The sequence below is a fragment of the Oryza sativa genome, chromosome 10, assembly GCF_034140825.1.
Source record: "Oryza sativa Japonica Group chromosome 10, ASM3414082v1".
Taxonomy (NCBI): Eukaryota; Viridiplantae; Streptophyta; class Magnoliopsida; order Poales; family Poaceae; genus Oryza; species Oryza sativa.
In genome coordinates, this window is record NC_089044.1 from 18,503,913 (window position 1) to 18,565,996 (window position 62,084).

The window sequence follows — 62,084 nt, forward strand, 5'->3', positions numbered from 1 at the left end:
TGTAAAAAATGTGACATAATTATCGTTTGTGATATGTTAAAATTTTCGTTACAATAAATTTATACTTAATCATTACTTAACATCATTTCACCCTATGTGATGTGAAATCAATTAATCCCTACTTTATTTCACGTTGCAACTCACAGACACCCCTACTAGTATAGACGAAAGGGACCTATCGGCATTGGAAAGAAATGCGCAACCAAAAATAGCACGAGGAAGGTACCGTGTGGGCAAGGAAGATATAGCTTGACGTTGGGGAGGCCTCATTGCCTTCTACATCCCCCTCCCATCTCTCCTTGCTCTCCATGGAGATCCAGCATGTAGGGGGCTAGGGCTAGATCCTCACGCTGGATCCGCCCTTGCGTGTGTGGAAGAATAGTTGCTAGTCTCACTTCAATTCCTTAATTTGTGTAAGGAAGAATGTGTGTTTGTGCATATTTTCTATGTTCAATATGGAGACTCTAGTATAGTGCTATATTCAAAGTAGGGTGTCATGATGAGTAAAATGGGGGTTTGCCTGCCAGCAACCACCAACGTTCCAATCTCTCAATATAGTTAAGTGTTTTTTCCCTTGATTCTTGCATGTCATATTTAACTAGTTATGAATAAAACTAAAAAAATAACAGTATAGATTATACTGTGATACATCACTTCATAAATATACAAATTCAAACTGGACTTCTACAAGTTTTAAAAAAAATAATAAATATAATTGTGAATGTATGTATACTCGTTAGTGTTTTATCAAGGTCATGTTTATGAAGTGAAATATCGCATATTAATTTATCTTGTGATTTTTTTAAAAAAAATATGACTATTTATATGATATATAAAGAAAGAAGTGAAATCCTTTGAGGAACAAAATTCCAATCCATCTCCCTGTATATAAGCCAAAATGCACCATTGTAGCCTAGCTAGGTGTGGTAATGAGATAAAACATAAATCAATGCATGCCTAATACTGCACTAGATTAAAATAACTACACCATAAGCCTTGCTATAGTTCCATCAACTCGATCACACACACACACACACAGTAGTGCATGCAAATTGCTTGAAGATGCACAACACAGTACTTCTGCTATACTTGTCGTGTGATCATTGGACAGGATAAGACCATCGTCGATGCATGTAATTTTCAGCTACGCTTCAAATGTCCACCAGTAATTAAGTGCTATGTACCGTACAAATGACCAATAAGTAGCCGACTAGCACTGTTCTTCATCAAGATACAGTATATAGCATATGGCTCCATCTACTATGGTCTATCTTGCTAGGGCTCTAGCAAAGCTAGCTTAGCTAGCTTCCTTAAGATGGCTAGCTCCAATGAGGTGTTTTCAAACATGCGCATGCTTTGCTCTCCATCCAATCCAGTCGATCGATCGATCGATCCAATCATGGAGCTAGACCCATCAATCATTGTGCCCATTTCCCTTTCTTTGATGTGTCCGTTTTGATTCGATATTGGCCATATCACCTCTTATAGCTATACCTTCGCGGCTGGCCAGTTCACCCAAAAGCTTACTCAACTCTGTCGTACCGGAGATCGACGCCCGATCGTATGATTTCACACTCCCTGTGTCTCTGATGTATGTAGATGACGATGAACAGTGTCCCATATCGGTGTCTCGTGTTGGTACACCTAAGCATTGTAGCGGGAGCTAGGGTGCTGACAGGGACGGCGCCGAGGTCCACGTCATGAGGGGTAGCATTTCTTGTCAAGAAAGAACACGTATGTGCAAGATGGCAAATTTTTTTCTCTCCTATTGCGTGCTTGTTTGGGAGCAAGGAGATAGAGAGAGAGAGAGAGAGAGAGATGCATAGCTAAATAATGAGTGGCCGTTTCTTCCTTTGCAGCTAAGCTCTTGTACAAGTCCACACTCAATGTGTGTTGGGTGATCGAATTAAGTGGGTGAAAATATATAGTTTATATGTCAGTAGTGATCTACAGAGCAGTGAATGACATTGATTTCTAGCTTAGCTACAGCTTCTCTCTACTAGAGCTAGTCTACTATATCATTAATTGTGTTGTTATCGAAGTTTAAGTCAACCTAGCTAGCTAGATCGAGTAATATGGACTTCATTCTTCCTTTATTAATATAAGAGAAACTTAGGTTTTTAGGCTGCACGCACAACAAAATGTTGCAGTATATTACAATTTTGATCAACTATACATGTATCTCTAAAAATATTTAGCCCAGGCATAGAAGGATATGTTTAATTAAACTATAGTTGATCAATAAAATTAGTAGTGAAATTTTAGTTTTGAAATATCATCCCTATATATGTGTCTCAAAGTAGCATCGAGAGCGAGTATATATAGATTGTTTCTTGGATATATTTTCGTACCAATTTATAATGGAAATGTACAAGACCATGCATATATGTTCCATCAACTTAACTTAACTAGTACTATTAGTACTATTGTGTACTACTATTGCCTTGTGAGACAGATAATATTCGTGCACATTGGAGATTTAGGATTCTAGCTAATTAATCGTTTCCAATACACACATTTGAGATTGACGTAATTCGCAATTTCGTACACGTACTAATGTATACATGCACATAGACATAGAAATAGAGTAGCTTTCTGCATGGCGCTGTAGACTGGCCTACTGCCTTAAATGCGCTCAATGACCCTGCAACAAACATCAACCTCAGGGAGCTCGGTCATTGTCCCATCCCCACGATTTAAGCATGTTATGTTCGGCCAGTCTTTAATTAATTTCTCCATTCATATGCCTCCTTGGTTGCAATGTACTCTCCCCTCGAAAAAAATCCAAAATTAGATGTGATACATTCTAATACAATGAATTTAGATAGAGATATGTTCAAATTCATAGTTTCTAGTATTAGTATGCGTGGTATCTAGTACTAGGTTGTTTTTTTTAATGAAACGGAGGGAATACTCCATCCATACATATTCTTTATATATATATATATATATATATATATATATATATATATATATATATATATATATATATATATATATATATATATATATATATATATTTATTTATTTATTTATATATATATATATATATATATATATATATATATATATATATATATATATATATACACATATTCTTTATATATATGTGTGTGTGTCATTTAACACATGGGCACAACCTTAAATATGCATGTTTAATTTAATCATTGTTTATATAATTTAATACTTAAACCAAAATTTTATTACTGGTCCTCTCTTCATCTCAAAATACAACTACTTATGCATGTCATTTCTTAAATTAGGTTTAGTGCGTGAGAAATGGCTAGCTGTGATTGGTTAAGATGAGAAAGTATGTAAAAAAGTTGAATCGAGCAAGAAGTGTGATTAGTTTAGATGAGGAAATGGATGTAGTTATATTTTGAAATAAATTTGAATCCTAAAATTAGCTATATATATTAGTATATTTTAAGACAGAGAGAATACTTATTAAAAAAATAAAGGGTACTCGAAAGAGTAACTTAATTAGGACCATATATATAAGAGTTAAGCCTCAGAAGTAAGCTCTTGATCTTAGTAGACTCTTGATCTTATAAGTAAGCCTAAGATTATCAAGAATCAAGAAAGTTTGAGTGTGTGTGTGTGTGTGGTTATTATTTTTGTGTGTGTATCTATGAGGGTGGGAATTAAAGGTAGCTCGGCTGGTTAGTTCACTTTTAGAATTATATATATTAACTTTATCTCTAATTTTTGGGACATTGTGACAAGAGTACTTAGAACAATTTCTGGTCGTAGTGTACACTGCACATATCTCAAGCGATAATGGAACGAGGGCTTTTCTGTTGCTTGGGCTAAGCCGTAGCAAGCACGAATAGCCCCAAACACCAAGGCAACCCAACATTATTGTATGAATATTAATTGAGTAATTTGTTTAAATTATTGCCTAGTGCTGGCTAATCTAACCAGCCGGGGTCGCTGTGTGGCCCAAATTATCGTCAGATTTTGTAATCGGAAATTTGATTGGAAATTTGCAGAATTTTTACATGAAGAATATAATTCAATACCTATATATAACTATTAGCTGGTACTCACTCCGTCCCAAAATATAAGAGATTTTAGTAGATGTACGACATATAATTCCTAGTACTATGAATCTAATCAAGGAGCCTGTTCAGATTCATAAGACTATGATGTATCACATTCACCATAGATGTACTATACATTGATTCTAGTACTACGAATCTGGTCAAGGAGCATATCCAAATTTATAGGATTATAATGTATCATATTCACCTAAAATCCCTTAGTATTTTATTCTAGAATAGAGGGAGTACTTTTCCTAGGAGTGCATTCCATACATGGTCGTATAAGGCTACGTTTTGTTCGTGTGAGATAGGGTGAGAAAACACATCATTTTCCGCGCTCACACTTCCCAAACTACTAAACGGTGCGTATTTTGCAAAAAATTTCTATAGGAAAGTTGCTTTAAAAAATCATATTAATCCATTTTTGAAATTTAAAATAGTTAATACTCAATTAATCATATGCTAATGGCTCACCTCGTTTTGCGTATCTTTCCAATATACTCCTCAAACTCACCCTAAATACATTGGTTGCGTACGTTTGGCAGCGATTGCTGCACTGCCGCCGCTGTAGCTCAAGTCGGCAACAACAGTATCATCATCAGTAGAAACACTATTTAGTCCCCCTTTGATTCAAAGGAAATTCATAGGAATTTTAGAGAATTTCATTCCTATAGGAATTTTTCCTATATAGCCCTTTGAATTAAAGGAATGGATCTTATGTAATCCTATGAAATTCCTATGGAATGTCTAATGCCATGTAAGTTTTGGAGGAAATCTAGCATGAGGTAGAACCTCATGGAAACTTCCCTTTCAGTCTTTATCTCTCCTCTAATTCCTGTATTTTTCCTGTGGTCCAATCAAACGGTCTGTCAGGGTTATGGATACCACATACCTAATAGTAGTTGACTAAATCTCGGCAGGACCCACCACATACCATGTCCTATACGGAAACAACCTACGGATATAGGAGGTGTTCCGGATAAGGAAAGACAACCAGAGTTCTACATGGAAACGACAAGGACTACTCGGATTGTATCCATATTGGTTTTCCTAGTTCTACTTGGACAAGGGGACACCTATGGGTATAAATATAAGACCCCCTAGGAGGAGACGACCACCTCAATAGACACCTACCACAATCAACATACACGGAACAATAGAAGCCACAAGCCAATACAAGCCAACATACGCCAAGACAAGACGCCGGATATCGACTTCAGTAATAAGCACGGCTAGTCCCCTACAGTGTCTCCGGATATTGTCAGGAGAGACGAAAGCGTTATCTCTGATCTCGTCGGGCACGAACTCGAGGAGGAAGACTACCTTGTTGTCGACTACAAGTCAGACCTTCAGACCGCCATGTCGACAACAGTTAGATAGGCTACCCCAAATATTGTACTGGTGTGATTATGGTGAATAAGAGCAATACCGGCTTTGGCCAACAGGATGTAGGGTTATTACCTGAAAATTCAGGGGCCCGAACCTGTATAAAAATCCTCGTCTCCATCTCTTTTACCTCAGTCTCACGTATACCCTAATACCAATGATCCCCATACCATGCAAATACCGGAATCGCGACATCAAACGTCGACACGGTCATTCCTATGTTTTTCTTGTGTTTTACAATCCTCAGTTTTACACTTACATTTCTATCAAAATCCTACATTTTTCCTATTCCTACATTTTCTCAATGCTGCGATTTAAATGGGCCTTTAAGCTGTTGCAGGCCGTAGCAATTGGCTTCCAAACTAAGACATTTTTTATTATGGATTTCTCTGGATATATGGGTTGAAAACTTGAGATCCCATAATATATCGACTGATATTTTTTTTCCAAGGGCTATTAGGCTGTATTCGGAACCCCTCTTCCCCGGCACGCAAAACGAAGCTCATATTATTATATGATTAATTAAGTATTAATTATTTTAAAAAAAAAATAGATTAATATGATTTTTTTTAAAACAACTTTCATATAGAAAGTTTTTGCATAAATCACATCATTTAACAGTTTGAAAAGCGTACGCGCAGAAAATGAGAGTGGGAAGAACACATCCTTAATCTATATACTTGTAAGCCCTTGAAATCGCCTCTATATTCCTCTCTCTCTCTCTCTCTCTCTCTAAAAATAACAACTTCTCTGTGTAGCTGAAGAAAACTCTGGCCCCTACCAACTATTTATAATTGCTGTTTGTTATTGTTTTTAATTAAATTAACCATGTAGGACAAGTTTCATGATTAATTAGCTCTCACTTCTGAGTGTGTCCCCATCACGGTAGCTTCCAGATCGTTATCTGTATATTCTTCTTGGCTTCTTGATATGTTGAAATTTCTATGCTATCTGTTAGGGTTTTTCTCGTGCTGTGGAACAGCTCAATATATATATATTGTCTAGCTAGCACCTACAGGAGTGGTATCTCTTGATTCTTGAAAAAAAATATAGGAGAAGTAGGAGTTTATATTGCATACTCTCTCCGTTTGTTAATAGATGATACTATTGGCTTTTTCTCATATGTTTGACCATTCGTCTTATTCAAAAATTTTATGCAAATGTATAAGATATAAATCACACTTAAATTACTATGAGTGATAAAATAACTCATAACGAAATAAATTATAATTACGTAAATTTTTTTAATAAAACGAATGGTTGTGAGAAAAAATTAACGGCGTCATCTATTTAAAAAATGGAGATAGTATATAAGATCGATATCCCGTCGTGAATGTTCTGTTTGCCACCATTAGAACGAATTAAACTTTAATTTGCGAGGAGGAAATTATAGGGTGAAAGGTAACAGTTCGGTGAAATGCTAATACTAAACCACTCCACGATCGAACTATATATGTGTTTATAAATATTTTTTGAAGAATCATGAAAAATTATCATTCATGTGTACGGGTGAGTGTTGACGACGTAGAATCGCGCTGCCACACCTTGAGCACGTTCAGGGACGGATTCAGAAACAAAAAGTTAGGGGGACTCAACATACCGAGTACACCGATATAAACACATAATCTCAGTATTAAACTATGCTAAAATGCTATGATAAGACCTTTAGCATCTTCTGTCTTATCAACTATGATGAAAAAATTGAAGGGGGGCTTAGGGGAGTATCCATGGGTTTTATGGGTGTAGGGGACTTGAGTCCCCCCCTGCACCCACGTTAGATCCACCCCTGAGCACGTTATGTGCAATCTGCGGTGGCACTCGGAAACGTGCCACCATAGAGATTGGTAGATGGCACCAAACGAACACCTAGGAGGGGCCTCGTTTGGGCGAACGCGCGCCGGTTTGTCCTATGTTCAGCAGGTCAGCTAGAACGTCCTCTAACACCGTAGAGACGAGAGACGACGAGCAATTGGAAATTTGAGGAGAATAGACTTTGGGATAGGTAGCAAGATGGAGGTAGATGTAGAATATAGAGGGTTTGGCTAAATAAGTTAATTTTGATGATTGATTGTTTTTTTCAGTCGGCCTTAGCCCCATTATATTTATAGGAAGGGTAAACTTATTTCCTAGGTTTTTTTCACGTCTAATTAGGTGTAGAAACCAATTAAGACTTTAAAATCTTAAGCTTTAACAAGGAAACCCGAGAACCGACAAATCGGACTTGGAGTCGAACACCACCGGTCTGACCAGCCACATGACACCGGTTTGACCGGCCCAATGGTTTCGATCAGACTGGCCTTGCGTGACAAATCTAAGTTCATTCCAAATTTATCTATGGTTACCTATTTCTTACTTTAGAAGCTAAATTTGGGTATTGACAGTGAGGTCACTACAAGAAACCCCCTACTGACTCTGTTACACCGGTATTAATTGTACATACAAGCACCAAAATGAATTCAATGATCTGCTCCAAGCACTAATTAGTAGGGTTATTAGGGTTGTGTTCGTTATTGTGGATTGGAAACTAATTAATCCTCCATGCATGCAAACTGGAGCACGATGAATTAACACATGATTAATCAAATATTAGCTAAAAATTAAAAAATAATAATATGAAAGTAACTTTTCTATGGATTTTTTTGCAAAAAAATATAGTTTACTAATTTAGAAAACATGCACGTGAAAAACAATAGATGAAATGGTAAATTCAAACTCACCCTAACAGAGTCACCTCACACGCACCTTCTCCAGAGTCTCATGGCAAACATGCACAAATAGACGCAATGCATGGAATAAGAGGAGGGAGCATCTAGCGCATTCACGTGTCTAGTTTCTGGGTAAGGAAAAGGGAGTATACATATAAAGAGACCACCTATATATTTATCGATAAATTTTCTACTAAAAATTTAACAGATATAATTATAGTACAATCGTAGTGTAATTACACTATAACTTGTATGTAATTACACTGTAACTTGCATGTAACTACAGTGTAACTTGTACGTAAGTTTCACGTAATTTTGAATCGTTAGATCTATTACAAGATTTGTTCTGGTGAGGAAAAAAATCACAGCACACACATATATGAAAGGATTTGTTCCCACGACCTCTATTTTACTGAAATAACATGTTACCGAGAGATTCTTAAAAGTTACATACAAGTTACATTATAGTTACAGTGTAATTACACTACGATTGTATTGTAATTACATTTGACAAATTTTTGGAGGAAAATTTATCAACAAATATATAGCAAATTCGACATATAAATACAGTACAACTCGAATATACAGTATATATATATATATATATATATATATATATATATATACATGCTTATATTTAAGTAATGGACTCCAAAAAATCCTGGAGAAGTAAAATATTGGTTCAAATAAAGCTACGTACGCACGAAACCGTATGCATATATAATTCCTGCCAAATTAATAACGCATGAGAGTATGTAGTTTTCATGTATGTTCCAAAGTGCCCCTTAATTTAATGGTAATCCATGGATGCACTTGACAGGAACACACACACGATTACGATATTAACCACACATAAATCCAACAGCAGCATGCATTTGCAAGAGCTACTAATCAATTGCATTAACAGCTAGCTGAGTGTAGCATTAGCTAATCTCTTGCAATGTCGCCATCCAGAGTAATTAAGGAGAAGAAATTGCAATTAATTAACGCGCTAAAAAATCGATCGATCGATCAGCTAGGCAGCAGCTAGCTGCTTGATCGATCGACACAGGACCTTTGCCTGATGGGCATGGATTTGGACAGACGTAGAGCGCAATCTGATCGACGAGATTCCCCTTCCCTTTTCTAATTAATCCCGTCCTAATCACCCTCTTTATTGCTAATCGCAATCGCGACGTGTTGTTAACTACTGGAGCACTGCATATATGCATGTCTCGTGATTATCGAGCACACGTACTATTGGCTTCTTATGTTTGTGTGTGTAGTGTGTATTCGTATGTGCAATATATATAAATATGTGTGTGTGATTCTAGCTAATTGTTGATTAATTAAGATGATCTTAGTTTGTGAGACGTTTTTAATTAGTTTCTTCCTTCTTTTTTTCGTGTTTTGTTTTGCATAGCCGTGTCGCTTAGAAGCTTAAAAATCGTACCAAAGCTGACAAGAGTCCAACAACCTGAGATCATGTGGAAGTTTGCTATAGTGTTTTGTGTGTTGCTTAATGGGAACTAGCTAGTCAGCTGTTATGGCAATATCATTGTCACGTGAGTAAGATTTTGTTGTTTGTTGTTTGAAAGAAGCTATAATTAACCATCCAAAAAATAGAAAAACTAGGGCATATATATATAGACAACATAGAACAAATTAAGTTATTGAGTTAGCTAGGTTAGGTTAAGTATAGTTTTGCAGCTAGCAAAACTTCTTTATATTGAACAAAGCTAGCCAGGTATGTAAGCATGACTGTCAATTGGCAATGCAGACAGTAGTACTATAGGGGCATGAGGATTATTAAGGAGCATATGCAAAGCTCAATTGTGTCTTCGTATGTTTTCGCATTAATTTAAAACAGCTAACATGTGCTTAGAGGCGGAACCAGATCGAATTTGTCCATGGACTATTGTAATTTCAATAATTTAGCCTATATTTTTTAAAATAAGTTTTGAATTGTAATTTTTCAATGGGTATTTAAGCTGAGTATGTAGGGCTCCTGCCATAACTATCCTACTCCTGTCTCCGCTCATGATCATGTATTGATGAATTAGGACATGCTCCAAGAAAAAAAATATGATATTAAATCTCTTTTTTTTTACTTATGTAGCTAGCTTTTTAAAATTTCAAGTTCACGTAGATTTTGACCACGTTCATCAAACTATATAAGTATGTTTAGTGTATAAAAATATTTATTTTATATTGCTTTCACATAATATATACTGTACTATATATAAGAAATTGTTGTCTCAAGCTCACGGTTCGTATAAATAGTTGCAGTGATGTGAATGTATTGGTTCATAGTTTGTGAACTTAGAGATCAACCTTCATATCACTAATGGTTGATTGCTTCCCCAGTGAGATCTCAAACAGCCCGATTTTTTTAAAAAAAAATGAGATATCGGTGAGAGTTTTTATATTTTAGAATGGTCACGAAAAGTTGTTACTATATTATTCTGGAACGGAGGGACTACATGTAGTGCCACCAGGGGATCGAGCACAAATTAAGGTGACCAGCCAGCATGCAAGGAAGAAGGTATCAAGGGTGAAGCTATCTAGCATATATGGTCAGGCATATTTACACACTTGGCAGAAGACGACGGAGATGTGGGGTTTTAGTCTTCTTTCTATATGCTAATTGGTAAACTGCTCATCACTTAGGGCATGTTTAGTTCCCAAACAATTTTTTTCACGATATCACATCGAATATTTGGACACATACATAGAGTATTAAATGTAGCTAAAAAAACCAATTACACAGTTCGCCTCGAAATTGTGAGACGAATCTTTTAAGCCTAGTTGCACCATGATTTGACAATGTGGTGCTACAGTAAACATTTGCTAATAACCAATTAATTAGGCTTAATAAATTCGTCCCGCAGTTTACTGGCGAAATCTATAATTTATTTTGTTATTAGACTATGTTTAATACTTTAAACGTGTGTCCGTATATCCGATGTAACATGCAAGATAAAAAAAAATTGCCAACTAAACAGGCCGTTATAGCTTCTCCCAAAATTTGCCCGGCCCGTGACAAAGTCCTCACGTGCCATGTAACATTGTCACACACGTAACGACCCTAAAATTTGAGAAAGTATACACACATACGTATGTACATATATATATCGGATTTGGTTTTAATCATCATTTGGTGTGACAAGCTTCCACGTCTCCTGAAGTCTCGTCACTTTCTAGTCTCTTCTCCCTTCATTTATAGCTAGCGTCCGTCCTCGAAATCGAATATATATATTGCTATAGACAAAATCTATTAGTTTCCCGCTTACATTTAGCAGGTTTGGATAATAGTATGTTTTGATCGCTACGTAATTATATTAGTAATACCCCGTGGGTTAATGCTGAAATATAGTAATGGTAGTAGGTGTGTATAAGATGGAGCTTGTGTTGTTAGATGACGTAACTTACTTTAATTATTTTGCACAATGTGCAAACTTCGATCAGTTGGCCAAAAGATTAGAAATAATTGAAATTAAATGATGTGGTTTATGAAAAATTTAATTGGACCTTAATTTGGTTGGTTATCATAGACCATATAGAAAATTAAAATTATCTGCCTAGAGATTCGTGAGAGGAAAAATGGAAAGGAAATAGCCAGTTTGTGTCATAAATTAACCATCTAAGAATAAAAAAACAATTAACCATCTAAGAATTAAAAACAATTAACGTGGTATGTCTTGTTTTTGGTGCATGAAAAGAGAAACTAAAGCATATTTATTATTATTATTAGGGAAAAGGCATATATATTATGATCTCTGCTGGTTGCAGAAATAATTTAGACATTTATTTTTCCTAGAAAAAACACGAATATTAGAAAATGATCTAATATCAAATAAATATAATGGGTGAGACTTCAAACCCAGACCGGCTAGCCCGTTACCTTGTGGAGTTAGCCGGAAGATCCCGGGACATTTCTCTCTATTTTTCCTAGCAGATAAACGCAATGTATATAATTAGATCGATCGATCGATCCCTTGTGAGGAGTGGGCCTGTGCGTGCAGCTAAGCTCAAGCTAAGCTAGCCACCAGCAGCAGCAGCAGCAGCCTCTGACAAATCCCACAAGCGTGATAGCTCAGCTGATCATCGATATGATATAGCTAGCTCAGCTCAGCTCATCAGGCGAGCATCTTTTGGGCCAGATGGCGACGCCGTCGTCGTCCTCGACAGAGACCATTTCAATCTAATTCTATCCCCTCACCCCCAAATCATCCCAAAATCTTAATTATCTAACTAATTAACAAACCCCCGTGCTAGCTAGCCCCCTCTCCCCTCTATATAAGCCCCTCCATTGCTTCGCCTCCCAAGAAGAAGAAGAGATCATATTTAGCTATATCTCTAGCTAGCTGCGTCTCGTCTTCTCCAAGCTATTGTTACTTAGCTAGCTTTAGCTAGGAGAGTAAAAGATCGAGTGATCATTAGTGAGTTTGATTAGTTGATTTTGTTGGGGTTGAGATCGAAGAGATCGATGGCCGGGCTGAGGGAGATGGAGTCGACGCTGCCGCCGGGGTTCAGATTCTGCCCCAGCGACGAGGAGCTCATCTGCTTCTACCTCCGCAACAAGGTCGCCAACCACCGCGTCGCCTCCGGCACCCTCGTCGACGTCGACCTTCACGCCCGCGAGCCATGGGAGCTTCCCGGTAACCTTACCCTACAAACCTACTTTGTCCAGACACATAGTCAGAAGTATTGTATTTTTTTTTTTACAATGAATTGAGATCGGGTGCGAAATTTCACTGTACACAAGAGAGATACAGTGTTGGTGCCTTGATAATTGTTTGATAATTAGTTAATCATTTGGGGTTCCTTGGAGCACAAGCATATAGCTATAGGTGTAGATAGATAGATACAGAATGTGCACGAGATGATCATCAGCTAGCTATTATAGCTTGCAAGCAATCATAAAATTAGCGGCAATAATTTCGTGATGGTTCCTTGGCTAGCTAGCTCACAAGTCACAAGACTCCAAGTCTCGCAAGCTAGAGACCAATAACGACCTGTTTATATGTCCACTTCTAGCTAGCTAGGGCCACTCAGAGAATTATAAAAACGTCACTGTTTGCCAGTAACAGTGACCGCTGTAACACTTCACGTGCAAGCGTATCCAATCCCTCTCTCATGATCTCACGTACCTAGCTCTACAGTGTAGGTACAGATACAACAGTTAATTAGTATCTCTAATGTATATTATTATTAACTTTGATGCTTTAATGAAGGGTGTAACATAGCACTAAATGGTTATTAATTAGCTGATGATTGGATGCATATGAGAGCTTAATTAGTTTTTATTTTGTTAACTTTTTTCAGAGGTGGCTAAGCTCACTGCAGAGGAGTGGTACTTCTTCAGCTTCAGAGACCGGAAATATGCGACAGGGTCACGGACGAACCGTGCGACCAAGACAGGTTACTGGAAGGCCACGGGGAAGGACCGGATTGTCCATGAGGGTACAACACGAGCGGTGGTCGGGATGAGGAAGACGCTGGTTTTTTACCTCGGCCGTGCCCCTAATGGGCAAAAGACGACATGGGTCATGCATGAGTTCCGCCTTGAAACACCTAACTCCCAACCTAAGGTGTGTGCCTTAGCTCTATATTACCTTTCTCGTAGAAATATTTTTCAATAGCTAAGCACTACTACTTAATTTGGTGTGCTCAGATTCACATAATAATTAATCATGGTCTATGTATTCTTTTGTGTCAAGCAGGAGGATTGGGTGCTATGTAGGGTGTTTGACAAGAAGAAGCCATCGACAATAGAAGCCGAGGGTGGCGGAAGCAGTGGCAGCGACCTTTTCATTCCCGGTGCCACCGATGGCTCTACTGACCCCTCCTCGCCGACGACGATGGCACCTCTCCTTGGCTCATCGCCCGATCCGACAGTGGTGGACAGGTTCGACCACCGGTCAGCGGCGGTGCCACCATTAATGGTACTCATGCAAGGTGGTGGGGACCAAATGATCAGTGGTAGCGGTGTCCACTGCAGCAACAACGACAACTCCGGTAGTAGCAGCGCACTGCTTAACCTGACGATGCTGCAATACAGCTTCCTAGAACATCGGCCAACTGGTGACGACATGGCGGTGGGGGCCCACTTTGGAACATGCCAGGGTGGCAACAACGATGCCACGATGGCACTTGGGATGGGGTTTGAGGAGCATGGCATGGGAGAGATCATAGAGATGGAACCAGCATGGCGCCAAGGTGGTAGCAACTGCGTGTACAGGGACGAGCTCTACTTCTAGCAGAAGTAGTACAATGGATTAATATTAATGATTTGCATGTGTTAGAGTTCAGTTAAATTCAGAAAATATGTAGAGCTTAGAAGAGGTTTGCTAGTTTGTGATTAGAGTGTGATTATTAATTAAGGTGGAGTTAATTAAGGGGTCGATTAGTTCGAGTGGTCGTGATATGAAAATATTTGTGTAATTACTCAGTTTGTAGGTGAGCCATATATCAAACAACTTTAGGGAAAGGGGATGATCAAGAATTCAGAACCAGGATGAATTTGATATTCTTGTACTTTAAAAAATGTAATGATGGGAATAATATTTAAATCTGATTGAGCCAAGCTCTTCAGGAAGAGAGAATATATTTTCTGCCACTGAGTTCACTTTGTTCAATGACTTGCGAATTTCCTCCTTATATACTAGACCATGAGTTTGTGAGTCATTTTTCACTCTGTACCATTGGACCAGATGGCTTTTTAGGAAATACCCAAACTGCCTTTATTAAAGAAAAAAAGAGTAACATTCAAAGCCCCCTTGCACAAAATAGATGTTTGGGTTGATTTTCACATTTTTTTTAATATGGTATTACCAATTATATGATATACATGATATATTTCTGCAGTTTAACGTAAATTATTTTGTTTGTGCCATTTTATTTTGTGTAAATGATTCCTCTTTCATTTCACCCAAAAAAAATGTATTTTCTTTCAATAAAATTGGGAATATTTTTAAATGATATGCTGTACATATTTTTTATCTAGTTTTTGTTTATACTTATAAATCTTCTTTCATATGCTACCCAAAATATTTTTGCTCTTTAATGTAAGTTACTTCTCTTTCATATGCTGCACAAGAAAGTTAAAGGATGTCTTGTCTCTGATACATAGATTTCCATCTGTTTAATTTGCAATAAAACCACGCAAAGAATTTTATAAATTTTATAAATCTACAGTGGGGCAAATTAGCTGTCAACCATTTCTTTTCAAGTTAATAAGAGGAATTTTAAAATGTAAGTAGTCCAATCATATAGAATAGAATAATTATCAAACTCAGTATATATAGATGTTACAGAAGAGAGCAAATTGGATGACAGATTGTTGAACTTGTGTAGTTGCATGGAACAGATATTCTCCAGGGGAAAAAAAGTTGTGTTTGTGTAATTTCATCGGACTTCGGGAGCGCATGCATTAGGACCGGCCTTCAAAAAACAGATTGGACTAGGCCTGATAAGAAGAAAATATTTTTGGACTAAAGAAAGATACGTAGTAGGAATTAGCCAAGAAAAAGGTAGAAGACCTAATATGTGGCAAAATAGAATGGACTTAAGGCCGGCCTTGAAAATAAAAATATGGGCTAGGTTGGGCTCATAGAGGTAAGAGGCCCAATATGTTGGGCCAGAAACAAAAATAAACGAAAAATATGTTGGACCAGAAAATAAAAAGTGGGCTAGGTTGGGCCAGTAGAGGTAAGAGGCCCAATAAACCTAGCCCAATAGAGGTAAGAGGCCCAATAAATATTACGCGAGAAGGAGGGCTTGAACTGGGCCAGAAACAAAAATTCTATTGGCCCAATAAAAACGCGAGAAAGAGGGCTTGAACTGGACCAGAAACAAAAATTCTATGAACTGGGCCAGAAACAAAAATTCTATTGGCCCAATAAAAATAGGCTGAACTGGGCCAGAAACAAAAATTCTATTGGCCCAATAAAAATAACGCTAGAAGGAGGGCTTGAACCTCCGACCTTGTGGTTAACAGCCACACGCTCTAACCAACTGAGCTATTCCAGCTAGGTGGTGAATTTTCTCATTTCAAGTTTAAATATTGTTTCTCCACCAACCCCCCACCAAATTTACACGTCTTACAAAGTCCTTGATATTTTCTAATATTATATAATATTTAAATATGTATTTGAAACAAGTAAATAATATATATATATATATATTTAAATAAGTGTGTGCATTATTTTATACCATAAGCAAAGCATCAAGCATGGACATTTTGCTAGTAAAAAATGAGTGCAGCTTTCTAGCCTTCTACAGGGGTGGACAAAATAAGACCGAGAAACTCGGTTAGTAGTTCGGCCTCAGCCATCAACAGACCAAAAAATTTTCGAGCAATTCGGTCATTAGTTTCAGTTAACCGAATTAACCGAGAAGACCGAATTGTGATCCAATAGACCTAGGAGGCCTAACAAGCTCAGTAAAAATACCAAACCCTAGAGGGCAGCAGGGAGGGAGTAAGTCAACCTCACGCCGCCCTAACCAGCGCTGCCTCCAATCCAACCCATCCATCACGCCGCCGCCGCCGCCGCCTCCATCGCACCGCTGCCGCCTCTGTCTCCACTCTCCAAACCTTCGTCTCCACTTTCCCATTGTTGCTTGCATAGAGTCTTTGCTACTTGTCAAATTCAGTCAAACCGAGACCGAGACCGAATTTACTGGTCCTGAGTTTTTTTTTACGAAATTCGGTCATGAGTTTCCAAAACCGAAATGACCGAAAACCAAGACCAAATTTTTCGGTCTGACCGAACGCCCACCCCTAGCCTTCTAGGCCTCCTTCCGATTGTAGGAAAAAGAAGGAATTTTGTTCTTATGGATTGGATCACTGTAGTTTTATATTTGCGTTTGGCTATATTTAAGTTAAGAACATTGTAATGAATGATTGTAGCTTTTTGATAAAGTAAAGACCAGATTATCTGTTTAGAAAAATGGATTAGATTGCTGTAACTTTAATTGGATTGAAAATTTGGTCACATGCAGTACAAATGATTTTTTTTCCTCCTCCGGCGATTCCATAGGAAACGTACGGGAAACAAACCCATTCAGTCTGAACTTATGTTACTTTCCTGGATGAAGAAGGAGCCAATCAAGCATATAATGACAACACTATGGAAATAAGTCGCACAGTCATTGACTAATAAAGTTGTTTGATTAAAAAATATAAGCAAAGCTTTGTAGCAGTGGACCTATAATTTTCCTTGACCTCATACAAATAGCTGTTTACATAGAATTTCTATGTTTTTAATCCTCTATTTTACATGCCTACCATATTGGAGTATTGTAATTCTGTCTATCCCTACATTTTGTAATCCTGTATTTCAAAGTAGCTCTTAGGTATGGAAAAAATAGAGGAAAGCAAAATTTCCAAGACGCTGAATTTTCCTTTCTTTCCATTTGAAAGAAATTTGCAGGACATTGGATCCTCTAAGAAGATGGGACCCACATAAATAGTTTATCCCTATGGCAATCTCCATAATGTATATGGATACAAGGTATCATTAGGAGAAGAGAGAAAAGTAGAGATAGATAATATAATTTATTCCATATGGGTACTCTATATGCATATGGGTAGTCCATATGCATATGGGTATCTTTTGCTATATTTTCTATATGGACTAGTTGCACAGTGGTAATAGGTGGCTGAATGGAATATTCTATTGCTTGCAGACTATTTTTACACCACATTGTGGATGCCCTAAGGCCTCATTTGGATTGTAGGATATATTTCAAATCATTTGGGGAAAAGATCGGCATTCTTCCTTCGTTTTGTATGTAGGAAAAACAGAGGATATTTTCTTCGTCTTCAACTATACAAGAATTTGAACACAATTTGAACATCCATCTTGACATCTTTTTTCTTTCCTTCGCTAAGTCCAAGCAAATTGTGTCATATAACACCAAATGACTTTAAGTTGAGCACATATTGACTACTAATATAATTAGTTAGCCAAATTTTGTGTTCCAAACTTCCTATATTTTGAAATTATTTGTTTTACATGTGCATTCCTTCATATTCCTCTGAATTTCTAAATTAATTTTTCTTATTACGCATTCCACAGGAGCCCTAAATGGAGATTTAATCTGTCCATTTTGGCTTTTGAAAATAACTAGCCTTTTCAAATGGGCGGGAATGGTCCTTTTATTTTGATTGGAACAACATTTTTCACTCTTTAGATGATGGCTTAGGGCACACTGAGGAGACAAAACACAATTGGTGATGAGGAAGGAGTTGAGGTCCTCGAGGTGAAAAGTTCTAAAGAAAGAAAGAATTTACCTGGCAGTCATTGTATTTATGGGGGTGGTTAGATATGTGTGTAAAGTTTTGGTGTGTCACATTATATATACGGACACACATTTGAAGTATTAAACATAGACTAATAATAAAATAAATTGCATAATCCGCATGTAAACTGCTAGACGAATTTATTAAGCTTAATTAATCCATCATTAGCAAATGTTTACTGTAGCACCACATTGTCAGATCATGTCGCAATTAGGCTTAAATGATTCGTCTCGCAATTTACACGCAAACTATGTAATTAGTTTTTTTTATCAATATTTAATACTCCGTACATATGTTCAAACGTTCGATGTGACAGGGAAAAAAAATTTGCCGGTGGTTCTAAACAAGGCCTTTGTAGCATATCTTGATAATTGTGCATTGATTTGTGATTTCGATCCGTTCTTGTAAGGGGGTGGATGATAGCCAAGGATGACATTAAGGCTTTTGTTTGGTTTGCAAGCATACCAAAATATTGATAATACCAAAACATAGGTAAGTTTTTGCCAATGCCAATATTTTTTGACAATATCTACGTGGTGTTTGCAAGTATTGGTAGCAAGCCAAATATTACTAGAATTACTATTAAAAATGCCAATATTTGTATGGCAAGTTTTAGCTTCAAACCAAATCAGCCCATAATCATCATCTCATATGTGACCCTGATCCGCAAAGAGTCAAAGATAAACTTATGGTGCACAATCATGCCTTATTCCACATTCATCTCATATGTTCAATGTTACATGCATACTCTCATTCACCTTCACGCATGAAGCCCCAATTTATTTTTGCAAACCAAATTAACGTGCAATCTCCAATATTACCTGATCTGAATTGATGGGCTGCACAGGTCCTACATTTGCACATCATGCTTCATGTGGCTGTCCGCAGAGGATAGTGTGGAGTCCGTCGATGATGGAAGTTGTTTGCTATTTTTCTTTCGCTCGTCGTCTCTATGACACGAACGATAATGTTTTTGCATTTTCTTCGTGCTTACTATATGATGGATGGCTGCTACCATGCAACGTCGAGCTCACCTCTATACCACGCCGCTACATCCTTCCATGATTCCATCGTCGATTACTGCTAATCACCCGGTTGCCCTCTTCAGCACCAGTCACAAGACACAGACCAACCTCTCCATCCTTATAGCAAGATCCAACAAAGCCACCAGGATCCCAACTTCACGATGGATTTTTGGCTGAATCATTTTTTTTCTTTTCTAGTTTGATTCACTTGTGAGTAATTTTATCACTCGTGTGTGATTGAGCCTGCATTTTTTTTCATTCGTATGACCATTTTATAATACAGATTAACAATACTCTTAGTATCAATTTTTACTCTTATATTGTGTATTGAACATATCAGTAAACAGTAAACATATTACTACACGGTGGCTACAATATCGTGGGCTATATCGAGAGGAAGGTGGTAATTGTTTTACTCGCAGATCACAAAGTCTGAACAATATTCATAACACTAGTAAAAGAATTAGTAGCGTTATAAGCTGGTAGTAATTCCTTTACGACCATTTAGGAATTATGCAGTACGATATGGGGGCATTCATGCAAGTAAATTTGTTACTTTTGAAGGGAGCATTTATGCGAGTAAATTTGTTACTTTTGAATGAGTAGATGTGGAAAGCTGGGAGTAAATGGAAAACTCCACATAGTAAATTCGTTACTTTTGAAACGCGGGAAGATACTAAAATACAAAAACTCGGAAAGAAAAACTAGACGGTACTAAAATGCAAAAAACAGAAACTGGAGAGAAGGAATGAGAAGGGGAAAAATCTAGATGGTTAATATTTTACCGGGCCTTTTGATGAAGCATGGATAAGATGGAAAATAGAAAAAATAAACACGAGGTGATGTGGTAAAAAAAGAAAAGAAAAACGGACGGAGGGAAGGTGTGATGCGGAGGAATGGTGGTGTGGTAAAAAGGGAGAAAAGCATATGGAAAAGAGAAAAAATAAACACGGAAGGTGAGGTGGTAAAAAAGAAAAGAAAAACGGACGGAGGAAAGGTGAGATGCAGATGAATGGTGGTGTGGTAAACAAGAGAAAAGCAGAAGAAGAAAGCGTTGTGCGGTGCTCGAACTAATATTTTAGCGCTACCGTTAATTTGATGCTATAATTATTGTTATATTTTTATTAAACATAGTCAAACTATTAATAAATTTGACTTAAAAATTAAAACAACTTATAATATAAAACGGATGGATCACATGCTATGAACCTATGAGAAAAGATGTTAACGACTTAATCTGTCTTTTAAAAAGAGATATGTTTGTTATGTTGTGTGCCATCGAGCAGATGATAAATCAATCAAGGTGCTAGATGATTGATTGCCACCGAATCATTGCTAGACCAAGTCATGATTGTAAAGAGTATCCTTTTTATCCACTTGATCTGTTAATTTTTTCTCTTTAGAGAAAAAGAGCAATTACAAACCTTACGGCATTTTAACTTCAACAGCCCAACCCACGGTAGCTCTTTTAGGTGGTGTTTTAGATAGATCAAAATAAAAATAAAGTTAGCGTATTCAACCATTAGCCCATAATTAATTTTATAGTATTTAGTTATTACATACTTAAAAATAGATCTATTTTATATTCAAAGCAACTTTTATATTTAAAAACGTTTTACAAGAAACACATCATTAAAAGAAATGTACTACGTTAATTAAGAAAAACCGGGGACTTAATAATCTCCTAATATTTGATCATCCGGGCCCACGTGCACAGAGACACCCCAGCTCACGCCCAGCGAAGCTCCACTGCCCCAATCTCCCGCAAAAGCCAAAAATAAAACCAGATTTTAATTCGGAGTACTAATAAAAAACAAAAAGAAAACTTAAACAAACTCCTCTCCATCTCCGTCTCCGTCTCGTGTCTTCTCGTCTCGACCCATCCATCCATCCCATCCATCGAAATCCTTCCGCCGCGTTTCAAATTTCTTTCTCTCCTCCGCCCTAAAACCCTACCCACCCCCACCCCCACCCCCACCCCCACCCGCCGGCAGATCCAGCGAACTCGCCGGAGATCGCATCGGCGGCGGCGGCGAGGGTAGGGTTCTGGTGGTGGTGCTAGTGTGTGTGGGTGTGGGAGGAGGGGCTCCCCGCGCCGCGCGTGTGGGGGGGACATATGGAGGCGCAGGCCACGGCGGCGGTGAAGGAGGCGCTGGCGGCGCTGTACCACCACCCCGACGACGCCACGCGCACCGCCGCCGACCGGTGGCTGCAGCAGTTCCAGCACACGCTCGACGCGTGGCAGGTCTGGGCCCCTTCCCCCTTCCCCTTCCTCGAGCCGAATCGTCTCGATCTCGCACCTGTTTGGGGTTCGTTAGTTGTGTTGGTCCTGATGAGATTTTGGCTGCGGTCGTGCTGATTCCGCAGCGGGGTTGTTGTGGAGGGGGCGTTCTCTGGCCCTTGTTGTGTGTGTGTTGGGGGGTGGGAGGGGGCATTGCGATCTGATATTTGTTGGAGCGGACTTCTGTTCCGCTGGTTAGGTGACTGATTGCACATTGTATTTGGTTCCTACGTTTGAGGCTACGGTTGATGCATTAACAGTCTGGTGAACTTAGGGTTAGAGCTTAATCAGCAGCTTTATTAGTATGTTGAATCATGAAGTACCTTTCAAACTAGATTTTATTTTGGATACTGAGCGTAGATCGTGGCATATTTGCTGGGAAATCGAGTTCAGCATCGTGGACTTTTATGCAAGTTGGATGAGTTAAAGCTTGCTAGTGTTTGATGCAAACTTAGGTTCGTTCTCAGTTCTCACCATTGGGTTGTGCTATGATGTGTGGCTTACCAATGTGGCTACACAAGCTTATGGACTGGCTGCCGAAGTGAAACATGGAGGATGATGAAATCAGCATATAGATTTTCGGCGCATGGATGTGTATATTTGTGACTCGAAGAGAATTCCTTAGAATTTTTATGCTCCCACTCACCTTTTTAATTTTGTGTTATTAAATTTTATCATATTCCTTATTTAACTGTTTTACTGTAGGTGTAGTGCGTAACTGTGTACTCCTAGTAAATTTAGAGGCCCCCCTTTAAAACTCTCTTCTCTTCAGTGTTTGGCAGATCCCTGTTTCCCCCTGTTACAGTGACATCTTGTTTGTGTTTGCGGATGCTGTTCTTTTAGTAAATTTATGGATGCTAGTTAACTTGATGACATCCAAATATATTTTTCTATTTTTAATTTGCAGGTAGCTGACAGCTTACTTCATGATGAAAGTAGTAATATGGAGACTCAAATCTTCTGCTCTCAAACCCTCAGAAGCAAGGTAAATAAATTGATATGTATCACTGCTTCTCTTCTAATTATTTAAAAAACTCTGAAATTGGTCTAATTCTTCCTGTTATCTTTTAAATTATCCCAATACCAGGTACAAAGGGACTTTGAAGAATTACCTTCAGAAGCTTTCCGTCCGCTACAAGATTCTCTATATGTAAGCACCAGTTTTTGAAGTTCTTGTTTTTCTTTTCTTATTAGCATATTATAATCAGTTCAACTAAATGTTGTATCAAGTAGAATCAGTCTTCTATTTGGCTGCCATTTCTGTTTGATAATAGGCGTTATTTCACTTGCTCAAAATAAAATAAAACCAATTTTTCAAAGTTATGTCATGTCATGTTCAGTGATGGATTTGTTTACCTTTACTAGTAAGATTTGGATAATCTTGTGAAGATCTTGTTTTGTTTCATTTAACTGTGATGTATCTGCAGGCATTGCTGAAAAAATTTAGTAAAGGGCCACAAAAAGTTAGAACACAGGTAATCTATACTACCTCCATTCCTTTGTACTTGTCATTTAGGATATTGATACAATCACCAGTACACAATTTTGACTTATACCTTTTGTAATTATATACTCACAGCATACTAAAAATATAATCATATTAGTAGCAAAAAAAAATATTAGTAGCAAAAAAATCTTAATACGGTCGTGTATATTAGTAGCAAAAAAAAATATATCAAAGTTTGATTGCACACATTCTAAGACCACATTTATTTGAGTATATAGCTTGTAATTAAGCAATCAATTTTGTATTTCACAGTTATAATGGCAAACTACCTTTTGTGCCATCTTCAGATTTGCATTGCAATGGCTGCTCTTGCGGTGCATGTACCTGTAGAGGACTGGGGAGGTGGTGGGATTGTGAATTGGCTAAGTGATGAAATGAACTCTCAACAAGACTTTATCCCAAGCTTCCTTGAGCTGCTAACTGTTTTGCCACAGGTACATACATGTCTAGCCTCATATGGACTCCTATCATATACCCTATTGTTTCCATGTCGCTGAGTTCATCCTATCTTTATAATCCTATATAGGAGTGAACAGTTTTACTTCAAGTCTGTCCTGTAGTTTGGTTAACTCATATAGAAGTACCATGAATCCTTCTGACACTGAAGGATTTGCGTTAAAGAAAGCTGAAATATGATCTCAATGCCTTGTAAAATGTGTGCTATTATATTTTGTGCACAGGAAGCACCAAAGTAGTACCATTTTTGTGGTTATTGTCTTGAGTAAAAGAAAATGAGTTGAAGTAAAACAATTCATTTTTTTATTGTCCTTTTGCCATTTCCAAAAAAAAGAGAGATATTTTAGTAATAGTAGATTGTACATGCTGATTGATGCTATTTCTGAATAATAAGTTAGACTTTTGATGAATCACATTAATGACTTTTGACATATTTTCTAAATATTATGAACCTGTAGCCAGATATCTATTTTAAATCACATAAGTACTATTATGCTTGTAATTTTGCCATGTGCATATATGATCATGCTTGAATTTAGAGTTATGTACACCAGCTACCATGGTTCAAGTAGGCGCTAGACATTAGAGGGTCAGTGAGGCCGGTGCCTAACGGTAGGAGCGTCTAGTTGCTGCCGCCAAGGCGCACCTAGGTCCCAGGACCAACTTGGCTAGGGACTTTGAAGCAGTTAGCGAGCATATATGACATAAAAGAAAGACTGTTCACCATTTATATTGCAAAACTAGATCCCCCAATGCAGAGCAGCTGCATAATGCACCATCAAATGCCAAATTGCTGCGGCTACCTGGTTCCTAGAGCCAATTTTTAGGACACTGCCAGCTACTCAGATTTCTATAGCATATTCTTCATTTTTCTTCAATGATGTCCTTTCAGGAATGTTCTAGTCATAAAATAGCAGCTCGTCCTGAAAGGCGCCGACAGTTTGAGAATGACCTTCGTTCATCAGCCGAAGTTGCACTTAGTCTATTGACTGCTTGCTTGGGTATTGATCAACTGAAAGAACAGGTCAATTTCCTTCTCTTCAAGATTGTTTTTCATTGGCACCTTAGGAGCTTAAGTGGCAAAGAAAATATTTTAAGTTTGCATGTTAGGATAAATATTTTAAGCTTGCATGTTAGGATCTCTTCAGAGATAACAGGCAGTTTATTCACTGCAAAGTTATTCATAACTCATCTCCTGTGAAGCATCTATTACCACATTTCATTGGTTATATTATGACAGATGACATCCTAGGCTAATAGAAAGGTTTGACTGGAGGGCTGGTTTATAATGTGCTATTCTCATTATCTTGGTATATGAGAATGGTGCTATTTTATGTTTCATGTCAATTTCATATTCCACTTTAATATACTTAGATGGTGAGAAACATTCAGCCTTTCCAGACAGCAATATCACATTCAGGCATGCTTTAATATGCTTGATCTCAACCCAAAAATGCATAAAATCTGCAATCTGTAAACATAAATCAATTTATGTGAGGTTTATCTGTAGCTAACCTGATTGTTCCTTTTCAGGTTCTGGAGGGTTTTGCTTCTTGGCTTCGTTTTTGTCATGGGTATGCTTATTGGACTTTAATCTAATAGCACTCTATTCCTTTATAATGTAGCTTTTGTAGTACATTGAACATTTTCTATTCTTAGTAAATATTAAACATCTGCTTCATGGCAGTATTGGCCTCAGGAATTTACTGAGTTATTCTTTCTGCCAGAATCTCCGCATCTAATCTTGCTTCGCTTCCTTTGGTCTATACGGCACTTTCTTCGTTGAACTCTGACCAATTTTTGGAGGCAGCTGTAAATGGTACTGATTGTATATGATCAAAATTTCATTGTATTTTACTTACCCATCATCCGTTAGTTTATCATCACTTTCTCTTCATGTTCTTTTCAATTGATCAGTTTTTAGTACATTATTGTTACGATAGTTATGTTGATCTCAGTAACATTTTTAGATTTTGTTTCTGTTCACTTGCTGCAGAATTGAGTCTATGCAGGCCAATTTGCAGTGATGTTGTGTAATTCTTGACAATTCTGATGTCAAATTCGTAGATAGTTTAAGTTCAGGAATAAGGAATATTGTATACTCACATTTGGATGTTAACCAGCAATTAACTCTGGTATAACTCATAAAAAGGGAGCTTTCACAGCACAGTACAAAAAGCGTACCAGATTTCAGGTTTTGACATGTTAGTGTTCATGTTTCATGCTTCAATAGGTTCTATAAAAACAAAGTGCAGTTTCCAGGTGTTGACCATAGACAATGCGAGAGGCTTTATTAGGCTTCAACAAGAGTTTCCAAAATTTCAATGTAGTTCTGAACAAGGTCTAATAAAAAGATCAAATCCTGGTGCAGACTTCTAGAGGGTAGTGTAAATGGGTTGGTGTTAGTGCATGCTTAGGCGCTATGGCGATGAGGCCAATGGCGGTGACATAAGTGTCAACCCAGCTATAGGTGGCAGTAATGTTGTTTGGAGGGAGGTGGTGACAGTTGGGGTTTGATGTGCACTGTCTTTGATGCAGCACCAATCCATACGGGGGGCTGCCATACTGGCCTGAGGGTCCATGTTCTCCTTGTCATCGCATGCTGTTGCAGAGCACAACCTTGCGGACTGCTTCAGCACCGCCCTCTTCTTGTCCTTTATGATCTGCAATGCCACCTCTGCGCACTCATTAAGGATAGATTTGTGGATCTACCCCACCCTCGTCTAGCACTGCTCATCATGGAGGTTGCGAAGAACAACTGAGTGTGTATGTAATAGATAGAGCTTGAGCTGTGGCTTCTGTGCTAATTTCAATGATCAACAAGCTTGGTCAAAAGATGGATCTTTTCCAGCTTTAAGTCAGATTCTGAAGCTGAAGCTATCTTCTTTTGGAAAAGCGATCTGCCGAAAATCCAGCTCTTTCAGTTTCTCCATTAGGCCTTCCATGCCCTGTGCGTCCTCCTCTCTCTCTCTCGCTGTGATATCTCACGGCGCATTGAAGAATTCAGGATTTAAAGTGGCAAGTGTGTCTTCACTGCTTTTGCTTCCTGTCGTCAAGTTTGTGGCTTCTGCATTGGCTGTCATCAATCCAGAGCTCATACTCTGTTGCTACTGACATACGTCGTTGCTGCCAAGATCTGGGTTGGCATGCTACTGTGCTGCTGTTTATCTTCAATAAAGCATCCTATCGGCAACGGTAGGCATAGTTAATTTGGTGTTTTCTAAATGATTTGATTCATAGAGTTCTATTAGAGATCAGATGAAAGCTGAGCATGGTTAGGTAATGTAACCTTGTCGTTGCTTTCTAGTGGTAGAAATATGCTTTCTAGTGGTAGAAATCTTTGAACTGTTATCCTTATGGTGTCAAACTTCTTCCAAGCAATTTTTTAAGCTCATCACTTATATTGAAATGAAATTTTGGGCTTATAAGCTAAGAAGCTGAAAAAGGATGGCTTATTGAATCAATTAAGCTAGTTTAAAGGACCTCTGGTATTCTATACTCACTGTAATTGGTCGCAGGTAGTTACGTTCAAGATAACTGTTTTTACACCCATGTTTTTGTTGGAAGCTCACTAATTCATTTTATTTAAACTGACAGTTACTTCCGAATTGATACATTTTACGGTATCTCGAGAATCTAATGGCATCACCGAACAGCTTCCACTGATTCAAGTTCTCATTCCTTATGTTATGGGTCTTAAGGAGCAACTCAAAGATTCATCGAAGGTTTGAAATTTCCTACCAATTTTACATGAACATCTGATTTCTCTATTTGCGAAACTTCTCTTGTTCATATATTTCAATGGTTTGGGTGATACAATACATTAGCAAAGCAGTAAAATGTGAATAACTCTATTTTGATTTACAGGATTCAATAGTGATTATTTTTGTTGCCTTCATGTTACCTAAATTATTCTTTTATCCTATAATGGTTTTGTTGATTTTTTATTCCAAGCAACCCACAACAAACCATCTTTTAAAATGAACCTTCGAATTTGTGCAAAGCAGAAACTTTGCGATAATTATGGTGACATTTGTCACCTGTTTGTGCTCATTATCCTCTGGCCATATAATTTGATTTAGATAACAATTAAAAGTTGCGAACTAATGAGGGTGCTGAGCCTTTCAAATAACCCAATGAGTTTAAGGAGAATCTAAATTTTGAAACACACGCTACACTAGTTGATTGTTGCCACATATATTTGATTTCACTTGTGATTGAACTTCATCTTTCTTTTGTTTTCTCTTTGAAATGTCACTTAGTATTATGGGACACAAATTCAAAAGTTTTCTGAAACGACATTGAACAATGTATAATATTATGTTTGGCATTTCCCTAGTTGGCTAGTTGGACCTATCAAATTTGCTCGTAGTAGACTTTATGTTGATTTTTTTGAGAAAGTTTTATTTCCTATGTATCACTTTCACAATTTTTTGTTGCCCTTTGTATCATTATATTGTTCCTTTTAACTTTTTGTGCCATGAGAATGTGATAAATATATTTTTCATTACTTTACTGTCTATAGTAATTCATTTCTACATTACTAGGATGAAGAAGATGTAAAAGCTATTGCCCGTTTGTTGGCAGACATGGGTGATTCTTATGTTGAGTTGATTGCAGCAGGTAAAGCTTCATGGATGATGCTTACTGTTGTATATCCTGAGATTCATGTTTGAACAAAGTTTATTGTGATCATTTAAGTATGAGGGTATTGTGTTTATTTTTTTATCTTTCTACAGGTTCTGATGATGCCATGCAGATAGTGAATGCATTACTGGAAGTTACTTCTCATTCAGAATTTGACATTTCCTCCATGACATTTAATTTCTGGCATCATCTTATGCGTAACCTGACCGATAGGTACCACTTTACTAAATGATAACTTGTTTTTCACAAGAAACAACCCATTCAATGCTTACACATCTTAGGGGTTCGTACGCATCATATGGATCTGAGGTCTCAATCAACACTGAGAGGAATAGAAGATTGCAGCTATTTCGTCAACCTTTTGAAATTCTTGTTTCTCTGGTATGTTTTTGAGAGGGTGAGGTTTATTAGTATAACTGTCCTCTGTATGATGTGTCGTGTAAAAATAAACTTGTCATGCTAACTGAATCAGGTAAGTTTCCGAGTTGAATATCCTGAGCTCTACCACACCTTTTCGGAGGAAGACCAAAGGGATTTCAGACATTCCAGATATGGTATGGTACAGTGTTTCTTTTAACCCAGTTGCTCTTGCAATGTTGGCCTTTTCATACAACTTGTCAAGTAATTGGATCCATTTTTCTTCAGCGGTTAGTGATGTATTACTTGACGCAACTGATGTTCTTGGAGGTGATCCGACGCTGAAAATACTTTTCACGAAGCTGATTCAGGTGAACTTAGCTTTTGACCTGTTCTTGCTTTAAATTTATCTACGGTTCCAAAATAACCTTCCTCACAAAATGTGGAATTTTAGTTACTGGTTGTTTAGGCATGTTTAACTGTTCTGAAATCCTGGCATGAGAATCTCTTTTTGAGAAATGTGCTTAGTGATTCAATGTTGTTTGTCAGAGTTTGCATGTGTTCGTTTGCGGATATTCTGGAGGAAACCTGGGATCTAAGTTAATTGATGAATAAATTATGCAAATTCTTCGTGCAAATTTTTCCTATACTTCTACATCTTCCTTCTATTTAATAATTACCTACTTTTTTTTTCAAAAAAGTTCTTTTGTTTGAACACACTAATTGCAGAAAATCTCATTTCAGACTCCTAAAGCTCTGAACAATGCAAATGACATGGATGTGTACTTCATCCTGTTAGTCTAAATTTTCAGTTATGCATGATGAATATCTTGTGGGACTTCAGTTACTTATGCAAATCTTATTGAACTAGGTGCTTTAAATTGTTACCATCACAAGTTTTGTCCATCCATTTGCTGGCTTCTTATCTTATGCATAATTACACACCTTAGTTCCTTTCTAGCAATCCATGTGCTAGCGCTAGTCCTACTTCTATTTATTTTAGTTCCTTTCCCATTTGGTTTGTGTGGTCTGACTAGGGTCTCATCTTAACCACCATCTTGCTTGGGACTAAAGGTTGATGCTGTTGTTGTGTCCATGGCGTGGTGATTCTTTTAACATGGTTACCAAACAGTCTCTATATTCATTGCATTACTGTTGATTATACGATGTGGCACTTGGTTGCTGTCGTCATGGTTGCTGCCTAACCATACAAACAATGGACGGGGGGAAGCCAGGAGAACGTTGGTTGGAGGGAGGGAGAGATCAGCTTGTCTGCTGTGAGTCTTTCATTGGTTAACGAGTCCGTTGGGATCTTTTATGGCCTTCTAATATATGGTCATGTGCTAATTAAGCTACACTAGTTTGTAGCCAATAATTCAATAACTGAAATAATTCAACAAATTTGCCATGCATTATGGTGTCGCGTCACTGCATACTCAGCTAACAGGTTTTGTTGTAGTGTGGTGTCTCAGCTTGCTTTTTTGCTATGGCTTTTAACCTCTGCTATATCTGATACTTGACTATTACTTTCCTGGCTTCCTAATCCTGTAAAAGATTTATATTTAGTAATCTATAATAAAAGATTGGACTTTTATATCTCAGGCATGTGGAAATGGACAGAACCAAAAATGGCAGCCTGTCGAGGCTGCGCTGTTCTGTATACAAGCCATTGCTAAGTCAGTCTCAGTTGAAGAGAATGAAATACTACCACAGGTATGTATATCATTTTGGGTGTATTTTAATGTTTTTACTTATGCATCATTTGCTATTTAACTGATGGTTAAGATCGCTGTGTGGTTACTTTCTACTGTGCTTAGTGCGTAAATTTACCACCATAGCTTTATACTGGATGCTGGTCATGAAATGTGTTGCTGTTATTTGAAGGTCATGTCACTGCTTCCCAGCTTTCCTCATCAAGAACAGTTGCTGCAAACAGGTATGTTTCAGTTTAATTGAAAGTTCATAACTCATAAGTCCTTGTTTGCAGCTCACTGCTTTGAATTTTATACTGTGACTGGGATTCAGGTTTCACTGTAAGACAGTAGCTCATTGACACTGGTTGAGATTTAGAGTTCTGACAAGTTAGGGCTGTTTGTTCCTAGATACCAGGATTTATGATAATTTTATTTTGGCATTGTTGTACTTGCCCTAAACCAAATATTATGTTTCCCAATAGTTTCAGATTCGTTTGTGTCTTCATATGTTTTCCCTTTGTTGTGGATGGTAGTTATTCTATTGAAGTTTGCGGTCTGAAATGCCAATTGGTTCTTCCCTAGCCTTGTTATGAGTTATGACGATGATTGGAGCTCAAATGTACTTGAAACTGCAGTTTGTTCACTCGTTGGAGCATTTTCAAAATGGATTGAAGCCGCACCATCTGAACTGTTGATACTACCACCTCTGGTTGATATTCTCAACAAGGGTATGAGTACATCAGAGGAAACAGCTGCAGCTGCTTCTGTGGCATTCAAGTATATATGTGAAGGTATGACTTGAGTATTCCCATACCTTAACAGAATCTCTGTTATTTGTGTTCATATATTTTTTTTCAAAATTTTGATATTCTTGAGCTATTTCCTGTAACTGAAATGGTTTGTGTGGCCTTGTTAGTCCTTGTAGTTTAACATTTGTAGTTGTGATGTACTGTAGTGTCCATGAGATATTCGTCTATTTCCTTGCTGGTTGAATCTTAACATAAAATTGCCTTGTTACAACTAACTCTGTACCTAAATTGTCTCCTTGTCTATGACAGACTGTAGGAGAAAGTTCTCTGGTTCGTTGGATGGCCTTTTCCAGATTTACCAAATTGCATTAAGTGGAGTTGGTGGTTACAAAGTTTCTTCAGAGGACTCATTGCATTTGGTTGAAGCCTTAAGGTTCGTTTGTTCCCACCAGTGCTTTAGTCATTTGTTGCTACCTTTGTTTTGGTTTTGTTCAAAATCTCACCTTACATGTTCTTGCACTCATCAGTGTGGTTATCACGACTCTCCCACCAGACCATGCTCAAAGAGCATTGGAGTTAATCTGCCAACCAGTAATTAATCCCTTGCAGGTTAGTATTGATCTTTTACAGTCATTTGATGATTTCGATTTTTATCAATGCTAATATAGTATATACCGATATAATAGGAAATAATCCAGCAAGGAGATACAGTGCTTCAGCAAGTTCCTGTTCGGCAATTAACCTTGCATATAGACCGATTATCATGCATTTTTAGGTGGTTATCTCCCACTTATATATTTTTCCACAGAAATTTGTTCTTTATTTACTAAATTCTCTGATTTTTTGCAGCAATGTGAAACTTCCACAAGTAGTTGCTGACGCTGTCAATAGATATTGGCCAACATTGAAAAGTATTTTTGATCAGTGAGTATTTCAACAAAACAGATATGGGGAAGTTACTTTTGGTATTATATTCAGGAAATGTTTCATCCGTTTCTGTTGTATTGCTACTTCTGCAGACGGGCATGGGATACACGGACCATGGAGTCACTATGTCGTTCTTGCAAATTTGCTGTGAGTTTACCATTTTATTTTATTTAGGTCTGGAAGTTTTTTTTAATACAATGTACACTCTGATGGAATACAAATACTGTCACAAGTGCATAAGGGTGGTTTGGCTAAATTCTAGGATTAGTTCGACAGCAGTGCGCGCACACTTTCCAAAAGTAGCAAATGCTAAATTTCATGTTAAGTATTTTTCCTCCACTCTGTACTTCACTATAATAGAGAGTGCCCATGTTAGTTGCCTAAATGCCTTATAAATTATTACTACCTCCATATTTTAATGTTTGACGCCGTTGACTTTTCGTCCAACGTTTGACCATTCGTCTTATTCAAAAAATTTATGTAATTATTATTTATTTTATTATGACTTGATTTATCATCAAATGTTCTTTAAGCATAACATAAATATTTTCATATTTTCACAAAAAAATTGAATAAAACGAATGGTCAAACGTTGGTCAAAAAGTCAATAGTGTCATACATTAAAATACAGAGGGAGTGTCTGTCTGTTGGTATCAGTTGAGCATCGTGCAATTATGAATGATTAAACTTCCATAATAAATCAATAATGAGTTTTTGCTCTGGTGATGAAGGTAAGGACATGCGGGAGGTTCATGGGATTCACCATTGGTGCAATGCTTGAAGAAATCCAAACTCTGTATCAGCAACACAATCAGGCTTGCTTCCTTTACTTGTCGAGTGAAGTTATTAAGGTTATATATGTTGAAAGATCTTATCAATGCATTTTTTGTTGTATCTTTGATTTTCTGACAATATTTTTTATTAGATATTTGGGTCCGATCCAGCATGTGCAAACTATCTTGCAAGTCTGATTCAGGCACTTTTTGGCCATACAATACAGCTCCTTCGGACTATTCAGGTTCTGTTCTCTTCTTCTTCTTTTTTTAATCTGGGAAATTCAAATATTCAAATTATGATCAACAACATGACAAGTAATTACTGAATTGCGTTATCTATGTTTGCAGGATTTTACAGCTAGACCGGATATAGCTGATGATTGCTTCCTGCTAGCATCAAGATGTATTCGTTACTGTCCAGATTTATTTGTACCTACAGAGATGTTTCCAAGATTGGTTGACTGTGCAATGGTTGGTATAACTATACAGCACAGGTAGTGCCTCGAATAGTCTACCTGACTCGTCAGAGAGAAATGCACTATACATGAGCTTTATATTCTGTGCTCAATTCTTTAATGCGGTTTTGTGATGGCTAATTTATTGTCTTTCTTTTTCTTGTGTTATGTAACAGGGAGGCATGCAAGTCTATATTATCTTTTCTATCTGATGTATTTGATCTTGCAAAATCACCTGAGGGGGAAAAGTACCGAGAATTAATAAATACAGTTATACTTCAGCGGGGTGCAGTACTTACTAGAATAATGGTTGCTTCCTTAACAGGAGCTCTGCCATCTAGTCGCTTGGAAGAGGTACACAATATGATTGTGTGTTATATGGTGTTTCCTATTTCTTATTGTGCTGCTTACTGAAATTTCATGCTTGAAAAAAATATGAACTAACAAACCCAATATTAGAGTTCTGTGTCACCAATTAAAATAATAATTGATAAGAAGAATGAAGCATTCACTTTTAAAAAGCCTTGGAAAACATGTTCTTTTATCCCTTTTTTTGGGGAAAAATAATCCAAATTCTCACTGTTCTAAAGTGATGAAATGCGGATGAAAACTGACAGATAAATTAAATATTATATATTAAAAACCTAACAAATAGCTTAGAACGAGTGCTCTAAGCAATACAGTAAAATAAAGTTTTTTTTTAGAAACCATATTTTAATAAGCATGGAGCAAATAATTTGCGGCAATAATTTGGTGGATAAGCGGAAAAGAGCGCTACCTAATTTGGTCTTCAGAATCATCAAGTTCCTTTTTGAGGATTTCATAGTCTGTTGCGTTAAGGTTCAATTTTCTGTTGGATTACTCTCTGCTCATCTTCATTGACATGAAAACGTTATTTAATGTCTACTGTTCTGCTTGACAATCAGACTAAATTTAGGTAAATTGTTTTTCCAACTATTATCCCATAATATTTCATCTCAAATGCTCTGGAATACTACAAAACATCCATGTCATGATAATCTACTGCCATCCCAAATAAAAGTTAAATCATTGGAGAATTCCCACTTACCACTGTTTTCACCGATTATTTTTAATAAACTGATGCTATTTTTTAATAACATTGAACTACAATGTGGGATGTTTGAGGGCAAATCTGCTGTTGTATCCTCGTTTCAAGCTGTGTTGACAAGATTGTAGGAAGCAATTTTGTGTGTAATTTGAAATTTAGGTGCACAAGATGCATATTGCATCCATAAAACAGGAATAATGAAAAAAAATACTAGGTGGCATCTCTTATCAAACAGCTGATGTCACCTCACTATATATGCTCAAATTGTGGTCAACACTTGAACTAGATGTTGAAATATATTCCGATGGTTTACACTTTATTGTATTTGTATGGATGTGTTCTTGAATTCAATCACTGTTCAATGAGCTCTGCCTAGCCTATTATTCCATCCCCTACAGCTCTGTGCGATCAGTTCAGTCCTTTTTATGAATAGAGTGACTGGAAGTGCTATTTGTTCAAATGCTTCCAACTGCATTTTCCAAAGCTTTTCAAGACCTTGTTTGTGTCCCACGCACCTACTATGGCCTGAAGCAACAGGTGTTGGCTAAATTGGCACAAACTGTTCGTACTCATAGCCTGCCTTTTTTTTAGTTCCAATTGTCTTCTCCAGGTTCTTGCTTTTGATTGTACGAACAGTATTTGACAGTTTTGTTAATTCACTGATTTGTAAGAATTTTGATTGTGCTTGTAAAATAGAGATCTTCCCAAGAAAGGCCTTAAGAAACCGTCTTCCCTTTAAAATGTTACAGGAAATGCTAGAAATCTAGATCCTGACTCCACCTTATGTTTGATGCGAGGATGAATTTTCATCTTCTACTTGGAATTTTGCAGGTCTCGTATGTTCTGGTGTCCCTTAGCAGATCATTTGGTGGGAACATGTTGAGTTGGGCAAGGGAATGTATTACCCTTATACCACCACAAGCCTTGACAGATTCAGAACGTTCAAGATTCTTGAATATTATATCTGATGCATCATCAGGATCTAGTCTTGGTTCCATAACAGATAGATTTGCAGAAATCTCAGAAGTTTGTAGAAGGAACAAAACTGTGCAAGACATAGTTCAAGGTGCTTTGCGGCCACATGATTTATCCTTCACGGTTGCCCCCCCGCCATTGTGAGAACAGGACGTTTATACAAGACCAACTGAAAGTCCATGGCGGTTCATCTTTAGTCAGTGTTGGTTTATGCCTCCACAGCTTCTTTGGATCTTTTTTTCTACTTCATACAGGTTTGAGTTGCGGCACCATACTGTTCAGATTTGTTCAGAGGATAGATAGGTTAGTGGTGGTCACTGTAATTCTTTTGTATTTCGTCGTCACTGTACATGTTCCATGCATTGTGTATCTGGGAGGAAAGTTGTGTTGTATTATGTCAAAAACGAGGTGGGTATACATCACTGGGGGAGATCACACGGATGGTGATCTGCCTTTGGGCCTGATTTTTCAACGGCCGGCCAGCTTCTATCAATTTAGATGGCCTTCAATTTTTTTATTGTTATGAAGACCTCTTCATTTAAAAGGATCCCTTTTATGTTTAAGTAGAGTGATTGGACTTCATGCCAGAGTTATCTCAAACTAAAGTTTTAGAAGGGTAAAATGACTTATCATGCAGAAACGTTCTGGTTGGTTGATGAGCATCAACTGACTAATCTCAGCCTACACTGTGGGACCATGACAACGTTTTCAGCAGTGGACTGCTTCAATTGGCTCCTGTAAGGCTGTAAAGACTGGTTCAGTGAGTAACATTTCGGTGATCTCTTTTTTACCTCTGTTTCATAGGGCTTGGAAAAATTCGAACCCAATTGAGTGCTCTTTTGGGGGTATTCCATGATTCTCATGGGTGGATAGACTACTTCATAGGATTCTAAGGTGGGAATTCTTTTCCGTGTCATGGACAAAATACAACTAACGTTGAAGAAAGTCGAAACCAAACCCAAAAAATTGAACGAAGCTGCGGAAGAAGTCATTTTACTCAGGGAAAAGTACCCGTTTTGCGCAAGTCATTTGATTTGTTAAAAAAATAAAACAAAATTGAAAACATAGATTATGCTGTTGTATTTCACTACACAAATTTGGATGATCAAACTCGGTCAAAACATCTAGAAAAATAAATCAACTTAGGCAGTAAAATAGTCAAGACCATGCACATGTGGATTCATTTTTCTCTTCATTTGGCATCGAATTTATACATGCATATATGAAATATTGTAGTATGACGTCACAATCCATGCTATCAAATTATTTCGATAATGTTCATGATTATTCGGATGGATATGTATAGCAAGGGCATATACTACATTCTACCCACATGTTACGAACGGATGCAGATTCACTGCTGATGCAGTAGCAGTAACTCACATGTGGGTCCGGGCCCACACATCAGTCTGCTACTGTATCATCACTACGGCTTATGGCAGCATCCCCAACGCCTTGCCGTACTCGACAGCATCGTCGAACATGTCGTCCAGGTTCTTGCCCTCGTACTCGAACCCTTCCCCGACCAGCTTCTCCGACGAGATCAACATCCTTGGCTCCTCGGCAACGTCGCCAAACCTGCACACCACCATACATGATGACACATACACTCTCCATCTCATAAAAAACCAACATAGTAACGGACGTGGCATATACTTGTACTAGGAATATGGATATACCTATGTTTAAATTCGTATTACTGGGATATGCCACATCCAATGCTAGTTTGATTTTTTATGAGACGCAGAGAGTAATATACTACGCTATGATAATCTGTAGAAAATTAAAACAAACTAAAAGATAATTATGAACAATTTTTTTTCATACGTATATTGTGTCATAGAAAACGTTTTGTTAGCAGTATATGTGTCGTAAACGTGTATTTTTAGCAGCTTATTAAATCAAGACATACGTTTTTGTCGTAAACGTGTATTTTTTACGACTAATGTATTCTTCATCATCAAAACATGTATTGTCGTAAACGTTTTGTCTTGTTTACGACTAAATGTTCGTACAAAAAGTTTTGTTCATATACTACGTACGCTCACGTAGCCGTGAATATCATTCGTAGATATAAAGACCGAATTAAAGAAAGCTCATTATCCAAAAAAAAATTATATTCCGTATTTTAATGTATGACGCCATTGATTTTTTTTGACAAACGTTTGACCTTTTGTCTTATTTAAAAAATTATATAATTATAATTTATTTTATTATGACTTGATTTATCATCAAATGTTCTTTAAGCATGACATAACTATTTTTATATTTACATAAAATTTTGAATAAGACGAGTGGTCAAACGTTGGTTAAAAAGTCAACGACGTCATACATTAAAATACGGAGAAAGTATTATAGTAACAAAAATATTTATGTTAGCAGTATTATTAACAAAAAATTAGTCATAAACGTGTCCTTTTGTCTTGATGATTCTATAAGTGGTAGATAAATTTATACACAGAAACAAACATTTAATTACAACCCATGCCCCAAATCAATTTAAAAACTGTCAAGTAATGTGTTCCGTTTAACTATTTTTTTTATATTTTGGGATGGAGAAAGCTAAGGCACGTACCCATCGGTTTTCACATTGTACTGCGGGAACTTCCCGGCGAGGAAGCCGGCGAGCCGCGCCACGGTGGTGTTGGCGCCGCAGCAGAGGTATCTCCCTCCCGCCGCCGCCGCCGCCTCGCCCTTCTCGGCGAGGAACACCTGCGCGCGGCAGACGTCGCGGAGGTGGACCAGCGGCGTCGTGCCGCCGGCGAGATCCTGGGTGGCCTTCAGCATCTCCGTCGTCGCCTCATGGCCTGATCAATGAACCGAATTACCTTTCACAGTCACAGGTGAGAATTGCAAAAGCCATGGACGAGACGACACGGCGGCCGGCGATCGATCGAGCGCGCGAGCGCTCACCGGCGAGCAAGCTGAGGACGAGGGAGCTGGAGTTGAACCCCCTGGTCGCCGGCGCGGCGCCGACGACGATGACGGGGAGCACGGTGACGAGGCTGATGCCGTTCTCCCGCGCCACCCTGCTTGCCTCCTTCTCCGACCGCACCTTCCCTGCCCCGTACGCCTTAGCCTGTATCTCAAACAAAGCATATATGCACGCAATTACCTCCCCATGCAGCACTTCAGCCAAGAGAGAAAGAGAGACTGATTTTTCACATAGATCATCAGTTCAATTCCACATTCCAATACGGTACAAGATTTTTCTGCAAATCAATATAATTATTTTCGGTTGAAACTACAAATTCAAAAAGTAAGTATGGTTATCCTTAGGGGGTATCCATAGGATTGAATTTCTCCGAGAATCCTTTGTTTCAAATGAGCCCTTAGTTGGTACATATCAAATCATAAATCATACTTCCATCGATCAAAACAAATAGAGGAGCGGCATAAATTTTCCGATATACTCCCTCCGTCCCTACATATTTGATGCCGTTGACTTTTTTTAAACATGTTTAACCGTTCATCTTATTTAAAAACTTTTGTGAAATATGTAAAACTATATATATACATAAAATTATATTTAACAATGAATCAAACAATATGAAAAGAATTAATAATTACTTAAATTTTTTAAATAAGATGAACGGTTAAATATGTTTTAAAAAGTCAACAGCGTAAAATATTCAGAGACGAGAAAGTATATGCATACATACCCAATTTGCAGATGGGTGGTTGGGCAGGGTAGCGAGGTAGTCGAGGTCGGACCATGACGACTCGTCCACCACCACATGCCCATCGTCGCCGCCTTGCATCGTCGTCCTGCCGTCGTGGAGCACGGCGGCGACCGACGATGTCAGGACCACGCGCTTCACCGTCGCCCTCGCTCTCACGCAGGACCCCATCACGTTCAAAGTGCCTCGGACGTTGGTTTCAGTAATGTCCTCCTGATGGAAAAAATAATAAAAAAAACTTAATTAAGAAAATGCAGCATGCAGGAAATATATATATGCAGAGTTGGTGCTGACACCTCTTTATGATCAAACAACGATGTAGCTTCTGATCTTGGCGACGATATATATAAAAACCTACCGTGGGTTTCACACTCGGAACGAGCATGGACGTCTTACCATGCGAACTAATGAATATTTATGTTATTAAACTACTCCTAGGTAAAGGGTAAAGGAAAAGAACAGTTCATGATCGATTGATAGTTTATTAGCATGAAACAAAGTCTCTTCATTTCTATTAGGTTTAGAGGTATATTACGACTATAATAAAAACAAACCCCGGTCCCAAGCAAAGAAGCATAATATGGAATCAAAATTAACTTAGACTTAGGATTGCTGGTTAGATCAGCCAAATTTCTTCGGTCAAATAACAGTAGGGCGCGCCATCGGTCAGACCTGTTCCTAAGGGTCAGTCAGACAGCTAGGTGCTCAGTCAGACCAGCCCCTGCGGGAAGGCTTTCATAGCTTTCTGAACTTAGCCCAAATTTAGCTTTCTACTAAATTTGACTATCAACCGTTAGCAACAAAATAGTGGTGTTACTGGAAGTTAAGTTAAAACTAATATCTATGTTAATTTTGTGTAATGAATCGATCAATATTCAATTACCTCAAGATTTTCTGAGTCGACGACCACCGGTGCAGCGACGAGGAAGACGAAGACGCAGCCGGTGATGGCCTCATCGAAGCTTCCTTCTTCGTTCAAGTCGACACGAAAGATCTTCAAGGGGCCAAGTGACTGCAGGTCCTTTAAATGGGAGGTCTTCTTCTCGTCATCTGAAATGTAAAACCAGAACAGCGCTTCGGCTTAAGAAGTACTAGAGCGGTGAAGAGTACTCTTAATCAGGATTGCAATTTTGTTTTTCACATTTCTATCCGGCCAAGAGACCTTCGAGCTTAAACTAGAGTTTTGTTTGAGGTGTATGGTTTTACCTCAAGGGATTAAATTTTGGTATCCATATTTTACGCACATGATGTTCCACTAGTAAATGAATATTGATTTGTTCATACAAATTGTACACAAACATGCAACTAATATCCTCAGCCTTTGTCCATTCAGTGTTTGTTGGGACGACACATTCGTGGGTGTTTATACATTCATCTTTAGCTACATGTCATGTAAAACTTATGGTCTAATTACCATATAACAATAGATTAAAAATTACTATCTATCACGAAAAGCAGAAAACAATGAAACAAGATTAATACGTAAGGCACAAAACTAGTAAACAAAAATATATATACTCTCTCTGTTTCCAGACATAAGCATGCGTAGGATTTGGATTTTTATATACAGACATATATATTTAGATTCATTAATATTTATATGAATGTGGATAATGCTAGAAAGTCTTACATTATGAAACGGAGAGAGTATTATAAAATTTATAATGGATTTAAAACAGTTTGATAAGAAATTCATATATAAAATTAAGTTTTTTACTTAATCACACGTACTCCCTCCGTCTCAGAAAAAATAACTTAGAAACGGATCGACTGACCTGATTCGTTGTTCTAGATAGTTCCATCTATTTCTAGTTTAATTTTTTTTTAAACAGAGAGAGTACTGTTTTAAGAGTCTGGAGAATGTGCCATTTAATAGAACGATCCTATTCTTAAAAATATGAAAGCCAATTTAGAAGATAATCTCTCTCGTGTTCAGTTTTAATTTGAAGGTGTTTTGCCACCACGCACGGCAGCACAGCAGACGTGCCTGCGACTTACAATGATGATAATTAACATGGTGAAAGGTTTGTAACTCAGCTGCGATGATAATTAACATGATGACATCGAGTCATTGGCACATGGTACATTAGATTATATATATAAGTCGTCATCATGTGTGGCCACATTTTAATTAATTAGCTGCGATAGTGACACAACAATCTTCAAAACAGTCTTGGGATGTCACCAGGGTTGGTTTTCATTTTTTAAGGGTTAGACCATGATTGTCTTCCTTTTAATAAATGCAACCGCTGAGATCATTGAAATTGTTTTGTGGATATTGGCATCACACGGATCATCACAGTTCTAGTTTCCATTTTATTTAGCTTACAGAGTACGTAGTATATATATGTTGGCTTATTATGTATTACTATCGTGAGAAAACAAACTAAACCAAGGATCCCTTGTGATTCCCTATATCATTTGACACTCAAACTAAAACGAACGTGGGTCATTATTAATTAATCTGTATTAATTCAGCGTATAATAGTCGGGTCTTTATAGTGGCCAAGATTGTAATTTTAGACATGGATTATTAAACGAGCTATATATTTTGGGAGGCCGTTGATATATATTGTAGAAGTACCAGACGCTATATTATAGGGTGGCCATCTGGAAGCGTGATATAAATTTTGTTACAGGTGATTACCAACTGGACAGATAGCGATTTCATCTTTTTTTTTCTCTCGAGGAAAAAAAGATGGATCTTTATTGATTAGCAAATTAACGAAGATACAGAAAATGGTTGCCAATACCATGTTTCAAATTAAATTCTTATATGTATTAAATGTACTCACTCCGTCCAAAATGAATCAACTAGGATGTGACACCCGGATTGGTTGTCCTAGGATCATAGTAAAAAAAACGGACCAGATCGACGGTTGAATCGGAAAAAACCGGAACCGGCAACCTTGGCGGCTCGGTTCAACAAAAAGACGGCCCCTGCAATCGAATAGGTAAAAGAACGGTGAATCGGGCAGTTTTTATGAGAACCGGTGAACTGGTTGTGATTTTTTAATAATCGAACCAGTTTTTAATTTGTCCTAGTAGTATGGCATTATGAATTTATTATGTTACCACACTACATTTATTTCTTTTGACGTTGTGACCATATAATAATATATATACTAGTTTATTTATGCATATTTTCACCAATTTGTGATGATTCTATATTTAAAATAATGCAAATCAAATATACTATTAATAAATAAAAACCGGCGGTTTGATCGGTGAACCGACGGCCAGCGGGTCGATCTCTGGTCCGTTTTTTTTACTTTGCCTAGGTCATATTCTATCGTAGATTAATTCTTTTTGGGACCGATGTAGTAGACTACAAGAAAAAGAAGAAAGCTAAAATCTGAAATGAAGAAACTGGCTAGGATCTTAACCCAAGAAAACTGTTTCATGAACGTTAGGACTTTCTAGATACGTATCTATGCTACTTAAAATGTTTAAAATGTTGGTAGTGATGCTGTCACTATTAAAAATTTTTTTCCTGTCGGACATTTTAAGTTTTCTTCAATGGTTGACGCTGCAGCCAGCGGCCAAAGCCAATGAAAATGCAATATTTTCGCTGGCGGATAGCGGTCGACGCTGCAGCCAGTGACCAATGGCTAGTGAAAATGCACTACACTGTAACATGAGTGATTAACCTGCAATTTTAGGTAGTCTCCAGGCAATCCACCTTATAAGCTGCTGCCGTTAATTCTCTGTTGGTTAGAGAGGTAGGACTAAATTAAGGCCTAGCTTGCTGATGCTGATCGCCGTTTGGGCCAAGGCCAAGAGCCTGCCGCTGCACTAGTACACTACTGCTTGCTTGCATGGTCGGCCGGCAAGCCCAAGGAACAAGGCAACCACAGCCCACTCGCTCTATACCCAGTAGCTTTCTTTCTTTTCTTTTCTTCCTAATTATTGTGGGGGCGCGTCACAATTTCTTACTTACTCTGTCGAAAAAGAATTAAATCCTAAAGATAAATCTGAACATGAGAATGAGAACGATATATTATGGATGAATCTGGATATGAGATTTTTTTTGACGGAGGGAGAACTACGCTTTCTGCTTCACCACCTGAAACTGAGAGTGGTTATGGAGTGGACGCGCGGCGGTGTGATTAATTGGCACCGGCGATTTGAAAGACGGACGGAGAAATCAGAGAACGAGACGAGGATTAATTCGATCGATGCTTCACTGAACTAGTGTATGCAGATATTTTCTTTGTGTGTACTACTACATTTCTAGGACCCTGATATGAGAGAAAACGATTGGACCATCAAAATGACAAATTAAGCAAAATAAAATACTTATTGAAACATCCGAACAACGTCATATGTAACATTTGGAAAGATTCATTAACTGCAATACAAAATACTTTAATGTCTCCTCAAAATTGTCGCGGTGGGAAATTATATGGGAGGTAGACTCGAAGGTGGGTGCAGCTTTTAAACGCGTCTCATTCGCTCAGACGCCTAATACCAAAAAATATTGATATTTCTAGCTTGAGTTTAGCACTGACACAAATTTCAAATTTTTATATTGTTTTTTTTGGCAGGGTGTTACGATTCGACAATGACTCACTTGACACTTAATTACGTACTCCCTCCGTCAAAAAAAAAAACAAACCCTGGTTTCTGTGCCCAACGTTTAACCGTCCGTCTTATTTTAAAAAATTATGAAAAAAAATAAAAAGACAAATCACGCATAAAATATTAATCATGTTTTATCATCTAACAACAATAAAAATACGAATTATAAAAAAATTTCATATAAGACGGACAGTCAAAGTTGGACACGGATACCCAGGGTTTGCCTTTTTTTTTGGGACGGAGGGAGTACACCAGTAAGCATACACACATGAATATTGGGAGCACTAGAGTTGTTTTTTCTTCCATATCTTAATTTATGCTAAATAACATAGAACTATATTTCTTTGGGATGGAGAAAGTATTCACTACTCTTCTCTTTGTTTAAAAAACACCTCTATATTTGATAGCTTCAACCTTTTTATCGCGCTTATTTGATCACCATTGCTATGTGGCACCAAACGTGACAACCCAATCAACATTAAAAGTTTAAAAACATATAGGACCCACCTATCATCTCTCTCATTCCTCCGCATCTCTCTCTCTCTATATATAGGACCCACCTATCCACCGCACACCCTGCTCTCTGCCCCTCCTCCCCCTAATACTCTCTTGCACGCTCGGTGGGGGCAATATGGAAGCAAAGCTCGATCGCCGAACATAGCGGGTGAGACGGTGGAGATTAAACTTGGTAAAGCAAAGCATGAGGAGAAGACAGTGCTAAGGGAGGACACAAGCTCGAGGAGAAGACGATACTCGGTGGAGGTAGCTAGAGACGACAGAGCTCGAGGAGGTGGTGGCACTAACTGTTGACAGAGGCAAAGATGACAATGAGTCCACAACCAAATCTAGGGCCGCAACTCTTGCAATACTGCTTAGCTTCCTTCTCCCCCCTGTGCAAAAAACCAGACCGGACCGGCGGTTCAACGGGGAAAAACTGGAACCAACGATGTGGCCAGTATGTTCACGCAAAAAGACCGGAGGGGAAAAAAACCGGCATGCCCAAACGGCTAACACAAAAGGATGGGCCAAATCAAGGCCCAAACCAGCAATTTGCAGCCCAACAGGCAAAAATAGCACTCAATCTAGTGCGCATGGGACTCAAACGTGGGTCTCTGGGAGATCGCAAACTTTGCTAGCCAATAGAGCAACACATATATAGTGTTTGAAAGGAATATATGGAGTAAATAACGGTTTTTCACCTGCACTTGAACCGGTTGACCTAGCGGTCCAACCGCTCGACCCGTGACCTAGACGTTCGGATGGTTCGCTGGCTGGTCCGGCTTTTTCTACTATGTTCTCCCCTCTTCCATCCTCCTTTCTCTCACCGAATCCCTTCTTTTCGATCAACACCTCCACTGTAAATCTAACGCGCAGCCGACAGCGAGCCCAAGCTCATGCCTTCGACGACGAGATTCCCCCTCTTGCATGGCCACCTAGCTAAGAGTAAGGCATTGCTACATTCGAGTAGGTAGATCTTGAAGAAGTTGAGACAGAGGTGTGCTAGGGGTGGGGAGGCCAGGTGACGCGATAATGAATACAACTCTCTAGAAACTAGGGATTGGGCTCCTTCACCACCGTCGTTGTTGCTAGCTCGCTATATGTTATTGCCACGTCCTCCTCCATTTGTGGATGCTTCGATGGATATATCGTGGCATAGGCAGCTGAGAACAGTCTAAGTTTGTTGTCATTAGGACCTCCCTTAGCTCACAAAGGAGGTAGAAGAGAAAAGGCAAGGGATGAGAGATTGAGAAGAGAGGTGGAGGAAAAAGATAATTAACAAGTTGTCACTGGTATATATATGGGTTCCAATGAACTAGTTTTAAAATATAATTTTTTTAATGGACTGCTGTATAGACATCTACTCCCTCCGTCCCAAAATATAAGGGATTTTGGGTAAATGGGATGTATCCTAATACTACGAATTTGGACATGCTCCTATCTAGATTCACAGTACTAGAATACGTCACATCCAACCAAAATCTCTTATATTTAGGGACGGAGGGAGCATTTAACCACCCTAAATTAGTCTAACAATATTGAAAATTGAATGGTGTCAAAAATACCCAATTGGCCTGGAGATCAAATCGATTTTATCCCATTTACTAACTACTAGTAGTGACGACCGAAACCAAAGTATTCATTAGATTGTTCGTAGCTGGACCATATCATCAACAAACCTAATTAATCAATTAACTATGCATGCATGTTCCTTCTTGCCCGTATATAATTCAATGAGAAATGTACGGAAAACCTTCGTCATGAAATAACGTTCACCACTGTTCTTTGTCTATATATACCGACGCTAATTAACTATATATACTGTATATATATATATGTACACACTGAACGTGTGCACGTAGATTTTGAGTAAATACGCAGTGCACACACGTACATATTATAAGCTGGGGTCGGTTATAGTTGACTTCCCTAGATATATATCTGCCAATTCATTGTTAGTTTGATTCTTGCCAATTCATGGTTAAGTAATTATTACTTGTTTGTTCTTGCCAATTCATGGTTAGTTTGTTTTCTTTAGGTAGCTCAATATTTTGTATTGTTAATTACTTTGTTAGTCACCGATAACGACAGTCTGAATTGAATAAGCATAATGATCATGAGCGATTACAAATTAAGTGCTCAATTCACTCATATTATATCTGAGGCAGAATGTGCATATATGCAGAATACTGCTCGGTCCGCTATGGAGTAGGGTTTTTTTTTTTTGTGAGCAACATTTTTTTCTAGGAAGTAAATATCTATATATAGCTACCCGACGAGCAATGAGCGATTGACAACAGAACATGCATATATATTTTCTCAAATATTGTATTTGCAGAACAAAGGGGGTTTTCCTGCACTAGGCATGACTAGAACTTGCTTAATTATTACCCGAATTTATCGAATAAAGTGTCAAATCAAGCATATGTATGAATTCAAATATATAATATGTACTCAAATCAAGCATCGTAGTATAGTACATCTCAGTTTCGCAGGAAAAAAAAAGAGAATGTGGGAGAGGTACTTTTTTAAAAAATAAAAAACCGGGTAAATATGCTTGATATAAAATAAGATAAGATGTAGTACTATTTTTAGATGAGTTATTAATTAGATGTGTATGGATACAGTGAGAGAGGCACTGTATGATCGACACTGACAGTATCAGCATTTAGCTGGCAAAAGCTCCACGAAGGAAAATGACAGCGAAAAGAAACAAGCGTACAATTTCCAAAGTCACACCCACCATACTATATACCACGAAACTGCCATATAATTAAAACGGAAAAACGACAGAAATGTAGCATCAACAAAATCTAAATAAAGAGTTCGTTGATCTACTAACTAAAGCAACCAGGATGGTATCCAAAGTTGTTAATTGAGAGCTTTATTATCACCCTAAAGAATTAAACTAATTAACTTCTGTAATTCAACTAGTGCCCTAATAATCAAATGTATCAATTCCTGAAGAAATTTTATATATGTTGTAATATTTTGGGTAAAGTACAATTACACGTTTATGATACAAGTACAATATATATACTCTTTTTTTAATCCAAATATAAGTTGTTCTAGATGCAGGGTGTGTTTAGTTCACGCCAAAATTGAAAGTTTGGTTGTAATTGAAACAATGTGACGGAAAAGTTGGAAGTTTATATATGTAGGAAAGTTTTAATGTGATGGAAAAATTGAAAGTTTGTTAAAAAAGTTTGGAACTAAACTCGGCCGAAGCTGAATTTTAAAGATGGCTGAAATGACTTTGTTGCCCTCCATTCATACTAGAATAGATGAGTCAAATATTTGTAAGAGATTCCGCATTTTCTTTAAGAGTAAATAAGAAATAAATAATGAAGAAAAGTAATATATACCAAAACAACTTAAAATTTTCAAATAAGCTAAAAAATACTAAAAATTATTTTCATTTGGGATCGAGAAGAATATTTCTCCTTTTCTTTTCGGGCAAGTGACAGAACGACGATCAAAAGGAATATTTCTTTTAACTCAGAACTCCTGGTATATTTTCGTATGCTGATATTTTCAAATCAAAGATCTAACTTGTGGTGTTTTGTACCTTTACTTCAGTGTTTCTTAATTAAGGCCTTTTATAGAAGACCTCGGTGTTATTCACAGTAACTAGTATTTTTTTTCCTTTTTGTGTAGATATGGATTTCTATGTTAAATGTTTGATCATCGGTCTTATTTAATTATTTTATGATTAGTATTTTTGTTGTTGTTAGATGATAAAATATAAATAGTACTTTATATATGACTTACTTTTAGAAAATTTTATAATTTTTTTAAATACGATGAATGGTTAAATGTTATATATAGAAACCTACAGCTGCACTTAAAATGAAATGGAGTGAGTATGATACAATATTTAACACAAGATTATCAACGTCAAAATACAGTAAGTTCGAGGGGACAACTCAACCATAATAATACTTTCTAGATCCCCAGTCCCCACACAATTGGCAAAAACAATCGGCGTGAAAATGAAACAAGATCAATGCCCTGAATGCAGCCATTCATTCCATACTCTCTCCCTCCAGTCACAAAAAAATAACCAAAACATATTGTTGATTCTTTTCGACATGTTTTAAGCAAAAACTTAGCACTCTAAAAAAATTAACAAAACAAGTATAACTTCCTACCTGTGCACCAACTAAAAATACACAAAGCCATATATATATTTGAAGAAAAAACTTTCTTTGTCAAAAAAAATACTATTCATTAATAGCACTGAATAGTATTTGTAGAAGGAATCATTTTAGGACCCATGTCAATATCGTAAAAAAGGTGTTTTAACAAAAAAATGAGTGTTTTATATCTTTTATCAATACCCCTTCCGTCTCATTTTTAAACGCAACCATGAGTTCCATGTCCAACTTTTATCGTCCGTCTTATTTAAATTTATTTTTTTTTGAAAAAAGTTAAAAAAAAAGTCACGCATAAAGTATTATTCATGTTTTATCAACTAAAAACAACAAAAATACTAATGATAAAAGAATTTGAAAAGAAATAGACAATCAAAAATTGAACAAGGAATTAAAACTCGTGGTTACGCTCAAAATGGGACGGATAAAGTAGAAATTAGTATCAACATTGTTTTTAAAACCATGTCAATATCGTAAAAGAGGAAATTTTTATACAAGAGGTAGGCATCACAAAGGTATTAATGCAGCTGCATATCAAAGAAAATACCGGATTTTTTTTCCGACTTGAAGGAAGAGCCGCACGGCCATTGTTCAAAGGTCAGAACTCAGCTATACTACTGTACTCCCTCGCCCATAATAAGCGTGAGTTGTGGACCATCCATCTTATTTAATTTTTTTTATTATTACTATTTTTATTATTATTAGATAATAAAATATAAATAATACTTTATATGTGAATTAATTTTAAAAAATATATAAATTTTTTAAATAAGATAAGTGGTCAAGCGTTGGACACAGCCATACACTTAAAATAAGGGGAGTACTGTACAAGTACTACAGTAGGGGTACATGAGAAGCTGCAGCAAATCTGACAATTGACAAAGGAGTGTGACAGTGCGTAGTACTCCAGTAGTCCAGTTTCCTGTTGGCTAGCTGAGTAATACCTGGTGATGACTGATGAGAGATCACAAAGAGAAGAGAGAGCAGCCTATTACCCCATGAACAAATGGCTGTCCATGCAAGAGAACATCCAATGCAAGGCACTGGCAGTGTAGTGTGTGTGTGATCTTTGCAAGCTTTTACAGCCATGCCTTGATTTGATGTGTAAAGAGCAGCATGGAAATGGACATGTATAGTGGTCAAATGCAACCCTTTTTCTCTTTCTTCCTCAGGGCAAACCTGCTAGCCTAGAGCTCTGGTCATGTAGAAGCATGCAGAACTCCTACCAGTCACACACAGAGACCTGCCATTGCCACACCAGCAAGTCTAGTTTTCCTCAATCAGAGAGGAGAGGCACATTGTTGCCACTGCAATGCATTACTCCTGCTAGCTGCTGCAAAGCAAAGCTAGGAGTAAGCAAGTACTCCCTCCGTCTAAAAAAAGACAAATCTGGTTTCCGTATCCAACGTTAGACTCTCCGTCTTACATGAATTTTTTTTATAATTAGTATTTTTCATTGTTGTTAGATGATAAAACATGATTAATACTTTATGCGTGACTTGTCTTTTTAATTTTTTTCATTTTTTTTCAAATAAGACGGATGTTCAAACGTTGGACACGGAAACCTAGGGTTTATCTTTTTTTGAGGGAGTAGTAATAGAAGGCTAGGAGTAAGCAGGTACTAATAGAAGGCTACCAGGCCATTCCCAACCCAATAACTAGAATAATATCCATATTATTAAATAAACTGTCACCTAGAATGAAAAATGATGTGGCAAATGAATAAATGAGGAAAGAGAAGGAAACCATGTGTTTGCATGAGACATAATTTCTACACATCTAAGATATCATGTGAGATAAGTAGCATTAAATTTAAGTATAGAATAGTAGTGTTTGTATTGAAAAAGAACATCTAGAACTAGTTTCATCTAGAACTAGTTTCTTGATGACATGAAGTTTATGAGAACTATATCTAGTTTCTTGGGTTGGGAATGGCCTAAGATGGCTGAATGCTGAGTTGGATAAGAGAGGAGAGAGAGGGGAAGCGGGTGGTAAGCTAGCTTACAACCGGCTAAGACACAGGAATCAAGAAAATCTGTGAAAGAGACGTAGACCATATATTAATAGTTAAGAGCTAACCACTACTCCCTCCATCCTATCCCTCCTAGTACAATGATGAATCTAGACAAACCTCCATCTAAATTCATTATCTACGAGGGATCACATCCCCTCCTAGATTGCTTTTTTTTTGGACGAAAGGAGTACCATTAAAGGCATGCAAGACCATGCATATGAAAGAGGAGCAAGAGAGGGTATCTAAGCATAACACTGGACAGAAACACTGAGAAACACGTAACTGCATTTGAAAAACTCCCACATCAGTAAGAAATTAAAGCAGCTAAGCTTGGTTGTAAGATCAAACAAAAAATCCAAAGAACAGCAGCACTAACTGCCTTCAAATATGATATGATCCCATATGGGCATTCCGAGTACCAGTGTAGTTTGGTGTAACTGTGAGATCTAGCTAAGGGTGAAGTTTAATTCGTAGTACTACTAGTTACTGTGAGAAAGATTGAATTTTTCAGTGGTTTCTGTGGGAAAAAAAATTGAATTTTTCAGGAGGCAATCTGTGTGATTGCAGATGATGAGAGGAGAGAGGCAGAGGTGGCCAAGCAAGCCTAGCTACTTATGGTATGAGCAGTACAGGTACCATAAAAAGCAAAGCAAAAGCGCCCCTGAAAGGGCGGAAGCAGGCACACAGCCACAGCTAGCTAGCATCACTCTCTTAACGCTGCTGCTCCTAGCTTAGCTCGAGCTGTACTACTACTACTACTAGTAGCAGTAGCAGCAATTGCTATAGGTAGCCATCCGTGACTCTCCCCAAGAAGAAACAGTACGTCGATTCCCCAAGAAGGACGAGACAGCCACAGTGCTGACATGACTCGACTCTCTCTCTCTCCTCTCGATCGAAATCGAAATCGATCGATCGATCACACTGTGTACTGTACTGCCTGACTGACTGACTCTCTCTGCTTGCAAGAACATGAAAAGAGGAAGAAGACGACGAGGACGACGACCAAGCAGGCCCGGGAGAACAGATCGCACTGTTGGAGACACTGTTCGCAGGGTACCTCTACTTGTTCGATCTTGTTGCAGCAGCAGAGAGAGAGAAGATGAGATTTTTTGAAGACTGTAATGGCTAGATCAGCAGAGCAAAGAACAGCAATTAATTTTGATCAGGAGTAGTACTACTCAAGTACGACCAGCTAAAATCAAAACGATCGAGTTCTTGATTTGAGAAGCTAGCTAGCTATCATATCATCATCACAAACAGCAGTAGTTGATTACACATGAAGTAGGGAGGAGAAGGCCGAAGAGATGAGGAGAGGAGAAAATTACCAGCAAATAGTAGTAGACGAGACGACGTGCGAGAGCGACCCAGTTGGGAAGAAACGATCAGGAAATAATCAACCTAATTAATTAGATGCAGTAGCAGCAGCAGCAGCAGTAGCAAGCATGGAGATTAATCCGTAGTTTTGCTAGTAGCAAGAGCAGCCTAGCTAGGGATCATAGTGGAGTGGAGTGGAGTGGAGTAACTAGTGCATGCGTAGGAGGCTAGCAGCTCGTTTTCCGGCGATCTTGGAGCAAGCTCGGCTCGGCTCAGGCGGCGGCGCCGGGAGGAGGCGGCGGCATGTGGTGGTGGTGGTGGAGGGCGCCGTTGGCGGCGTCGTCGTGCGCGGCGGCGGCGGAGGAGGGGTGGGGTGGCTTCTTGCGCTTCTTCTTCTCGTAGCTGACGCCGCGTGCGCGCGCCTGGTGCTCGCGGACCTCGCGGAGGTAGAGGCGGACGGCGCGGGCGCCGAAGGGGTTGTTCTCGGGGCGGCCGCCGTTCTCCTCGTAGGCGGCGCGGAGGCGGCCGACGAGGGCGTCGAGGCTGCCCCACGCCTGGCGAAGCGGGCACGGGCACGGCGCCGGCGGCGCCGGGTGGCCGAAGAAGGGGCACGCCGGCGCGTGCACCTTGGTCTTGCCGAACTGGTCCAGGTAGCGGAGGAACTCCAGGACGTGCGCGCCGCTGCACCGCGCCAGCGACAGCGGCGGCCGGTGGTTGCGGAGGTACTGCCCGAACGTGTTCCAGTCCCGCCGCTTCTGCGACTCGTACCTGCTCGGCGACGCCCCCGCCGCCGACGCCGACGTCGCCCCCGTCGCCATTCCCCCTCCTCCTCCGCCGCTGTCCGAGTGCGGGCTGTCCGGCGCCGCCGCGTGCGCCACGAACTCCATCGTCGATCTGCACAACACCACAAACACCACCACCACCACCACACCATAGCTGAGGAAGACGAACAGATATAGATCTATCTATCTGGGAATCAGTGCGCGCGCGCGCGTTCTTGAGAAGCCGTGGCGACGCCGACGCGCGCCCGCGCGCGCAGTGGTCCAAGAGAGAGAGAGAGTGGACGCGCGCCCGCGCGCGCGCGACGTGGGCGAGCGCGTGCGCGGCGTGGCGACGCCGCACCGCACCGCAGCCACTATAAATAGTTCTCTAGCTCCCAGATGCATCTGCACCAACAAATCGATCGAAACCGAAACCGAAAACGAAACTCACCTTAGCTAGCTCTCCGGCGAATTCACCGCCCCCCCAGCTCAGGTCTACTATCTTTCTTCGTCTTCTCCAGCGACGACGACGACGACGACGACGACCATATGCGCGCCGTGTCGCGGCGGCGGCGGCGGCGGCGGCGGCGAGCTGCAAAAGCGGAGAAGGAAGCTAGTTGCTGGGGGAGAAGGAGAAGAGGTATTAATTGGAGCAAGCAAGCGAGCGAGCGAGTGGAGGGGTGGAGGTGGAAGGTGATGTGACGTGAGCAAAAGCTGGGCGAGAAGGAGCCGATAGCGAGAGCGAGAGCGAGGAGAAGGGTAAATATCTCGGTACGACGAGGGTTTTAAAAAAAATTACACGGCGGTGGTGGGCGGGCGGCGCCGGGGATCGATTGAGATTTCATGCGAGTTTTGCTCCGTTTTTGATGGATTTCATGCGAGTTTGCTCCCTTTTTTGATGGGATTCGATCGGTTCGGCGACGGAGCCGGAGGTGGTGGGGTGGGGAGTTTTGGGGTACGAGTGTTTTTCAAACTCGCTGAATTTCGTCGAATTCGGATCTAGTGCATACATGTTAATTAAGGTGTTGTTCAGATTGGTATCATTTCAAAACATACTATTTTTTAAGCAAGATTGTCAAAGATATATACATTTAGTTATTTACCAAACTTTTATAAATACATAAGGAATCTTACCAAAACTTCGCAATATTAATGTCAACTTATCAAAATTTAGATATTACTAATATTTGGTAATAAGGTTTATTATTTCGGCTATAATCTAAACACTACTTAGTAACAGTGATATGGATAAGATTATGGCGTACTGTAGCAGAATACTGTAGAAGAAAATCAGTCATTAGATCACAAAAACGCATGGCTGTGGTTGTGCAGAAGTTGTTGTATATTGTGAACATAATAGCAGCGACGAAGTTCGTTCTCAATAGCATCTGGCCGACTGGATCTCAATTCGGTTTTGGGGTGGTTGTTTGGTATCTTACTGTAGCATGATGTTTCGTATATGGTGTTTGGAAAATGATACACGTACACAATTTTGTTATCCATCGACATCTTCAAAAACTGATGTGCCACACTGTGCATTGAATTTTGATTTTGTTTTCATAACTGTCCACTAGTTATGTCCAACAGTTGAGATCTTTGTTACTAAGCTCACGGTTTAGTAAAGATTTTTCTAATACTATAAAAGCGGAGTAGTTCTCTCTTTCCACCCCTCTCTCACCAGTGCACGCGGCTTGGCTAATCACCAGATCTAATGTTTGTCGATTACTCTTCTAGCCCATATATGATACACCCTAGTTATATGGGCATGTCATGTTACAACATATGTGCATGCTTCTACTTAACCTTTGATGGCATTTTCAACCATATCATTTTCAGCAAAGTTGCCAAAAAAAATGTCTACGTTTAATTTGTTGCCAAATTTGGTAAATGCATAAGAAATTCTGCTAATTTTTTGGTAATATTACCAAATTTGGTAAGGTTTATTTTGACTACAATCTGAATAGGCCATAAGTAATCCAGTTATCACACGGTTACCAGCTATTTCTTTGCCAATATTGTAAGTAGCAATTTTGAGGTATCCATGATATATAATAACACAAATGTTCGTTCAATAGTTTTGAAACAACCGGTTTACAAAGTCGGCTATCAAATTTAAACCTTAGGCAAGAATATTTTGCTTTCATCGGAATGAGTTGTGCTCCCTAGCTTGTTTGTAAAACACTAGAGAGCCTACTACTACTACTACCTGTTGGTGATAATAAGCACTGTAGTTGATGTGCTCCCTCTTGCTTGGGTCACGTTAGATTTCCATATGTTTCCGGTTTCTTTTTTGGCTAGGAATTGATTTTGGGGAAAAAAATCCTGAAAGCTACTTGTTATATTTGTAGGTTTTATAGATACATGAAAGAAAATGTTTTGGCTTATCTAGAAATTGGAAATACTACTGTCGGGGCTCCTTTTTAAATGTAGAAATTTCGCAAGAAATTGTCCATTTTCAACTTCTGTGCTAAAAGAACTCTTGGTAGTAGTCATGAGTGTAACCTATAATTATCCCCTTCATATGTTTTTAACTGAAAAATCATCATATAGATCAAATTTTATGTATTTCAAACAGGTTTGTTCACAGGTCAAACTTTTCACTGGCACCATGAACTAAGCGGAGGTAGAAGCACACAATTATTGTGAAAACTACTGTCAATTATTAACATGTCGCTGTCCTACTATATATGTCAAGTAACAACTGTTTGTTCCCTACCTTAAATATTTCTACATATAGTATACTCCTTCTAAATTAATACTCCAACATAAACATACCCAAAAGTAGTGCCTAATTGTGGCGCAGATATGTGCATGCATACGATGGTCTTGTTTTATCCATCTGATGATTGGTCACCTAGATTTCTCTCCCGTGAACATGTACACACTGTGGCTGTGTGCGTGCCGGTAGTTTTGGGGTCACATTTAGTTCTTTGGGTTCCTTGGGAGTAAAGTTTTTTAAGTATACGAACACACATTTAAAGTATTAAACGTAGACTAATAATAAAATAAATTACAGATTTCACCTGTAAACTGCGAGATGAATTTATTAAGTCTAATTAATCTGTTATTAGCAAATATTTATTGTAATATCATATTGTCAAATTATGATGTAATTAGGCTCAAAAGATTAGTCTGGCGATTTAAATGCAAACTGTGCAATTGGTTTTTTTTCATTCATATTTAATACACCATGCATATCTCCAAACATTTGATGTGACAGAAAAGTTGAAAGCTTGAAGAAAAAAATTTTGAATCAAAAACACGGCCAGTTGATTTTGGACGACAAACACACAAGCGCTAGCTTTCATCTATCGATCGTCAGGGGGCGCAGCAAAACCCCACAGCCAGAGTGTTTCTTCGCTTGTGCACTCCGGGAGTTGGGTTCAGTGTGAGCGACACTGTTGCTGCTTTGACTGCAGGACGACGAGAGCTAAGCTAGCTAGGGCCGGGGAGCACGGGTGAGATGAATGAAATGAAGAGGAGGAGAGCGAGCTTGGATTGGGCGGGCCAATGGCGCTCGGGGCAAGTTGCGCTTACGGCGGCCAGGCGTACAGGAGATTTGCTGTGCTGCTACAGGGCACTTCTGCGGGGATTGTTCTCCATCGGTAGCTGGCAACGTACACTGCCCAATTAACAATAGCCAACTGCCCAATTAAAATACTTTGGTAATAAAGTAAGTGAAAATAATAATAATTCTAAATTTTTTTAATAAAACGAGTGATCAAACAGTGCAACCAAAATGTTAAAATCCCTTATATTATGGGACGGAGGGAGTAGTATCTTAATTCACTAAGATAATACACATTCCGTTACACAATTTAAACTGCATTCATGGGTTTTTTATCCAATATTATTGTTCGTCTTATTTAAATATTTTTTTATGATTAGTATTATTATTTTTATTAGATGATAAAACATAAGATAAATAATGCTTGACTTAAATAAGATGCACAGTTAAATATTAGAAAAAAACCAACAAATACACGTAAAATAAAATGGATGGAGTACTACATAAGGTATATGAGGCTAGCTCCATTTTGAAACACGGGAAAACCACATAAAGTTTGAAGGATTTAAATACTACTACTCTCCTATAAGACAATTTTCACTGAGACCCTTTGGATAAAGGATTACAGTAGGTACCTATAATTTCTTTGAAATTTCTATGGATAGATATTTCATTGCAATTTTAGAGGATTTGTAGCATAAACTCCAAACCTCCTTCAAAATTTTCCTTTCTTCCTAGCTACCTCTCAAATTCTTCAAATGACGTGTTTTGCCCGTGTTCAATTCAAATGGTTCTTATGCTGTTTTCCTATGATCTTTGTTGCTTAAAGATTCAAGGTGTGAAGACAGTCTCTAAGGTCTCCTTGGGGAGCAATAATTTTGTAAAGGAATTTAACGAATTGAAATCCTATGAGAAAATGTCCTTTGAGCCCTGTGGATTTTATGAATGGATTTCGAAATTTGGATTGAACGCACACATGCATACCATATCTGTATGAGCATCTCAGAAAGACTTGTCCAGTAAGTCTTGACATTGATGAAGTCATCATGGATATCTGCCACTAAAAAAAATAATTAGCCATAAATACGGGTACCCGTGTTAAGTCTAGAACTTGAATCTATGTGGACTTATTTCACTATAAAGAGCCTAACCAATTAAATTAAGTTACATTCACTTTGCTTAAGGACATATAATTACACATACTGCCCTCTTCCCATCAAATATTTTAAAAACTTCTATTTTTATAAAGTAGTAGGTCATACTTTTATCTTTAAGGACTTACTTCTTCCATTTCATATTATAAGACTTTCTAATATTGCCCACATTCATATATATGTTAATGAATCTAGACATATATACGTGTATAGATTCATTAGCATCCATATGAATATGGATAATGCTAGAAAGTCTTATAATATGAAACAGAGGGAGTATATGGTAACCAACGAAACATCTCCTTAAATTATTTTAGAAAGCAAGTTTTAGTAAAATTGGTTTGTCTTGAAACTTATAAGCTCAAACCAACAAGTTATAGTATCCGTAACAATGCCTTCGGTAGTGTACGGTGATAGCACCTTTAAAAAATCTTAGTGCTAGTATTATTATTCTTTTCCAATTTTGGATTTTTGGTTTCCGTTTGCACGCTCCATAAGTTCCTAAATAGTGTGTTTCCTAAAATACTTATTTTAAAGCAACTTTTTAATTTTGTAGTAATTTATTTATTTGTTTGTGTCCTTAAACATATACTACTCCGTCTAAAAAAATCCAATGATTGGATTTTTTTTTTCTTTACCAAGGGGGTAGCTATCAAAAATCAGATAATTCATCTGTCCATTAATTTCAGCTATCTCATAGGGTTATTATATATACTTCTTCTATCCATAAATTAAATATAAGCATTTAAAGTGTTTTAAAATTATCTATAAATATACAACCTGCTATACGTACGACTCACGTCCTACTGTCTCACGTCTACCAATCACTGAGCTTGTTATCGTGTGGGCCAGACAAGCAACACCTACTTCCTCCGTCCCTAAAACCAACCTAGTACTAAATGTGACCCTAGGACTATGAATCTAGATACACATATATCCAGATTTATCATATTAGAATATGTCATATCTGATTCTAGATTCGTTTTTTCTGGATAGAGGGAGTATGCATTTAGTACATGCATACGGAATACTAGGTTGTAAGTTGTACATAAAGATTGGACGCATAGGAGTATATCATTTCTCATTCTTATTTTTTTCATTTTAACCCGATCACTCTTCCACCCCAACCATTCTCACTAAAGTTTTTCACCTCATCCTTAATCTCTTTAAAATAAACCCGAAACTAGAAATACTCATATATATATATATATATATATATATATATATATATCGGGTGGAGGGAGGAGAAATAGTATTATCTTATTTATAAATATATACTAGTTTTTTAATGTCCTGTCAGTTAGGGCCTGTTTGGCACAGCTCCACCCCTTCTAGAGCTGGAGCTCAGCCAAACAGTTTCAGTACCACCAAAACTGAGAGTGGAGTTGGGTGGAGCTATCTCACATCTCACAAAATGTCCTAGAGTTGTGGAGCTGGGTTTAGGCAGCTCCACAACTCCACTCCAGACTCAATTCCTGGAGCAATATTTAGGAGTTAGAGCTGTACCAAACAGACCATTAGACAATCGGTCTTGCTCTATATGATTCAGCTAGTGAAGTCTTTTATAATTTGTTTTCTCTCAGGAATACTTCGTCTTTGTTAATTAGCGCAGTTAGTGAATTACACATCACTCATTTTGCAAAAGTAAGAAAAAAGAATTACACAGCATATATCACTCGCAATTTTCTCCATCTTAGTCAGTCATTAATATTTTGACAGAATTATTGGTCGATGATATGACGCAAGTTGGTACTATACTCCGGCCGGCTGCTAGGGTTTTCCGGTTACTGGCCAACTCCAAGCCGCCATGGCGGCCCCCGCCATGAGAGATCGACAGTGACAGCTAGCTAGCTGGAGCTAGCACGCCGGCAACGGTGGCCCCCGCCGGCGACAGATGCATCCGCCGTTCCAGGACGCCGTACGTCTCGATCGATCGATCTCACTCCGGCGGCCGGTGACGAAGACGAAGGGCCGGTTCAAGTTGAACCAAACTGATTACTACTATTACACTGAAAACTGACGCACACGTGATATGGATCCGGCCACGAAGAAATTAATCGCGTTACAAACGGACAAATTTTCCTACATTGATAATTAAGTACTAGTACGTACAGGGTTGTTTATTTAGTTGCGCTGTTAGTTTAATTTGCTGCTTAATTATTAATTAATCGTCACACGTGGCTGTTCCTCTTGTCTCTTGTGACGACTGATCTACTACTAGCAACGTAGCTAGCGAAGCCATTCCCAATTCAAAATACTAGAACATAGACGGTGTTTCCTGAAATTGGAGAGAAGTTTAGAAAAAGTTAATAGTTTAGAAAAAAAGTTAGGAGTTTATGTGAGTAGAAAAGTTTTGGATGTGATGTGATGTGATGGAAAGTTGGAAGTTTGGGGGAAGTTTGGTGTGAACTAACATACCATAGTTTTCATAAACTTTACATCATAAAAAAAAACTATCACTAGATACTACTCTTTCAATGCAAACACCACTTTTTTATATTTAAATTTAATAATACTACTTATCTCACATGATATGTAGAAACTATGTCTCATACAAGACCTAGTTTTCTTCTCTTTTCTCATTTATTCATTTGTCACATCATCTTTCATCGGTAGCAGCTTATTTAATGCTATGGTCACTATTCTAGTCATTGGGTTGGGAATGAGGGTGTGTTCAGTTCACGTCAAAATTGGAGGTTTGATTGAAATTGAAGTAATGTGATGGAAAAGTTAGAAGTTTGTGTGTGTAAGCTGAGTTTCCAAACTTTATCTTCCAACTTTTAACTTTTTCAACTTTTCCATCACATCGTTCTAATTTCAACAAACTTCTAATTTTAACGTAAAACTAAATATACCTAAAGTTTTGATGTGATAGAAAAGTTAAAAATTCAATGAAAAAGTTGGAACTAAACCAGGCCTGACCTGATATGACTTGATTTGCAGGCGCTCCTGACCTGATGCAACGTACCTGCTCCAATTAAATGCAAACAGTGTTCGTACTTCGTACTACTACGATCCCATCAGCTGGTAGGAGTACCGGCCCGTTGTTTGCAATACTCCCCTCCGAACAAAATAACTTATACTATTTTTTTCCTCAAAATATAGCAACTTGAAATTAAATAGGACAAATCCTAATCAAATAAATATGGCTAAGAGAGTGTGTAGATTCGTTAAACTATCGGCCGTCATCTTTCCGCTTATGCTTATTAAGTCAAAATTTAAACTTTCGACTTTAAAATTAGAGTTGATGTAGGGGAGTTTTCATCGAAATTTATTTTTCAGCATTTACTTTTATGTCGCTAAAAATACATATATAAAATTTTTATTCACAAATTAATTTTTTGTTTGCAAATATATCGTTTCGCTTATTTGCTGAATAAGCGAAACGATGGAGCCATATGATATATCCCATCCAATACTAGATTGTTATATTTTGGGACGAAGGTAATAACTTTTTTTACAGAGAGAGTATGTTATTGTGTATTTCCCTCGTTTCATAAAAACAAACCTACATAATGTAACACATCCTTTACATCATAGTGCTATGAATTTAGATAATAATTTATTCACATTTATAATATTATGATGTGCGACATCTTATATCATTTATTTTTTATGGGACGAAGGGAGTGTGCTAAATTAAATACAACATGTCTCAAAACATATCTATATAGCGTTTGATTTATGCACGGAGTATATAAAGTGAAGTGGTGGATGGTTGAAATTTGTTGAGATGAGAAGTTTTTTTTTTGTCGACCAGACGGTGTGATAATTCATTGTATAGAGTAGGAAAAAAATTACAGAGCAGACAAGAAAGAAAGAAAGAAATGATAAAGATAGCTGCTACTTCTATAGTTCTATGTACTCCCCCCGTCCCATAAAAAAACCAACCTAGTACCGAATGTGCACAATCTAGTCCTACGAATCTGGACATACATCTGTCTAAATTTATAGGATGTACTAGGACGTGTCACATTCGGTCTTAAATTCATTTTTTATGGAACGGGGGAGTACCTCGGAGCCCGAAATTAAATACTGATTTAAAAATGTTTTTACTAATATTTGTGTACTAATTTGGAACTTACGTTTGGAAAAATAAGCGATAAATTTGTCCCTCGATCGACTCTCAAGGTTATTGCTAAAAAAAAATTTTGGTACTAGTAAACCTATACACCAATATTCCAGTACTTCGGAAGCTAATCTTTATATTGCTGACTTGGAAAATAGTAGTAGTATGATTCATCAGAATCTAGCTGCATCCGACTGCATGTAGCAGTAATATATATTTTCTTCATGTAATAATATAATTTTTCTCATGGATTATCTTGAAATGGGACAAAGGAATGTTTCCTACTGTTCCTTTCTAAGTTGGCGCGTTCCATTTGACTTCACGCTGCATATACGCTCTTTCTCGAGGACAACCAGTTGAATAGTAGTAATACTCCTGTCATGAAATTGTACTCTTGATTAAACTAATCCAGTATATTAACCATGTTAACCACTGCTAGTTAAATAAATCAAGAGACGTCAGACGAATAACAGTAACAAGCAGTACAGACGCAAGCAATCTCTCTCCCCATTTCAAGTTCCAACGCCAGCTAGCTGTAGAAATTCTATGCATATGCTGTGGGCCTATTTGGTTTCCATGGACTTATTTCAAGTCCCTAAGTTCCTATCACATCGGATGTTTAGACACTAATTTAGATTATTAAATATATACTAATTACAAAACCTATTTCATAACCTTGGACTAATTCGCGAGACGAATCTTTTGAGTCTAATTACGCCATGATTTTGACAATGTGATGCTACAGTAAACTTTTGATAATTATAGATTAATTAGGTTTAAAAAATTCGTCTCGCGGATTAGCTCTCATTTATAAAATTAGTTTTTTTACTAGTCTATGTTTAATACTTTAAATTAGCGTCCAAACACCCGATGTGACATGGGCTAAAAAGTTTTAGGCCCATATAAACACCCCCTGTATTCTCTCCAGTGGTAAAAAGAAGGGGAACGAGATATCGCCGTCCAAATTAAATTGCATTTGTTTTGGCCATATATGCAAATTAGGCCCTGTTT

At 38.1% G+C, this 62,084-nt stretch overlaps 4 protein-coding genes and 1 non-coding gene across 5 annotated transcripts; 2 read left to right on the top strand and 3 right to left on the bottom strand.

Annotated features, from left to right (window-relative positions):
• The first annotated feature begins 12,113 nt into the window (after positions 1–12,113).
• LOC4348901 (protein CUP-SHAPED COTYLEDON 1) lies at positions 12,114–14,754 on the top strand. Its single transcript, XM_015757764.3, has 3 exons — positions 12,114–12,774; positions 13,442–13,707; positions 13,840–14,754. Exons 1-3 carry the CDS (start codon positions 12,603–12,605, stop codon positions 14,374–14,376), a joined length of 975 nt encoding a protein of 324 aa, XP_015613250.1. The 5' UTR covers positions 12,114–12,602; the 3' UTR covers positions 14,377–14,754.
• A 1,319-nt stretch (positions 14,755–16,073) lies between these two features.
• Positions 16,074–16,147, bottom strand: TRNAN-GUU (transfer RNA asparagine (anticodon GUU)). Its single transcript has one exon. It is a non-coding gene; the product is annotated as a tRNA-Asn (tRNA).
• A 5,161-nt stretch (positions 16,148–21,308) lies between these two features.
• On the top strand, positions 21,309–35,863 carry LOC9270745 (transportin MOS14). The gene is made up of 27 exons (XM_015759319.2): positions 21,309–21,692; positions 22,636–22,713; positions 22,816–22,878; positions 23,156–23,203; positions 23,523–23,669; positions 24,584–24,715; positions 25,225–25,265; positions 25,419–25,510; positions 27,289–27,416; positions 28,239–28,314; positions 28,431–28,551; positions 28,620–28,719; positions 28,811–28,892; positions 28,984–29,066; positions 30,298–30,408; positions 30,580–30,631; positions 31,025–31,180; positions 31,448–31,571; positions 31,666–31,747; positions 31,825–31,913; positions 31,988–32,062; positions 32,158–32,212; positions 32,797–32,916; positions 32,991–33,083; positions 33,190–33,335; positions 33,473–33,650; positions 35,197–35,863. Exons 1-27 carry the CDS (start codon positions 21,564–21,566, stop codon positions 35,482–35,484), a joined length of 2,889 nt encoding a protein of 962 aa, XP_015614805.1. The 5' UTR covers positions 21,309–21,563; the 3' UTR covers positions 35,485–35,863.
• Positions 35,864–36,515: 652 nt separating this feature from the next.
• On the bottom strand, positions 36,516–40,563 carry LOC107276115 (anthocyanidin reductase ((2S)-flavan-3-ol-forming)). Its single transcript, XM_066304566.1, has 6 exons — positions 40,539–40,563; positions 39,904–40,070; positions 39,003–39,233; positions 38,174–38,413; positions 37,916–38,139; positions 36,516–36,918 (listed from the first exon to the last, which is right to left on the bottom strand). Exons 1-6 carry the CDS (start codon positions 40,561–40,563, stop codon positions 36,774–36,776), a joined length of 1,032 nt encoding a protein of 343 aa, XP_066160663.1. The 3' UTR covers positions 36,516–36,773.
• An 11,088-nt stretch (positions 40,564–51,651) lies between these two features.
• On the bottom strand, positions 51,652–53,079 carry LOC9266624 (protein G1-like5). The gene is made up of 2 exons (NM_001424504.1): positions 52,794–53,079; positions 51,652–52,475 (listed from the first exon to the last, which is right to left on the bottom strand). Exon 2 carries the CDS (start codon positions 52,466–52,468, stop codon positions 51,854–51,856), a length of 615 nt encoding a protein of 204 aa, NP_001411433.1. The 5' UTR covers positions 52,469–52,475; positions 52,794–53,079; the 3' UTR covers positions 51,652–51,853.
• Between the last annotated feature and the right edge of the window lie 9,005 nt (positions 53,080–62,084).

Bases quoted from the DNA above. Each gene is read 5' to 3' on its own strand.
- LOC9270745 (XM_015759319.2), top strand. From the start codon at position 21,564: ATGGAGGCGCAGGCCACGGCGGCGGTGAAGGAGGCGCTGGCGGCGCTG. The intron at 21,693-22,635 runs GTCTGGGCCCCT...TTTAATTTGCAG, and splicing joins ACACGCTCGACGCGTGGCAG to GTAGCTGACAGCTTACTTCA. The intron at 25,266-25,418 runs GTATGCTTATTG...TCTTTCTGCCAG, and splicing joins TGGCTTCGTTTTTGTCATGG to AATCTCCGCATCTAATCTTG.
- LOC9266624 (NM_001424504.1), bottom strand. From the start codon at position 52,468: ATGGAGTTCGTGGCGCACGCGGCGGCGCCGGACAGCCCGCACTCGGAC.
- LOC107276115 (XM_066304566.1), bottom strand. From the start codon at position 40,563: ATGCTTATGTCTGGAAACAGAGAGA. The intron at 38,414-39,002 runs GTATGTATGCAT...ATACAGGCTAAG, and splicing joins ACCACCCATCTGCAAATTGG to GCGTACGGGGCAGGGAAGGT. The intron at 38,140-38,173 runs GAAAGGTAATTC...TCAGGCCATGAG, and splicing joins CAATTCTCACCTGTGACTGT to GCGACGACGGAGATGCTGAA.
- LOC4348901 (XM_015757764.3), top strand. From the start codon at position 12,603: ATGGCCGGGCTGAGGGAGATGGAGTCGACGCTGCCGCCGGGGTTCAGA. The intron at 12,775-13,441 runs GTAACCTTACCC...AACTTTTTTCAG, and splicing joins CGAGCCATGGGAGCTTCCCG to AGGTGGCTAAGCTCACTGCA. The intron at 13,708-13,839 runs GTGTGTGCCTTA...TGTGTCAAGCAG, and splicing joins CACCTAACTCCCAACCTAAG to GAGGATTGGGTGCTATGTAG.